We start from the raw sequence: 71277 nt of genomic DNA, 5'->3' as shown, positions 1-71277 counted from the left end.
AGAAGCGTCGGGCCGAGCGGTAGTTCCACTCGTATTAAGGAGCATTTCAAAATGGCCAACAATATGGGCCTTCACTTGGCTCGGTTCACTTAAGGTCGAGCCATCCGAGGTCGCAACCGAAATGATGCGGTTGTGCACTCTCCTTTTATTTACAAAGTGGTGGAAATATTTAGTATTGGAGTCACCTTCTTTGAGCCACTTAATTCTCGATTTTTGCTTGAAGAAAGACTCCTCTTGGAGTCTAAGAGTGGCGAAGGTACGCAGGTATTCCGTCTCACGATCCGCTAATGTTTGGTTCGTGGGATCATGTTCCATAGCCTCCTGAATCGAGGATAGATCATTCCTTGCTTGTTCGGTGCGTTGAGATATATCCGAGAAGGACGTCCTATTGAGTTGCTTGAGCCGGAATTTCAAAAGTTTAAGCTTAGAACATAACACAAACATAGGGGTACCACCGATAGGAGATGCCCAAACCTGCGATAGAATCTCTTTGAAGGAGGGGTGTGTGATCCAAAAGTTGAAGAACTTGAAAGGTTTCTTCGAGTTGGGAGGAGGTAGGATTCTAACAATCATTGGTGTATGATCTGAAATCCCTGGAGCCAGGAAAGTAGCTTCAGAAAAGGAGAAGACTCGGGTCCAGTGCTCATTTACAAGAACGCGATCAATCTTCCTTTGCTTGCGAGTGGGGCCCGAGGAAGTACTCCACGTGAATCTGTGACCCACATATCTGAGGTCATCCAATCCCGCAAGATTAAGACACTCCCCTAATTCCTCAAAAGCTGAAATCCATATTCTCGAACCTCCCATTCTATCCGAGTGGTCCCGGATTACATACACCACCACAATAGTTGATAGGTTGTAAATTCGAAAAAAGCATTTCCATATTTACTGCATAATATATTCGAAGTATTAAATTGTATTTAGCATGTTTTTTACCATGCAATGGACATGTCGAAAAATGTTTCTGCTAGACTTCAGCATGTCTCTTGACAAAAAAAAATAAAAATAAATAAACTTCAGCATATCTTTATCGTCGTAGAAAGTGTGGATGTCCTGCTTGTGCTTGTCTTCTCCACAGACGTCTCTCTCTCTCTCTCTCTCGTTTTTGTTTTCTTTAACGTGGCTGAATATTGGTCCTTCATATGTCGAGGTCAGTTGGATTGTGATGATTGAGCAGAGACTTCACGAAGCATCATCATTGGAAATATCAGCGGTCAAAAATGTTTGCTAGCATAAAAATGTTCGAATGACTATGAGAGTAATAACACATCATGGACCACAAATCCTTGAATGAATGGACTCCATAATATTTTTAATTTTTTGTCGTTTTTTTTTTTTTTGTGATCCAAAATAGACTCTGAATCTCATAGTGAATTTGGGAAATTCATATAATCATTTCTGTTTCTTTTTCCTCTCAATTAAACTCACAAGGTTCTCCTCTTCTCTCCTTGCATGTTCTCTCTCTTTTCGTAAGTTTTTCCATCGAGCAACCATGAAAATCCTTTGTCCTTTGATTTACTCTCCTCTCCATCGCAATTCTCCACTTTGTCATCGCCATCATCCTCTTCTTCTTCAATTTGTTTTCATTCTCGCGTCCAACGTTGATGAGGAGCTCCAAGAGGAACCGTAGCCGTCAAAATCGGCGGTCCGAGTCCAAGAACTGGATTGAGCATCCGGGTAGCTAGGATCCGAGTTTAGAGTGCTGGATTAGAATTTTTTTGGTGCTGTAAGTTCTTCGATAGATGTAGCTCTGTTAGAGTGTGGTTTATACTCCCAATTGACAGGTAAGCACGAGGATTCTACTCTCCCATAAGCAGGGCCGGGTCCTGAATAGCTGCCCCGGTGGGCATGGGGTAGCGTCTCGGGCTGCTAGAGAGCTCGTGTAATTTGGCTCCATATTTTATTGGTAGTTGAGTTTGGGCTCATTAAGAGCTAACGAGTGGCCTATATAACGTATATATCTTGTAATTGGGAGTCGCAATAAGGAGGTGGGAGGTGCGAATTATAATGAAATTCTCTACTGTATGCAACCATAATTTAAGGGTGAATCATAATAAATCTTATGTTTCGGTTTTTCTTTCTCGCCTTTAATCTCTTTTTGATTGTGTTTGAATGCCTAATTCTAACAAGCTCATAAAGGTCTGCTGTTTTGTTTGCTTTCTCTAGCATCGAGTGTTCGCCCAATCTGGAAGCTCTACATTTTGTTGGTGTTCTGGTAGTGTTTTGAGGAATGATCTCGTGCCGCGCTTGAACTTCCGGGCGTCACACTAGCTTTTCATCTTTGATCTAATTTTATTGATCATGGATGTGAGGAAATAGGTTTCCTATAAGTCTTTGCTATGTCATACTATTAAAGCTTTTTAGAGAGGACGGTTGCCGATCCAGCAGTAACTTATCATAGCTTCTAGACATCCTCTAAGAACAGAAAAAACTATCCCAACATGCTACAAAAAGGATCAGACAAAACTCTAAGTGTCGGATCGAAATTTGGGTTTAATTGATTTGTCTTGCGTAGTTTTCCCAACTTGGGCCCCATTTTTGGACGTTGACCACTTACGTAACCGTGTTGATTATCTTCTTCTACATATAGATCATGATGCACCAGTGCCTGACAGGCATGAGGACAATACCATTGTGTGTGTGTGTGTTTTTTTTTTGGTCGAAATGACAATACCATGGTTGACAGGCCAACATGTTGGATGATCCCACGTAGTCCTAGATATGGTCAATTTGTTCCTGTCTTGTGTTATACTGGCCAAATTAGGGTTGCTTGTCGTAGATGCCACGTTTTTAGATTTTCCTTGACAGATAAGTGTGGAAAATTCTGAGGTCGGTGTTTGCCTCAATGACCAGACCATATATACATATATACACGCGCCCGCGCCAGGGCTTTTTTTCAAATTGCATAAAAAAAAATTTATATTTACCAAATAAGGAGAAAAAAAACTTATTTACCGATTTGGGGTCCGCTCGGCAATCTAAGTGCCGAGCAGAACCCGCTTGGCGCTTATCTTGCCGAGCCGAGCGACCGCCGGCAAGATAACTGTCGAGCGGGGGTCCCCACCGCCCTTCCCCTCGCCGCCCCTCCTCACCACCGGCCCCGATCCCGACCCGGCGATTTCGTCCTTATAGGAAATTATCTTCTAAAAAAATTATAAAAGCTCGCAAAAATTAGTAAATGGCAACAATCAACTAGCCATGGACGATTTAGGGTATTTTCGCCGACGACTTTTAAAAATGACGATTTTGCCGTTATGGCAAATTGTCTTCGAAAGAAATTGTAAAAAATGTAAAAAATGGCCATAATGAACATGTCATGCACAATTCAAGGTATTTTGACCAACGACTTTTAGAAAATAACGGTTTTACCATTCCGGAAAATTGTCCGCAAAAAAATTGTAAAAAATCTCAAAAATTAATAAATGGCCACAATCAATCGGCCACGGACGATGCGGGGTATTTTGGCCGATGACTTTTAGAAAATGACGGTTTTGCCCTTGTGGCAAATTGTCTCCCAAAAAAATTGTAAAAAATCTTAAAAATTAGTAAATGGCCACAATCAACTGGCCATAGACGATTTATGGTATTTTGGTTGACGACTTTTAAAAATGACGATTTTGCCCTTCTGGCAAATTGTCTTTTAAAAAAATTATAAAAAATCTCAAAAATTAGTAAATGACCATAATCAACCGGCCATGGATGATTAGGGATATTTTGGCCGACGACTTTTAGAAAATGACGGTTTTGCCCTTCCGGCAAATTGTCTTTCAAAAAAATTATAAAAATCTCAAAAATTAGTAAATGACCATAATCGACCGGCCATGTTCGATTCGGTGTATTTTGGTCGACAACTTTTAGAAAATGGCGGTTTTGGCCTTCTGGCAAATTGTCTTTCAAAAAAATTGTAAAAAATCTCAAAAATTAGTAAATGACCATAATCAACCGGCCATGGACGATTCGGGGTATTTTGGCCGACGACTTTTAGAAAATGGCGATTTTGCCCTTCTAGCAAATTTGTCTCCCAAAAAAATTGTAAAAAGAAAATTGCCACAATCAACTAGCCATGGACAATTCAGGGCGTTTTGTTCTACTCGGCGTTTTTTTAAAAAGGAAATCATTATTTTTGTTAAGTTTTTAATAATTATTATTTTATTTATCAATTGTTTCTTTTGAAGCTTATTTTATTAGTGTAATTAATTAAGAATATTGATAAAATGAAAGTACTGAGATATATGAAAAACATATTATTTTCATAATAGATAATAATCGAACTGTCGCAATTACATGTACTAACGATGTCGTCTTCCTACATGACCTCCTGTTTCGCAACGTAGCTCTCTTCGGTGCTCGGCGGCTCTAGTATTGTACGGACGAGGAGGAGGCGGAGGAGGAGGATCCGACCGAGGAGGATGTGTAAATGATGAAGGCATATCTTGTGAAAATATGCCATGCCCGGACGGTACATATCCTTCTGTAGAGAAGCCCGAATAAAAAGGAGGGAAATCGGATACATACGAAGTAGGAGAAGGAGCTGGAGTGCTCGGATCGGGAAATGCAAAAGTAGATCCCTCGGGAAATGGGGCGGCAAAATGGGTGAATCCAACATTGAAACCATGCGGTCTAATCCTGAAGTGAAATCCGGAGCGAAACCCGGAGCGAAATCCGTTGTATGATACTCGAAAGTGTAAGGGACGGCATCGCCAACTACATGAGCTCGAGGAGTCCTCCGGGTCGACCGAACAGGCTCGGGCGGATCGTCATCGTGAGGGCCAACGGGTGCCGCCGTAATTGCTGGTTGGGGTGGTAGCATCATCGTGAGACGTCTCTCCTCATGCTGGGCGTATAGCATTGCTCTAGCTATCCTCCCCACATCTCTCCAAGTCTGACGAGGTGGACGTGAATTTAATATACGTAAGATTTGTTCCACGCCATCACCCCGGTAATGATATGACAAGTAACAAATGTTATAAAATTACAATAACTTATGTTAGTAAATGACAATAGTTAATTAATTAAATTGAAAATATTTGCACGAACCATTGAACCTATTGCAGCTCCCGTAATAGAAATCCACTTCCGTGTATGTCTGCGGAACCACTCCATATATCCCGAGTGAAAGTGGAGTTCCTCCATGGCAGGATCAGCATGGACTATATATTCGGTGCGTCTGTCCCACATAGCGATCCATCGTCCGTGCTTAGCTGCCCAATCCTTCCCGGGTGGCCTATTGTCAATATCATGCAAGCCTTTGTGATCGCCGGGAGGAGTAGGTATTGGCTGCTGCATACCAAATCGGCGAAGTACCCGATCTGGATAATGCCACTCAACTATCCAAAATCGGATAAGTGGCACACGAGCCCTCCAAATATCCTGTCCCCGCAAGCAGTAAGCCGGTACATTCTCCAGAATGTCGCCACCATAGGGCTCCCAAATAATCTGTTATCATAATAAAACATATGAAATTAAATGAAGAATTAATTTAAAAGCTAACATTATATTAAACTCATTCGTTGCTATCATTACTTACATCTTCGGATGTCAATCTATCAAGTTGGTAGCGCAGATGTACCAACGTATGCGTAGGGATCTCCGTCGTGCTTCGACCTTGACTCCAATTGCATAAACAAAAAACATTCAATTTTCATATATTATATGCACTGGAAGGAATTAATGACGCACGAATTGAAAATGCAATAGATCACATACCGACTATCGAAAGGTGCAAGTCCTAAAGGAACCTCAACCGTCGGGGATGGGGAGACACATCTGAAGCGCTCCCACGCCCAAATCTACAAGATATGTAAGGCACCGCCTATTTGCTTCGCCTCTAGGTCGGTTGCACGACATAACTCTTGGTACAACCATGCAAGTGCTGCTGAACCCCAACTATACCGTGTAGGGACGTTAAGGTTCGCCAATAATGGAAGAAACAGCAAACTAACTCGGGCACCTGATTTGTCCGAGAAAATAGATCCTCCTAGCAAACGGAAAATGAAAGCCCGGGAATGCTGCACTATGGTTACGTCATCGGCATCCGGCGGAAGCTCTTCAAAGTGCTGTCTCAACCAACTCAAATTGATATGTGTGCCCATCAACCGGGCTGGGTGAGCACCGAGTAGATCGTCATAGACAGTGGCCCAATTCACAATACCGGGGCCGATGAATGCACGTTCATCTATAGGAAGGCTTGTAAGCACTGCAATATCCTGCAGCATGATAGTGCATTCACCTTCCGGCATACGGAAGGTGTGGGTCTCGGGCCTCCACCATTCGATCAATTCAGTAATTAAATGTCAATCCAGCTGCACGAATCCCATCAAATAAACGCCAAAAAAATCCCGAAACTTGCAGATACGGGACTATCCGCGGATCAAGATCACCTACGTGTAGCATCGCTCGCCGACATCGAAGGGCTTCTGTCGGAAGTATACGTGACATATAATATGAACAGTTAGTAGCAATTTTGATGATATTGTTATAAAGTACATATCAACCGAAAAATCTTCAATTACCTTAGCGTCCCATATAGCCTGAGATCTATGTCGGGCTTACCCAATAAGTAGTGAATCATTCTCCGGGCCCGGCTGAATGTAAGTACTATGTACTATATATGCACAATTGTGATACTATAACATTGCAACAAATTCCCATATGTATATATAACATGGAACACATAAACTGAATAAATATCGTGCAATTGTGATATTATAACATTAAAAAAAATCAAATATATAATGTAAAAATCCGGGAAAAATTAACTTCATAAATATCAATCCAATAATAATATTATAACATTACAAAAAATTCATGATACTTATCACGCCCCGTGTCCTTTTTACGCGCCAACATCCGTTATTTGTTTATTTCCCAAGATCGATACGGCGATAGACTTAACGTGATGCGATATGCGCAAGCGGAAGCAATACAATTTTTTTCCCATATGAAGAAATTCATTTGATGACTTCAGAAGACAAAGAGATTTTATAACATATAAATACGATCATCCTTACAACACATAGGAACAAAATACATAAGGATCGAGCAAGTATGATATACTCTCCGACCGATCTGTGTGCACAAGTTTTCCTATTGTGCCCTGATTTTCCAGAGTGTGTGCAATGATTTCGCGAAGTGCTATTGCTTGCGCTTCTCCAGTCCATCTCATTCCGGATCCGTGATGTACGGGGTCTTCCTTTCTTCCGAATACGACTCGGGTCCGGCACTAATGGCAGCTCGTCAGATTTAAGCTCATAATGAAGATGCCCCAACGGATTAAACATATACTGATAGAACCGAAGGGTTTTCTCTAAAGTATACCATTCATCTACGTATGGTTCGTAATCAATGTCATACGCTTGACATGCTGCCATTACGTGTGAACATGAGATTTTCAGTCCTTCAAATTTCTCACATGTGCACGTTCTCAAGTGTAGGCACACTATGTGTTTGTGGCCCCACGAACCTCTAGATCTGTCACGTCCGGTTATCACTTCGAAAACGCCTCTATCAGAGTTGAAACACGTGACAACATGCCTATTTGCTTTTTGACTGTTCTGCTGGAGCGTGACACCGACAAATTCCGTATATTTCCACCGGTTGTCTTTCTGCATCCTATACATTGTTCTTCTCGTATCAAAATAGTACATCAACCGATAGAATATCTTGTCGACCATGGCTGCTATTGGTAGACCACGGAAACCCATCAGCATCCCATTGACCAATTCGAGTAAATTTGTCGTCATCGATCCATATCTTCTCCCTTCATGATAAGCCTTTGTCCATTTTTCTCTTGGAATCTAATCGCACCATGCAGCTGTGGCTGGATCGAACTCCCTAACTTGGCTCATGAATTGGTCGAACTTCCGCCGTTGGTTCGCGTAAGTCGTACATTACAACATTAATTAGTACTTTGTACTTAAATTTTTCCATACGTATTTTCCTAAAATTTACAAATTCGAGAATTTGCCTGCCAAATGAATAAGTTTTTTCCCTTTGGCATTTTTGAAATGTTTATTGTAGTTCTTGGCAACATGCCGAATGCAATATCTATGGTGGCCATGTGGAGGACGCCACCGTGCTGTCTCCATTGCTCGTTGAATACCGGATATGTCCTGATATTACACAAATATCATCTCTCCTAGTGACATATCTCCGCAATGCATTCATAAACCAAGTCCAATTATCAACATTTTCCCGATGGACTACAGCAAATGCCAGCGGGAAAATATGATTATTTCCATCAAGGGAGGCCGCACAAAGGAGGGTTCCTTCGTATTTTCTGTACAAAAATGTACCATCAACAAAAATCACAGGATGACAACTTGCGAAGCCTTCAATCGTCCGCTTGAAAGTCTAAAACATCCGGTTGAAAACCGTGCAGCCACGATCTAGGTTGATATAATCATCGATCACAAAGTGTGAACCCGGATTCCGACTCTTCATTTCGATCATCCACGTCCTCAACCTACCGTATGATTCATCCCAATCTCCAAATTGTCCGGCGATCGCCATTTGTTTGGCCTTCCAGGTTTTACGGTAAGTAGGTTCGAATTGCAGCTTATCTTGAATCTCTGCTATCGGTGACTTGATTTTGATATCTGGTTGGGCGGCGACCATTGCTTCTATTTGGATGCGGAGGTACTTTTGGTCAAGGTGCCGATGATCCCGTGACATTTGCGGAGAACTGCATGTATGTGGCCCATTATATTTACTTATTTTTCAAAACATGCCACCCGATTTAGCAATCGAGCGGAGCCTCCAACCACACGGTCCATTTGGATTGCCACACCTTATCACATATTCGACTTTCTTTGTCAAATAACTGCGAAAATTTTGATTTCTCCTAAGGGAGTACTCTTTTGCAGCCAAGCGCACCGCGTCCCGTGATGGAAACAACATGCCAACATCAAATTCTTTTGATGGATCAAATAGCATACAGCTCGGCTTGGCTTTTGTGTCGTCTTGCATCATGTCAAAGTCGATCTACGAATAAGGCGGTGGATGTACCAACGGCAAAATTGGATTACTGCACCGCGTATTATAGTAAGCCTCCATATTGTCACATCCGACATCTTCTTCGTCATTGTCATCGGAGTCCATCCAAGGATCATCTTCTTCATCACCATCATCATCATCAGCGGCAAGAGCAGCAGCAGCAGCATTATCAGCATTATCATCATCATCGGTAGCGGCATTATCAGCATTATCATCATCATCATTAGCGGGATTATCAGCATTATCATCATTATCATCGGCCTGCACGCATCGATTATGCAGACCATCATCATCTTCACCAACATTCGAAGCTTCCTCCGCGAAATCATATCTCATTTGGTGTTACGCTACGGTTGCATAAAACCGCAAGAACCCCGTACCACCAGCTTGAAGTGCAAATTGCTGAATCATCGTAAATGTGGCATCATCATGCACCTCCGTAATGTCATATGTAACACAATTGCGTGTTACATACGGATATCTATACACCACTGTTTGAATATACTGGTTTCCTGTTATATTCAATGCGCTCTCAATCGACACACGCAACTCATCAAATGTCGATATGTTTGCAATCCCGAACATGGTAGATTGTCCGCCTTCGTAATCAATTCCATATTCAGTACGTACTATTGTGCCTCCCCAACGCACAATCGCAAAAGATGTAGACGACATTATGAGATTTAAATAAATTAGAAATTATTTCTAAACTACAATTTCCTAAATATTGTCCCATATACGTTATCAAATTAACATACCCACTATCAATATATCAAATGAAATAAATGTCTTAGTATAGGCCTAAGGGTTTAGACGACATTTTGGGATTTCTTTCAATTTTTTAAGAAGACAATTTGCTAGAAGGGAAAAATAGTTATTTTTTTAAAGTCGTCGACCAAGATACCCTGAATCGGCCATGACAAGTTGATTGTGGCCATTTCCTAATTTGTGGGATTTTTTTAGAATTTTTTTAGAGACAATTTGCCAGAAGGGCAAAATCATCATTTTTCAAAATTTGTCGACGAAAATACCGTCAATCGTCCATGGCCAGTTGATTGTGGCCATTTCCTATTTTTTGGGATTTTTTTAGAATTTCTTGGGAGACAATTTGCCGGAAGGGCAAAATCGTCATTTTTCAAAATTCGTCGGCCAAAATACCATCAATCGTCCATGGCCGATTGATTATGGCCATTTCCTAATTTTTGAGATTTTTTTTGAATTTTTTCGGAGACGATTTGCCAGAAGGGCAAAATCGTCATTTTTCAAAATTCGTCGGCCCAAATACCGTTAATCGTCCATGGCCGATTGATTGTGGCCATTTCCTAATTTTTGAGATTTTTTTTGAATTTTTTTGGAGACGATTTGCCGGAAGGGCAAAATCGTCATTTTTCAAATGTTATCGGCCAAAATACCGTCAATCGTCCATGGCCGATTGATTGTGGCCATTTCCTAATTTTTGAGATTTTTTTTGAATTTCTTGGGAGACAATTTGCCAAAAGGGCAAAATCGTCATTTTTCAAAATTCGTCGGCCAAAATACCGTCAATCGTCCATGCCCAGTTGATTGTGGCCATTTCCTAATTTTTGAGATTTTTTTTGAATTTTTTGGGAGACAATTTGCCAAAAGGGCAAAATCGTCATTTTTCAAAATTCGTCGGCCAAAATACCATCAATCGTCCATGACCAGTTGATTGTGGTCATTTCCTAATTTTTGAGATTTTTTTTGAATTTCTTGGGAGACAATTTGCCAGAAAGACAAAATCGTCATTTTTCAAAATTCGTCGGCCAAAATATCGTCAATCGTCCATGGCCGGTTGATTGTGGCCATTTCTTAATTTTTTGGGAATTTTTTTGAATTTTTTGGGAGACAATTTGCCGGAAGGGCAAAATCGTCATTTTTCAAATGTTATCGGCCAAAATACCGACAATCGTCCATGGCCAATTGATTGTGGCCATTTCCTAATTTTGATGATTTCTTACAATTTTTTTGGGATATAATTTTTCAAAAGGACGAAATCGTCATTTTTTTAAGTCACCGGCCAAAATAATCTATGGCCACTTCATTGTGGCTATTTTCCCATTTTCTCAAATTTCTTAATATTTTTCCTTCATTTTTTTGAAATTCTTTATGATTTTTCTTTATTTTTAATCCATTTTGTATTTTCTAATTTTCTATTATTCGAATTTTTCAATTATTAAAAAAATATTTTTCGGACCGAGTCAAACCCCGCTTCTCGGGCCATCTCATCAACTTTTTTTTTATTTTCGCAAAAAATCATTTTACACTTCTAATTTTCTTTTTTAAAATTTGAAAATCGTCAAAATAAATATGGACGTAGTTGCAAAAATGAGTCTTGAAAATTTGTTTTTATGAGATTATGGTCAATTTTTTTATTTACCGCAATTCGTAAACATTACAACTATTCGATCTACAAATAATAATTAAATAAATAAAACAATACTTATGAAACTGCAAAAAATAACTATAACAAGGTTTACCTCAAACTAGTAAGAAGGTCGACTTTGCTTTTCTCTCGCCTTCTGCAAAAATAAAAAAGTCCCAATTTAATTTAAACATAACAAAAATATTTGCAATAAAATAAAATCCTAATATCAATAAAGGCACATGAGGAGAGGGGGATATGAGAAAACCTTCGTGAGCTATATAGAAGAAAACAAGAAATGAGGTCTTAGAGAGTCCGATTAAAACTTGGTCGGGATATTAAGAACAAATCTCGCCGAAGTTAATCAAAGCGAGGGGAGGGCTCCCGAAGGACTCCACACTCTGTTCACTTAATATCCGGATCACTTAAAATCGAGAGATTCCGTGGAGGAGGCTTCAGAAAAGGAGGGATGAGCTTTTGTGGAGAGGTGAAATGCAGAGGAAAGTTGAGCTTACGTGGAGAGGCGAAATGCAGGGGAGAGATGAGCTTCTGAGAGGAGGCGAAATGCAGAGGAGAGATGAGCTTCTGAGAGGCGAAATGCAGAAATGCAAAGGAGCGATGAGCTTCCTTGGAAGAGCGAAATGCGGAGAAAGGAGCTTCTGTGGATGAGCTTCTCAACGGAGAGCCTTCGGCTTTGCTTAAAGCAGAGTCGAAGGCTCAGTAGCACTCTTGAAAGGTGCTGTAGCACCTTTCACGTCGTCTGCCAGCGCCTGATTAAAGGCGCTGGCGACGTAGGGGCCACCATGCGGAGAGAGCAGAATTCTGCTCTCTCTGCATGCTTTTATCTTGCTCGGCACTGTGAGTGCCAAGCAAGACACAACACGTGCAGAGAGAGAGCAGAATTCTGCTCTCTCTCTCTCTCTCTGCACGCTATCTTGCTCGGCACTGTGAGTGCCGAGCAAGACAGCTGCTCGGCACCTAGATCGCCGAGCAGACCCCTAAATGGTAAATAAATTTTTTTTCCCCTTATTTGGTAAATATAATTTTTTTTTTTTTTGCAATTTGAAAAAAAAACCCCCGCGCCACGTGTTCATTTCTGCACATTGGCCCAGCAGATTTTCTCTCAAACACCCGAGCTGTCAAAGAGTGTTTTGAGCTAGTTGGAGAAAAATGGAGACGTGGCAAACCTTATTAATAGTTGGGGCTGTCTTAGCCGTCGTCGGTGCTGTCCTAGGTCTTCTCTTCCGGGGCCGTTACCGTTTAAGAGTTGGCAGGGGGTGGCGACGGCAGCATGCATCGCACCCATCATCACGCGATGTTTGGAGGAGGAGATGGAGGTTTAGCTGCCAGTTCTGCTTGTGGTGGCGGAGGCGGCGGCACTGGAGGCACCGGCGGAGCCAGTGCTGTCTAGATACATATATTTTGAGGAGAATGAAAGAAGGTGGTTGGATCTGCTGAATGTTCTACCCTTTGATTTTTGTTCTCTGTTTCGGCTTCCTTCTGATGCTTGCAATCGTTCAGGGTGATTGTAGGAGTAGAGTTCCTTTACACTTCGATTCATTCATCGACATGATAACCTCATGTCACTACTTATTAATAAAACAATATGTTGAGTTGCAAACCTTCTCCAATGAGTTGTTTCATGTGATTAGTAAAAGACATCAGCTTGTCAAACAAAGAGGATAAAATTGACAACAGGACTTGGCAGGTACAGAACCCTTCGGGGATCTTACAGTTAGGGCACTCGTGTTTCCCGACAATCCGTTCTCTGGTGATTAAATTGTTAGATCTGGCGATGACGACCGATCGAAGCTTTCCCAAAGAAAAGAACTCGTAGGAGCATGCATCCTCGGAATGTGAACTTCGTGATGGTATCGCTGCAAAATATCGGAGAAGCAGCTCCTTCTCATTGCAACGTCTTAGCCGGTTCTACTTTGCTGATGATTAATTTTAACGATACAAATTCTTAAAAGCTAAACAAGGGTACTCAGAAACCAGCAGTCTCGACTCCAAAAGAGGCATCCAATCGTAGTATTCACTGTTCAAGAAACTAGTCTAGGCCCCGGCTATGGTGCCTCATGCGACCAATCACCCCGTTGTATTCCCGACTTTAACATCGCAAACCATCCCTCAAACTGGAAAGGTCCTCGTAAATTTAATATAGCTTCAAGATAGGAGAATTGTCAAAAAAGTGTTAAATTTATGACATTTTTACCAATTCAGTCCTAAACCTTTTAAGTTTGCCGATTAAATCTTATGGGTTGAAAATCGCTGATACGGAGGCCGATTATCCTACGGCGCACATCCGGCGTCGGGCCCTCCTCGGTCGCTGGCAAGGGTGTAGGAAAAAAAAAATACAAAAATACGATATATATTATTAAAAATTATCCACGTCGGCGTGGACGTGCCATGTCGAATGACCGGTGTCTACGCAAAAATTTGGACTCGATTGGCAGAAAATAAAAAAGTTTAGAATTTAATGGGCAAACTTAAAATATTTAGGACTAAATTGATAAAAGTGCAATATGTTTAGGACCTTTTTGATAATTTTCCTGCTTCAAGACATCCTCTAATAAATAAATTAAAAAAAAAAAAAAAAAGAATCATGTGCGTCCTAAGGAATCACGTTCTTGCGTAGTTTTCCAAGCGTGGACCGCGTTTTTCACGTTGACCGCTCACATTATCATGATTCAAATTCAGGACCGAGTTTATCATGTTCTTCCACAGATAAACTTGTTGCATGAATGTCGCAGCAGGCATAAAAACATAGTATGGTTGACAAGCCAACATGTTGAATGTGCCCACGTAATCCCAGAAATGGTCAATTTGTTCCTGTGTTATCCTGGGACTAAGTTCGGTTGCTTGTCGTAGATATCCACGTTCTTGTTTTTCCTTCAAAGGTAAGTGCAGAAAATTCAAAGGTCAAAGTTGCCTCAATGACCACCACAACATACGGCAAAAAAAAAAAAAAAAAACAGGCTGTGGTTAAATAGAAACGCCGCGGGTTTAGTTGTCTGCACATTGGCCTGGCAGATATCTCTCAAATACACTGGCTATCGAGCGTGTTGGAGCTAGTTAGAGAAAAATGAAACCGTGGGGAATCGTGATAATCGCTTTTGCTGTCTTCGCCGTAATTGCTGTCATAAGTTTTATCTTCCGAGGTCGTTACCGTTTAAGAGTTGGCGGGGGCGGCGGCGGCGGCGGCGGCATGCATCATGCCCATCATCATCATGCCCATCATCACTCGATGTTTGGAGCAGGAGATGGAGGTTTAGCTGCCAGTTCTGCTTGTGGTGGAGGCGGCGGTGCAGCTGCCGGTTCTGCTTGTGGCGGAGGCGGCGGTGCTGGAGGCGGTGGATCTAGTGCAGTTTGACGACATATATTTTGAGAAGATTCGCGGAACGTGGTTGGATCTGTTGAACGTTGTACCCTGAATTTCTTCTCTGTTTCGGCTTCTTTATAATACTTGCCATAGTTTAGGATCATTGTTGAAGTAGATTGCTTCATTCATTGACATGATAATCTCATGTCACTATTGTCAATAAAAGCATATGTTGAGTGCAAACTTTGTCCCATGAGTTGTTTCGCGACTGGTTAAACCCATAATAATTTGCTTCTGTAAAACATAAGAAAGCTGACAACATGACTTGGCAGCAGAACTCCTCTGTTTCTGGTTATGTTCCTTGCGCTGCGGTTCGGGATCTTACAATTAGGACACTCATGTTTGCCGACATTCCTTATTTTGGTGATTAATTTGTTAGATCTGGTGAAGAAAGGGGCCGAAAAGGCATTCCTAGAGAAAGAGCTCGTCAAAGTATATCCTGAGAAGGTGAGCTTCTTTATAGTATTGCTGCGAAATGTTGGAAAATTGGCTCCTTGTTGCAACAGCTTCAGCCGTCTCTACTTTTCTGATGATTAATTCTAATGACATGAACAGAAAAACAACAAACAAACAAGAGTATTCAGAAACCAGCAATCTACACTCCAAAAGAGGCCTCCATTCCTAATCTATGCCCTGTCATGGTCCCTCACACGACCAATCACCCATTGTAATCGAAGTAAACCCAAGTTCATTTCCGTCGTTTATGCTCTACGGGACGTTATGCAGGAGTTGTGACAAAAAGAAGCTTAGTTGCCCTTCTAACCTATATATATATCAGATCCAGAGTATTGAAAGGGAGTTAGTAGAACTCTATAACATCCGTTAGCGTCATCCCTGATATAATCAAGAAGCAACATGTGATCAGTCAAGCAATTTATTATTGACATATGCAACAGTAGATGGACCAGGCAGATGGAAACAAGGCTGAGCAATGTTAAAGATCTTACTATTCGGCAATTGATTCACCATGACAAGCCTAAGTTCACTTCTAGCAGAGCCAAATTGTAGGTAGCAAACCTAGACTGATATTTATCCAGGAAAAAAAAAATGAAACAGAGCAAACCACGCTCTTTTCAAAATGCTAACATGCTTTTGAAAGAAGAAAAAGAAACGGAGCAATCATTTCCCTCTTCAGCGGCATCATACCAAGGGAAATCTGAATTCTCTCATATTTCGCCATCCCACAATTCATTCAGGCTTTTATAAGGACTACATGTCTCATGGACCGCAAAGTTCCCTTGGAGAAGCCTTTGCTGCATCACAAATGTGCAAGATCAAATGAATACAGCCATCAAGAAACAATATGAAGATCCAACAGGAGTATAGAGAAGTGACGTATATACCTGGCGGAGTCCAGAGAATGTTGCGAAGAGCTCAGGAGGGATGCTCCAACTGAACAAATCGAAGTTCTCGCTAATCCTGGACGCGTTTACACTTTTAGGGAGGACGCTGTGACCCATCTGAATACCCCAGCGCAGAGCTACTTGGGCAGGCGATTTATTGAGTTTCTTTGCAATTTCAACCAGAACTGGCTCCTTCAGGATCTCCCCCTTCACCCATGACCCTGGAGATCCCAAAGGGGAATAAGCCTGCAAAGAATCTTAATCAACAGTTGAAATTGAAGCTCCCATGCTACACAATCAACAGTCCACGATTCGTGTTATATGTTGTCGGATGCCAATAAAAAAACTCAGGGTGCGTGTTTTAGTCGTGGGAAAACATCTCCTTTTCCATACTCAATACACTGAACTGAAGCAGAACTGGCTCTTTTTTCGAAATGTTGAAGAATGCACATTAAAGTTTTGAAGATGGCTTCTATGATTAAAAGACGTCCTGTAACTAGCTCGACTTTTATTTCGCTCCTCCCATGATCAACTGATGCCCACACCATTGACCAGTCTGCCGGCAGCTGCAACCATCATTGGCAATGGTCACGGCAACATCGGCCATCACAAGGGCCACTAGCTTACTCTGGCTAGCACCATTAACATCAAGTTCAAAGCACCACAGGTGAGACATATGCCATTACCAATCGCCTGCCATTGCACATTGTCCAACTACTACTTGATAACTGGCATCCGCCACTATTCTGACTGTAATAATATTGTTAAGTTGAAATACAATGGGAGAGCTTTCAGCATCTTAAATTTTCCAAGATTACCGAGAGATGGACACCAGTGGATTTGCACAAGTTGTGGAGCGCTGGTTGCTGCCAAACAGGGTGGCATTCGACCTGATTCACGGCTGGAGGCACTTTCACGTATTTGAGGAGATCCTGCAGCTTTTTAGTTGAGAAGTTGCTGACTCCGATTGCACGAGCCTGACCTGATGCATACAACCCTTCCATGGCCGTCCATGTCTCGGGAAGGCATAACGGAAGCATGTCTTCTGGGGCAAAGCCCCGAGTACCGGATTTCGTCCGCACAGGCCAATGAATCTATTATACAGCAAAGAAAACACGAAATTGAGTTTTATGTAAGAAGCATCATCAGCTTCACTCTTGGCAGTTGGCTTTGAAACCTCAGCCTCAGCCTCTACTAGAATTTTGGTGTTCCTTTCTGTACTTTAGAATTTGCTAACGAGAAGCTTCTCCTCTCCAATCTCAATCCTGAACTGCACTAAAAAAGGTATGCAATACTCCACTTTGGCTATGATGAAGCTCCTCAAGAAGAGCCAAATTTCAGATCTATGATCAGTCTAGACTAATTTAAAGTCAGTGCACAAACAAACATTGGAAATGCTTGCGTCAAAAACAACATACAAGATATAAATCAACGTAGTCGAGTTGCAGGTCTTGTAAGCTCGTAGTTAGAGCCTTGGAAACATCATCGGGCGAATGGTCGCTGCACCTGCATTTGTAATCAATCTGAAACTTAAATGCAGTAGCAGTGCATGAATTAACGAAATATCAATCCAAACCAAAATCACAAGGCCCAAAACGTTTTTCAGAAAAATCTTGGATTCAGAACCGATGATTGCCGTGGCTCGAAATAACTGAATTTGAAATTATAGAAGGGAAAAATTATAGGCAGTTCTACATGAGAAGAGCTTTTCTTTCCATTTTTTTTTTTTTGTAATCAATCTAAAGTCACAAGAAATAATGACAAACATATGACTTAGACAAATTCTGCAACTTTGAACCCACGAGCGCCCTAGTTCATTGAAACCAACTCCAAACCATAGACATGAAAAATAAAGTCTCAACAGGCAGGCTGAACGAAGGCATACCACAACTTGGATGTGATAAACATCTCATTTCGAGCTACAACTCCTGAGGAAAATAGCTCATTCAAAGCCACGCCTACCTGTAATACGAATTATTTTTCAACTACATAAACAACTGCATACTCATGACGAATCGAAAGACAATCTGAAAGAAACCCAATTCACCTCTTTCTCATTGTCGTAAACTCGGGCGCAGTCGATGTGCCTGTAACCGGCCTGCATTACGAGGAACGTTGAAGCAACATCGTCCAATTTGGACGGCGACGAAGGTAGAGAGAGGAGAGAGAGGGAGAGGGAACCTTGACGGCCTCAACGACGGCCTGGCCGACAACGCCGGGAGGAGCCTTCCAGGTCCCGAGCCCGACCGATGGGATCTTAGCTCCCGTGTTGAGGTCGAAGCACAGACACCCGGGTTCGTTTTCTTTCGCCATGCCGTTTGGTGGTTGCAGGGTACGCAGCGGTAGTAGCAGTCGCGGCTTGAATCGACGCAATGCTAAAACTTGGGAGGAGCTGAAGGCGGGAGATTTGTTGCGCACGTCGCCGAGAAGAAGACGAAAGAGAATAAGGTGGCGGCGAAAGCGATTTGATTAACGGTCGCTCCAGTTTTTGGCATTTTGTGGCCGATGTCGGTCAGAGAGACGGTCAAAGTCAAAGGGGCCAAGGGCCTCGCCGGACTAGAAGTATAACCCTCCGACTATTTCAGGCCAAAATCCCTCCTTTTCTTTTTTCATTTTTCTATTAAGCACGATTTTCTTTTATTTTTTTATTTTTATTTTTTCATTTTCTCTTTTCTGTTTTAATGCAAAAAGCACGCCGACATTTCATTTTTCCACTTTCGAAACAAAAATTTTGGGTATACATACTCTCACAATTATTCCGAAAAAAGATATTTTAACGTCAACGATACTATCGACAAATCATTGTCTTTTCTAGATCAGTGTAAATGAAAGTGGAGCGAAACTTTGTCATTGTATTACATATTAACTGTGAAATGCCATTAGTACCCACATCTATGTTTTTTTTTTCCCATTAATATTGAATTGGATAAATTAGACGTTCAATCGGATCGTTAAGCACAAGGATAATAGAAGGAGAAAAAGAAGAGAAGAAGTAGATAAGAAGCCAAAGGAACATATCGAGGTTCACAATAGCCACAAGAGAATAAAAAAGGCACGTGATAAGAGGGCAATTCAATGATCATTTGTGATGGAAAATCCAATAATTTTTTTTTGGGTCGAAAATCTAACAATTATGAAGCATAACTTTCTTAGTAATAATGTAAATCCACAAAATATATAGAACTACGGAACTCCTCCTCTTGTTTCCGAACTTCTTTTAAAACCAAAATTACCCCTCAAACCGAAAGGTTGGAACTCTTCATCATACTCTAATTTCCACTCTAATTTTCATAAGTTTTACACATTAAGGGATGCGGTTTTTCTATTTATTTATAGACCTTAGGTGTGATTCCATTATGATAAATCAAAACTCAAGACCTCCATTAAAAGGGATGTCCCTGAATTTTGACTCAATGCAATGTGGTCCATAAACTTTTAATTTGTTTAATGTTATCCTTTAATTTTACCTCGACGTACAATTTGGCTTATGAACTTTTGATTTGTTCGATGTAGTCCTGGACTTTTGGCACGTGCTCAATTTAGTCCATCAACGATATGAAAAATGTATGATATTTTTTTTTCCATTAATTCAAGTTCAAGGACAACATTTCAAATTTTCATGGACTATTGGGACTTAATTGAACATGTACCAGAATTCTAAGGACTTCATTGAACAAATAAAAATTCAGGGACCACATTGCATATTAAATCAAAGTTTATGGATTATTTGTCTCATTTTCACCCTTAACAATTGATCAAAACTCAAAACCTCCATTATGACTTCTAACCTTTGAGACATCATTTTCCATCCTCTCTACATCATTATGAAATTAATGTGTAGCATTTCTCGAAAAGATTTAATCATCCTATGACGAGCTTTATTACCAATGTATTTACTTTTATTTCCTTGACTGTGATTAATTAGCAATGCAATAAGTTAGAAGCAGATTTGTAAGTATAAGATTGAAAAAAAGTGACTAATCTAAACATCCGCCAAATAAAAACCAATACAAGTGATACAAGTATATGATATGATTTACATGTGTTGTTCTTAAATATCTCCTTATGTTTCAATTATATGTGATGTTATTTGAAGTTATTCCATTCTTAAGTGGTTTCTTTTAGCACAAGTTTTTAATTGCTCTAGGGTGATACCACCTTCAATAGAAAATAACTAATATTGTCTTCCTCCAGAAATGACATCAAATTTCTTAATTATCTACCTTTCCTTATTGTAAGCAAAGTCCAGCGTTTACGACAATTATATTATCTCGTACACCGCACGGGTTTAATTGCAGTCACGTCCAGGGTTCTTCGCACTTGAATAGTACCTCGACCCTTCTGCTCCAGCCCTCGATCAGATAAAGCTGGCCGCTCGAAGCGCACCTTATCTAGTTATCATTAAGATATCTCAATTCCTTGTACGAAATAATATATTAAAAAAAAACAAATCCAAATCCCAAAAGTAGTAACTTCTAGATTCCAAATAAAACAAAAAAGCAGAAAACAGAGGGGGCCACTCAGCCACTAAATCCTTAGATCTACTCTTTTCTTAATCATAACAACGCATAATTTACGCAATCCTAATGCATAATAGTCTCCTCATAACACTTTCACATCTTGCATACTAGACACCAACGCATGGGGCCCTTTTGGCTTCTCCAGTCTTATTACTTGCAACAAAAGTCCCAAAAAGCAAAGAAAAAATTACCAAAAATAGTAATAATAAGGCCACAAACCACACTAATTTTTTTTTTTTTTTATCACCAAACCCATAAACTATTCAACTCAAGTTCCTCCATGCATACGACCCTTTCGTATCACATAACGGCGGGACGAGGTATGAGGCGGCGAACCGGAGAATGAACTCCGGATGAAACGTTAATTTGCGAGTTGTCGCTGGTCGAATCCGGTGAAGGTGAAGTCATCGAGAAGTTGCCGTCGCGGTCCAGTCGGATCACCTGGAGGTCCGAGATCTGAGTCCAGCCCGAATCGCAGGGGAGCCTGGCGTACGAAGCCGAAGGGGACTCATTGAACAACGCCCCGAGCGGCCCTTGCTTCCCATTCTTGTATTCCACCACGACCCTATACACGAACGGAATGAGACCCTCCATTATAATCTTCCCAAGAATGATTTCCCAAAGAGTGGAGAGGAGATGGAAGAAGAAAGAGAAGAAGAAGAAGAAGAAGAAGAAAGAGAAGGTGAGGTTTACTTTCCACGAGGGCGGTGGTTCGATTGGTTTATAAGAGAGAAAAAGGTCGATGACGTGGTGCTAGGGACTGGATAATCACGATAAGCCGACTTGTTCCGCAAAAAATGAATAATTTTAAAAAAATTCTTAAAAAATCATTGCTTGTATTGTTTGAAGTAATTAGCCAATGAATGATATTTTTATTATCTGAAACAATTTATGTCTAAATATTTTCGATAAAGAGAAATTATTTTTCGTTCATTCATTTTTGTGAAAAATATGATATTTTTTGGAGAATATGTCTTAAATTATTCATTTTCGGCGAAATGAAAGCACCTAAAAAATCGTGATTATTTTTCTCTATGTAATAGACTCGGTCCATGATGATTAACTTTAAGTAATAATTTTTTCCCGATCAATCCATTCAACCTCTTGAAGCCAAAGCCGAGCATGTGTTGAACGCAAAAACCGCACGAAGGCGTTGAAAGCTACGTCTCATGAAAAATCTATCCGAACCACACCCATTCCCTTTCGTTACACAGCTCACCACATCATACTTAGCGTCGCTTTTTGTTCATCTTTCCGGACTTGTTTAGTAGTTCTTTGTGGGTGTTGGTTCGATGACTCTGCGCTTTTTCGTCTTGATTGGTCGGTCCTTTGCTTCTTTAATGGTTTTCCATGGCCCCCCCTTTTGCTTCGTGCCGGTTTCATCTTGCTAATATTTTATGCAAGTTTGATCGAGTCTGGTTTTCTTCGGAGGCTGTCTCGTGCCACTTGTGTAATTCGTGTTCTCAGTTCTTGGGGTCGTGTCTTGTTTATCATATGGTTCACGCCAATATAATTAGCACTGTCCGATGCAGTTGGTGCATGGGAATCGTCGTTTTACTCGGTTCATATCACGCGTCGCTTATTGTTTTTGGTTTTATTCACCATTCTTGATGAACAAGATAACTGAAGCCACTACCTGGCCTTCATCTTCGTGACTTTTCACATGGGTTTTCTTCATCCGGACGAAGGAACCGACATACCTCTCTTATTTATGTTGCTAATAGACCTTTCAATCGGGTGGGTCGGGTCGAAGATGGTCCTATCCAAATTGACACATTTAACTATTTTTTATCCATTTACATGCAATACAAATCTAACGATCCACATATGACCCATACTCATATTACTTGAACACTTCCATATTTAACTAAATCTAGGAAAACTTGTTTCTCATAATTTTTAAAGAAAATTATATTACTAAAACAATTTCATGCAATAATTTTTTCTAATTTTTTTAAAAAAATTCTTACTTTTTATTTTTTATTTTCTTTTTTTTTTTAACAAAACCCAGCAAGAATCATAGCCAACCCTCTCTGACCACGGGCGAGGGTCGCGAAGCCCTCGCCAATCATGGATGAGGGTCGACCGACAACCCTCACCGTACTTCGTAGGAAAAAAAAGGAGTAAAAGAAAGAAATAAAAAGAAAAATTTAAAATGTCATATATTACAAATAAAAGTATAAAAAATGTTCAAGAGGATACCATCACATTAATGGGTTGACTCAACTAATAACCTTTATAAGTTAAGTGGGTTGTAAGTAGGTTTAAATGCAAGTCTATTTATAACCCACGTATAAGAAAGACTTACAACTTAAACCTATTAACAATCTATTTACTAAAACTTGACTAACCCATATTTGACCCATTTTATTGAATATGAGAATATGGATTTTTAACTCAATTCCTACGTCTTAATTAAGAGAAAGGATTTCTTGTGAGTTACACCGAGAATAGTAATGATGCAGCGTGAATCAGCTGATCACTAAGCATCATGTGTGCTCTGCTCTCGTTTTTATTGACTTGTTACATCGCCCGTCGCTCGCCCGAGGTTTATCATGTTAAGTGTAGTGTTGCCGTTCCCAAAACTTGTGAGATATGATGAGTTTTATCTGTGACCAATTCACTACAAGAAAACTCGTTCTGTCATGACCATAGATTTTGGTTGAAAAAACCAAAAATTGGTCTCAAATCGTTTCGCGATGGCCTCCTTGACTCAGTCTTCAACTTTTTTTTTTTTTTTTGTTTCAAATCGATCGATGAGCTTATTTAGGCATTCCACCCTTTCATTTTACGGATATGCTACTTATGACCTTCACGACAGATAAGCTTATTGAGGCATTCCAATGACGGACTTTGTGGATTGTGCTATTCATGCCATTCATGATCGATGAGCTCATCAAGCATATCATCAATCGGCTTCTTGGTTTGTGTAATTGTCATAATTTGGTTTGGGCCTTTACCTTCTATCTGTTTGGGCCCAGACTTTGAGCCTAGTGCCAACAACAACGACGGCGACGGAGCTTGCACGGCAAGGCTTCTTACGGACAGTGAGTCAGAGCGGAGGGTGAGCTAGAGAGGAGAGAAGGGGGAACGATTGCTACTATATCGTAGTTCGGCGTCCGGGATAGCATGAGAGGTTTTCTAGTTCGCAGATGAAGAGGTCTGTGCCCATAGTAGCCATATTAGATAAAGATGATTGAACAGGTTAAAGAATCAACCAAGTACTACGACAATATTTTTTGGCATATAAACTGTTAAAATATGTCTTGAGTTTCAACTCAAAGTGCAAATTTAAATATTTGGATATAAGATTGGCGTGCAAGATTGTGAATATCTGCAGTGGAAATATATTTTCTGTTTGGTATATATCAAATCTTGATCAAGAGCAGAACTCATCCGTTGGAGTCGGCGAGAAAAAAAAAAAAAAACAAAGGAAGATCTTTTGCAGTTATCCTATTCTGACTTGGACGTGGACTTCTCTTCGTGACGGGGTTGACCAAGAAAAGGGATAATCCATGTTAGACTTTTCTTGGGTTGACCGAATCAATATTTTGATCCAAGTGGACTTCGAATCGGACCATGATTCGGTCAACTTGGCTTCATATATCATTATATTTGTATGTGAATTCGGCAAAAAAGGGCAGAGAGGTCTGGAAGCGCCAATATCTGAGTGCTTGGAGCGCCCAAGTTGATGGGCAGAGGCAATTTTCTCGTGAGCTTTCGAGTTTCGTTAATTACATCAAAAGATTGAGTATTTCAATAGCCAATTAAATCTTATGATTAGATTTGTATAATTCCTTAGTTGAGATTGAGAGATTATTTCACGCGGAATCGAGGCTAAATACTGTGTGTGTTATTTGATTGTAATTGGGTTTGGGAAACGAGAGTGTTTGAGTTATTCGAGTTTGGTCTGTAATTTCCGTGTATCGCTTGATCCGTAGTAGAATTCGTTGTTACTCTCCCCGTGGACGTAGGTCTCTACGATCGAACCACATACATCGATATCCGGTGTCCGGTCTATTTTCTTATTCTGTCTATTTATTGTTCAATCGCTTGTTTCGCGTAACATAAATACGTTGATACAATCGAACTTGACCACAAGAAGGATAAACGGGCTGTGTAGAAGATCGTGAGCTCGCTAGTCGTTCATATAACCAGCAATTCCGCATGGCACAAAAATGGAGTCAAGGAGTTACGTGTTCTGACCATGTCCTCTTAGCCAAGTGACATTAGAGGAACACAGAAGAGAAGACACAAGCTGTTCAGATCATGTCTCGCTCTGTTGTCTTACTCTTGATAGTAGATGAAGCCGCCCTAAGAGTCTTGTAGATTATCGTGTGTGAGTGTACGTGTGTGTGTATGTGTGTGTGTGTGTGTGTGTGTGTGAGTGTGAGTATTAGGTGAAGAAAGAAGCAGGTGGAGTCAATGAACTTTCTTCAATTCTGCGTGAATAAATGGGCCATAGTCCCGTCGGCTATCCAAATACTATTTACACGTTCTCATATACGAAAGTAGAAGAAAGGGAAAGAAAAGAAACGAGAATATAAGTAAGCAAATACTTGTATTATAACACGGAAACGTCAATGGATCTTGCCATAAAATCAATGCGAGAGAAATTGAGAAATAAACGAGAAATGACAATAATCCGTTGGAAGCATGGCAAAATTCCAATACTTGTGGATTTGCTTGGGCTTAATCTAGTGTGGGAAATACTCGAGCGTATGATCGGCTGTAACTATGATTGTCCGATAATAGTGAATTATTTGTTTCTGGCTCTCCCCATGAATGTAGGTACTAAGCGATTTTGAGAGCTAAAAGTTTAATATCGGTGCGGCATGAATGTAGCGAGTGTGCTAATTGGTTAGCATTGCGAGGAAAGAAGAAGATATGCCTTGGTGAGGGGGTGGCACTGCCCCCATCTACTTGAGCTACAAGATATTGGAATTTTTCCGCGCTTCGAACAGATTTTTATTGAAAATTTGAAATGGCAATGGTCAAAGTGTTGACCAAAGGATTTGATTCTTAAGAAATGTTTTTAAGCCCGAAATGATCACCAGGTTATATGGGATAACACATTTTTCGCAAGGTTTCCTCCGCCACTCATTTTGTCTCAAATTCGATTGGCTAGATCGAGAGATCCTCAAGTTATGCGAGCTTGCTCAAAATAATATGCGTGTAGAAACTACGCATCTCAAGAAATTTTAAACCGTAGGAGAGGAAAAGGCCCAAGAAAAGTTGACCACCCACGTTTGTGCAAGCCCACTGGCGTGCACTGGTGGCCTTTTTAAATTGTTGGCTTCTACGGTTTGTGAATTGTGCACATAATAATGGAAGTGAATAACGAGCACATTAGGCTTCGTTCGTTTCGTGGAAAATAAATTTTTTGAAAATTTTTTCTAGATTTTTCTGTCATTTGGGGTGGTGGAAAATAAGCATGTCTGGGAAAACATTTTTCCCTTTTGGAAAAAGCTATTTCGAAAATGGGGAAAATGTTTTCCTCTTCTCATCTTTTAGTTATTTTGTTACTTATCTTTTCTTCCCCCTCACTTTCATTTATTCATTCTTTTTAGTTATTTTGTTACTTTCTTTTCATTTTTATTTATTTTTAAAAAAAATTTCAAATATATTTTATTATTTTTATTTTTATTTATTTCGACCAAAAAAATAAAAAATATTTTTTAAATTGTTTCCTTTACATTTTTTTTTCTCTCTCTTTTTTTTTTTTTTTTTGCCTTATACCTACTTCTCGTTCAGTCGGTTGCCGGCCACGGCCATAGGCAAGGCACGGCTTCATCGGCCTTGAGCGGGGCCAGGTGAGTCATCACCGGCCTTGTGCAAGGCTCAACTAGGCCGACCCTCTCCTGCGGCCGTCATTGTGGTCGGTGGCCAACAAAAAACAAAAATGGAAAAAAATAAAAACATAAAAAGGAAAAATAAAAGAGGAAAAAGGAAAAGGAAAAGATAAATAATTAAAATTTTGAAAATTTTGAATTTTTTTAAAAAATGAAAAATGAAAAGAAAAAAAAGGAAAACAAAAAATTATTGATGGTATGCATGGAGGAAAATTAAATCTAATTTTCCATACCAAACAACGAAAAATATTTTCCGAGTCTTTTTCATATTCAACAAAACACCGGAAAACATAGTCATTTCCTTGAAAGTTGACTTTCTGGAAAACATTTTTCAGAAATGACTCATTTTTTGCGAAACAAATGGAGCCTTCACGGAAAATATTTTTCCCGATTTCTAGTGTTTGGGTGGCGGAAAATGAGCGGTCAATGGAAAATAATTTCCGGTCAACAAAAAAACATTTTAAAACTAAGGAAAATGATTTCCTCATTTTGAGAAGAGGAAAATATTTTCCACACTTTTCATTCCTCCTCTCTTTCAATTATTTTTTCTTTTTAATTATTTTTTTTCTTTCTTTTCATTTTTATTTATGTTTTCAAAATTTGAAAATTTTATTTTTTGGATGAAATTTATTTTTTAATTACTTTCTTTAATTTTTTTTTCCCTTTTTTCATCTTTTTTTTTTATTTTTTTTTTAGTATTCCTTCTTCACCGGTCGTTAGCCACGACCGCAACCGGTGGCCGGCCAGGTGAGGCCTAGCGTCATCGGCCTCGAGCGAGGCTCGGCCAAGCGTCACCGGCCTTGAGCGAAACAAATTATTAAATGAAGTGCATGGAGGAAAATTAAATTAAATTTTCAATTCCAAACAATAGAAAATATTTTCTTGATCTTTTTCATATTTCAACGAAACACTGAAAAATACCATCATTTTCTTGGAAATTGACTTCCGGGAAAATATTTTCCAGAAATGACTCATTTTCTGCGAAATAAATGGAGCCTTAGTCTTGTTCATTTTTCATATTACACTTATTATTCAATCATCGATTTGACTACCCACCGATACACGAAAATGGCTCCATCCGCATGCATTGGATAAGGCTCCACTTGTTGGGCGGTCGGGCGTGCGCCCAAAGGTTAATACGAGTGGGTTACGCTAAATTTGAATAAGGGATTTGGTATATCCAAACAAAACACTTAATCAGTCGACTTATTATAATTTAGATATTTATAGAAAAAAAAAGTACCTCAAAGGTCAATAACCTAGCATGAGCGCTACCGAAAAACAGATGTTTTCCGAAAGACACGAAATGTGCATATCCAATCACAAATAGAACGAGAGACTTAACCAAAACTATCAAATTCAATCGAACATAATATTTAAGAGGTTGAATTATTGCAGATCATCTTCGTTGTTTTTTTTTTTTTTTAATTTGAGGTAACTTTATCACGACTTTTGGGGGTTGTCCTTCAGGTGTTCTACAACTAGAAGTAACTGATGAAAGCCATTGGCAACTTCAGTACAAATTCATAAAGTGACGACAGAATGGTAGGAGCAATGATCCTAATCGACAATATCTCCATGAAGTTGACGATTATGGAAATTCATTTTTGTTGGCAATAATGCATGTGTACATTGAATCCAATCTTCTCCAGTCGCTTTCCATTGTAAACAATTATGATTTTGAATATGGAGCGATAATGCCTGCGTTGACTTTCATAATTTTACGTATATATCTTGACCAATGAGAGGATGAGAGTTTTGGCATCCTATGCCATTAGTTTCAGATGGAACTCCCCAAATCAATTTGCTAATGAATAAAAGAAATCAAACACCTGCCAACGTGACCTACTCGTATGAGTTTTAACATAACTTAGTCAAGCCATCATAGCCGCACGAGAAGAAAAAAAATCTAAAGAAAAAGGAAGAAATAATTTTTTTATCTGGAATTTTCTTCAATCAACTTAAAGACAAAGATGTAAAGTCGATATTCTCGGGTTATCGAGATTTGAAAATTAGTTAGATATTCAAGAGTTCAAATTTTAAAGTTTCTTGCATACCTCCTCCATTTCATATATGCCTAAAGTAAAGGTGGCAAAATAGATCGAGAATCCATATTTTAACCCACATTTAAGATTGTATATCATAAATGGGTTGCTTAACATACTTAAGTAGGTCATAAATAGGCCACTTTTTTTTTTGTCTATACTTAATAACTTAATGGGTCTTAAATGGGTTACCTAACTATTGAGTCATTAATATATTTTATGATCTTTTATTTTCTTTTTTTATTTTTATTTTTTGTTATTTGTTATTTGCTTACCCAGCAAGTCGCCGGCCGACCCGGCAGCCACTAGGCAAGGGCTACGAAGCCCTCGCTGGCCGCGGCCTTGGGCCTCGGGCCATCAGCTAGTTGTCGACTAGGGTTGAGCGAAAGAAACATAAATTATATTTCATAAGTCAAGCGGTGGTTGAGCGTGAAAGGTACCAAACTTATTATACATCATACGTAGTCATGAATCGATTCCTGCACAGAGCAGCATACCAATCATTCTTCCCAGTGGTCTAAATAGATTGACAGCGTTATCAAGCTTGACGATAAAACTATATCATAAGCCAAGCTGCTCTTCTCTGAAATTTTAACCTACTTATCATTTCTGTCCTACTAAATACGTGGGCGCTCTGCTAATTTCCGTTCTACGCAGCTTTCCGTATGTCCGACGTTTTTTAAGTTTTGGATGATCGAAGTCGGGTCGAATTTTGCTTCCTTCACTCTAAAGATCATCATCGACAATGACTTCGAACTGGCCGGATTAGTCAAGAAGATTTATGAACCGATAGTGGCTTAATGGCGAGTCAGGTCTTTATTTAAGTTTCACGAAAGAGAAAGCCCAACTAATGGTTTGGGTTTGTATCATGACCTAGTCGGTGAAAACATTTGTTTAACATGAGCATGTATGCCGCAATATGTTGTTTGCTAATGCTATCACCTAGAGGGGGTGAATAAGTGATTATACTCAAACTGGATAAAATAATGTGGAAATAAAAATTTCAAATTTGATAAGGGTGAATATGGAGAACATAATTGTGCATTGCTTCTATCGGAGTGTAGATAGATGCGAGTAAGAGAATAGAGAGCAATGAACGATAGTTTTTAGTGGTTCGATATTTGATAAAGCCTATGCTATTCTCCCACACTAATAAACTACTGGTTGGATTCTACTAAGTAATCAAATGAGATATTACAAAAAAAATGTGATAGCTAATTGATGCGAAATGTATTGGTAGTGCATTTCTGGATCGATTGGACAGGCAAAAATCCAATCGAAAGGCGAAACGGTGATGTGCCAAGAACCGGCGGATCGGGTGAACGACATCGGATCGAGCTCAAATTCGGTCGGCTGAAGCAAAACGGCGTCTCGATCAATATTCACAGCCTTTGACTGTGACTAATGATGGATTTTGGCGATTCAGAAATGTCTAGATGGGTTTTCCTATTTTTTTTAAGTATTTTTGGGGATTTATTTTACTATTAATTGCAGTTTTGTAATTTTGGATTTTGATGCTTAGAATCCTACTAGGGTTAGGTTTAGGGTTAACGCCCTATAAAAGGCGTTATTATAACGTCTTTGAGGATAATTATTGATTATTGAACTTTGAGATTCCTCTCTTAGCAAGATTTGCTAGAATTTACGTGCTAAGTGCTGCGTCACTAATAGTCAAGCACTTCAACAAAAGCGAATGCTGCTTCTACCCAAAGCTTTCCACTTTACACACTTTTAAACTTTGTACAACACCTCTTAAAAGATCTCAATGATAAGCACAAGAAGCAAATTTAGAATCTATGTAGCTCTTTTGAAATATGGATGATGAACTCTTGATCTCTCTCGCTCCACAGTGCCTTGTGGTCATTATAAATTCCTCGACATCCAAGCTTCCCGTCGAATAGAAATCACCTCAAGGATCAATCTCAAACTAGCCATTGACATATTGATAAACAAAGATCACGTAGCCATTTGAGGTTAAAAGAACAGAGATTTGAGAGGATTTGCTCGCATAACGCGCTCATGCAATCAAATCCTTGAATTTACAAATCGAGTTTCAAAGAAAGGAAATTATTTTCGGGGTGATTGCCAATCAATCAAGATTTCTTGTACGGAAAGTTACCAAGATGATCTCCAAGATTGCTGAACAATCAATATAACTTAGGAAAGAAATACCAGCCAGATGATGAGCCGATAATGAGGAATATTTCACCATAAAAACAAATAAGTTTGAGTTTATAACAACTATAAGGATTGCATGAAGATTCAGAATATATTTTGCCATAAATGATGGAATATGTCCTGAGAGAATTTACTTTTGTCCATGTAACCTGCTTCTATTAGTATATAAGCATTTAGCACATTAAATGTATAAGAGATAATGATATATTCATAAGGTGTTACAAAGTCTTTTCAAGATACAACAGCGGTTTAGTTAACTTCAAAATCTAATAGAATTTCTCAACACAAAGCACCCTCGTGAATAGAGTGCATGAACATGGTTGTTCCATATAAAAAGAAAAGAAAATTAAACATGTTTATTTGTTCACCATCAATCCACACTACAAGTAATTTACGTAGTTTAATCGATTCTTGGCTGATCAGAATCGTCCAGTAGTAACGTAGTTGACCAAAGGAAGTTTCCGCGAAACTTGGGTCGCAATCAAGAAACTCTGGTGTTGATGATCTTCTCATTCCCCACTAAAACTTCACGATCGAAAATAACGTGCGACCTTGAAGTTCCACTCAGAAGAGGTCAATTCGAAGAACCAACGCAGCTATCATTGGACCGGCCATATGCTTTAAATGGATAAAATACATGTGCATGATGGAAGGTGACTGGTAACCGGTGGCGGGAAGAGACTATATAAATAGCAATGTCAACAGATAAATCGACCAAACAAAAAAAAAAGACTTGTCTTGCCTCTCTTCAACTTCATCGGTAGTGTCATAGTTACAGCAGCAATCAGTTTCTTCAAGAAGGTAAAACATATCATGGAGGCCAAGGAATTTGAAGGAAAAAACGAGTGCGTTAAGGTAATATGCAAGCTGTTCTGTTGGTATTTCTCTGTTAGATTTTCTTGCAGTTCTTTGGTTTCGTAGAAACTGGAAATGGAAAATGACTTCAAGCTCAGGAGAGTATCGCATTCGGCTTAATCGACGATTTCACCCTTTTTTTTTTTTTTTTTTCTGATTTCGAGTTGCTAACGTTCTTCTCGCATGGTTTCTGCGATGTCATCGACCATTTTCAATGCCTTCCGTAATCTAAAGGTGATCATATTATGTTTTCCTGTTTTAGGCCGAGTGGTGACAGGCAGCGAGTCCACATTTGTGCCGCTTTTCACGTTGTTTCGCTCTTGCTAGAAACATAAAGTAACTACCATCCTGTTTGTCTCGGCCTTCATTTGTGCGCGAGGCTGCTTCTCTTCCACAGATTGCTTCAAGGAGGATCATCAGTTTGAAGAAGATATTGTTGCTTCCTAATCTCAGCTTTAAGAAAGTGAGCACTTGGACTTTTAGTTAAGTTGATTTAATCTGTAAAAATCATGGGACAAGTTCAACTCTTTCCACCAAACTCAATACAACAAGCTCGCCCCTGCTTCGCCCGGCTTTTAATAGTCAAGTACGATATCAACTAAGGCACAAGCACTTGATTCCTGAATAGGCTGTTCAAGAGATGAATTGTTTACTATTTGGATCGAAGGGTCCACCGGTGAAGCGAAGAGATGGTTTGAGGATACAACAGGCAGGTCGAATTTCGTACAGAGGTAGTTAGGCTGGTAATTTTGGCAATTCTGTGTCTCAGTAAACATTTTTTTTGTCCATCAAGAACACTGTGATTTCGGTGAAAATCGCTACTGCATGGGGAAGATCACTTTAAGTGAATTTCTCAAGAGTCTATGCCATAATTCATGCTGGATATATGCAATCTTTTGGAAGATTCAACATGAAAATCAGATGTAAGTTTGCTTCAACCTCTCTTCCATTTGCTGATTCATTTTTTCGCGCTTGCAACTAAGGCATCTGGTGCAACTGGACCAGTTCTGGCTTTAAGTGATGAAATTAGAGTAGGGAATTCAGTTCTCGGACAAATCAATCAAATAGTGCTGAGTAACCTTTCAAGTCTCATGGATAAAGGTCTTGTCTTATTCACTGCAGTATCCATTTATCCTCGGTATCAGTTAAGCAGATCTCCAAAATTCTGTTTGCCATGAATGGAAATGCGATTCGACCACATTAATTCCTCTCATCGAGCGTAGAACTTTGGGGTATATACGAATAGCACCCGTTTAACTTTCCTCTTTTGTTCCTTTGTATCGCTACGGCTTGAAACTATCAAGCAAATGCATTCTTTACCCATCCCAGCGGATATATAGCAGATCCTCAAGAGGATTGTGTTTGGGGAAGTGAAAACTGATATTGTGAGTTGTGGCTAAGTTGAGGTTCATAATATGCTATTTCTATCATCAGAAAGGACATGTAGAAGTGGGCTGTTATTTGTATGAGAAATGAAGAATTGCTTTGAATCCTCTCAGGTTCCTATCATGGGAAGATTGGTACTGCGATTATCTGAAAGTGAGAGCATTGACGGGAAATTCTCCCCATGAACTGTCCGCAGATGGGAATCAATTCCTATCCTTTGATAATGATGGTGGCATTATTGACAGAACTGCAAGTCAGATAGCTTTCGCTGTGGCTAGAACATCATGTCTCAAGTACAAACCGGGAGAAGGGTATTTTCCCGTTCTTGACCTTACGGGGGCTCACTTCATCAGATATCAATCCTCCGTTGTTGCGCTTCTATGACCGAGCTAGTTCAATGCCTCGTCTCTAAAATAAGAAATGACTTGTCCTTACTATTAAAATGGTAGTTTGACTCAGATTTCTTGTTTGCTAGAATAATTGGTGAAGTGGTCTGCACAGAGAGCCATTGCTGGGTATCATTGGATGATGTGTTGGTCATTCACTGCAAATCAGAGACACCTTTCAATGTGAGTATCCTTCAGAGACAACTAGCATGGAACCTAGTACAATGGCTGAGTGTGGTCACAAGTTCAGTGATGAGAATTGACAATGTTCACTTCCTATCGTGCAGATTCCAGATGAATGGTTGCCCCAGATTTCAGCTGGTGTTAAGGTACAGGTTCTTGACATGATCTCCTTCATAGTAACCAGCGGGTTGAATCATGTGATGACAAATAGAGTTAAATCTCGTACTTGCACTATTACAGCCTCTCTCTGTCAGTACTAAGCCGGTTATCTTTCAGCCTTGTGTCAATATTGATAGATTCAGTGCTTATGCAGACTATTCTAGTATTACCTCTTCTTCCACATGGAGTTTTGCAGCTTGGTTCACATGAAAAGGTGCGCTAGTATGTGGTTTTGCATATCCAACAAAGTGTGTTTCTGTGTTTTTTTCATGCATCCAGCAATTCAATCTGCAGGTTCCGGAAATTAAGGAGGCGGTGGATCACATCAAATCAATGTTTAGTTCGACTGGCTATGAACAGGTGCGATATGCACCTTTGACACCAAATAAGAATCCGACTCCCTCATTGTCTTCCCTAATGCCATTTCTCTTGGATAACATGGATGGATCCTCGCTTATAGATAGTATCTATGCAAGTGGTACGCAGTTTGAAGGCCTGGAGAATGGTGCCAAAGCAAATCGAGACAGATTGACTACTTGTCAAGTCATAGATCAGCTAGAAAATCTCCAACAAGCTGATGATAGCGAGACTCTTGTTCTACCAAAGGGCCTTCCTGAAATATCAAGTTTACCATGTCAACCTGTTGATGCCAACCACACGGAAATAGTGGATCATAACGATTTGTGGTTTTCTGGTATGGTTGAAGACTTGCTTGTCTTCTCTAAATCTCACAACCTTGGGATTTCCAGAGAGTTTTCTCATGGATTATCAGATTCCTGCGCCGCCAATGATACTTCCGAATGGTCGCTCAAAAGCACGGATGCTGATCATGCAGATCATGAGCCTACAAGCAATATGTTTAACTTTCCCACAGATTGCGAGCTGCACAAAGCACTCGGACCATCTTTCCAGGGACAGGCACTTGAGACATCCGTCTTATTTGAAAATGCATTCAGCGACTCCCAGATGAGTCACGAAGTGGATTACTTCTATGATGTCGAGAGATCAGTCGAGTACCTTTCCAAAGATGATGCCGAGTTTCTGTTGGAAGCCATCATTCCAAACAGATATGTCAGGTCACAGTCTCCTTCACCTAGCGAGTCAAACATTACCAAGTTAACAGTCTTATCAAGGCAATCAGATACCTCCTCTAACGCACTCAATATTCTCGAAGGAAGAACTTCGGGCAAAAATGTCTCTGCTGTGGTTACTTATTGTAAAGACAGAGTTAGCGTTCCGTCTTCTCCAGTTTCCATGAAGAGCACGACGAGATCATTAATTAAGAGGGAGTGCTGGGATGAAGTGGATGATCCAGCACTGGACAGAAAGGGAGAGAAGCCATTATCGGGCTATAAAAAGAGGAGCAGAAAAGGTGACAACAAAAAGCCTAGACCAAGAGACAGACAGTTGATCCAGGAGCGACTCCGCGAACTTCGCATACTTGTCCCCAGCAGCATGAAGGTAAGTTTCTCTGTCATGCATAGTCGTTACTTCTCACCTTCCGAAAATTTCCCATGAGCAACTGCCCTTGGTAACTTCTCTCTCTGCATTTGATGACGATTTCCAGTGTAGCATAGATAGCCTCCTAGAACGGACGATAAAGCACATGCTCTTCCTGAGAAGGGTGACTCTTCAGGCAGAGAAGCTGACAAAATTGGAAACCTTTGAGGTACAACCATGTGCTACTGTTTTTCAGCAAATAGCACCAAATTACCAGATAGGAGTGTTGTCTGACGATTACTTCTTGATGCATAAACTGGTTTTTGGCCAAACTAGAAGCTTGGGCATTCATCTTTAAATTTCGAAACTTGTGCTGCTTCTGAAACTGGAGCACTATTCAATCAGAATCAAATTCCTGGAACTCCCCGTATTCAGTGATAAGCATCCCGTAGATTTGTGATTAAGACCTTACAGCATATTCTGCCATCATCATGTCACAAACACAGAGACATATGCTGTCTAACATGTTGACATGCGATGCAAGTCAAACATGTGAGAGAAGACAACTAGCTTGCAAGAATTCTAAAGAGGCCTACTCTTGCAGTATTATTTGTCAAGACATCATTACTCTAGTCAAGCCAGACAATAAAAACGAAGATGTGGACTAACCTAGTTATTTGGGTCCATTTCTACATCCTTGAGATTCACTGTATCATGACATCTGCATAACCGGCTGTCTGATAGTCCTTTGAATCTGTGTTAACCCAAACAGCAAAAGGTCAGTCTACAAGATAACAAAAATAAGTGGGAATATGGACCTTTTAGTGGCGGTTTCCACGGAAGAACTAACTTGGCTGTCAAAAGTGGAGGCGAGTTCCAAGCCTGCCCTGCACCTATAGCTGTTGAAGATCTTAATCAACCAGGGCACATGCTCATAAAGGTTTGACCTATTTCCCCCAACTCTATGCTCCAACGTTTCTTCACATGCAACTCTATGCTCCACCTATTTCTAATGTGAACTGCTTTGTTTCGTCCTATTTGTGCGCCTTCAATGGAGATCAAATTCTCGTTTGTGTCTAATCTCATTGTCCAATATGTGGATCGACAATCAAATTTCTTGTCTCCCTCTATTCATAAACATTAGAAGGTTTTTCCCTCCTCAATTATTTCCTATGTGTTTGTTAAGATTTTGTCTGTAAAACCACTGTATCGAGCCTCTAGCTCTCACTGGCACAGGATCTGTTAGCAGAAACATGCATCTCTCCATGCTCACAATCTAGGTTTTGGTGTCGCTTCGAGGACAGATTAACATGGTGTCAACTACTCACTTACATATATCAGTATGTCCCTTTTGTTTCTAAAAATCACCGACTTAACTATTTCTGGTTTCTGAATCTACAGGTGATATGCAATGAACAAGGGCTATTCTTGGAGATTGCTCAGGTGATCACACGTCTAGAGTTGACGATTCTTAAAGGAATATTTGAGAACCACTCCAATGATACCTGGGCCTGTTTTGTTGTTGAGGTATCTAATATTTCAGTATTAGCAAATGTGACTGTTACATCAAGATCATGAAATGCTATCCATACAACCTGCCCACTAAACCCTTAACGTTTTATCTTTGCCAATAGGCTTCCAAGGACTTTCAAAAGATGGATATCTTCTGGCCACTGATGCAACTTCTGCGCTGCACAAGAGCTAAAGTTTCAAGCAAGACATGATGCACTGCCGTAATGGGCAATGACATGCAGGACTTTTGCTGCTAATCGTCTGCAACCAGAGGGTCATAACATCCTCAATGTGAATGCATGTAACCTAAGCAGATGAAGCAATACAATGTGTACGAATCAAACTAGAAATCAATAAGAGTTTGGATGTTGTGTGCAAAGAACTGCAATCTCTTCTGAATCTTTGTCAAAAGTAGCTCCTGAACAAATGCTCTGTCATGTAGATCAACCTAAGGAAACACAATATACATCCAGATGCTACATGTACAACTTTAAGAGAAACCCCTATCCTAACAAAACTTTGTTCTGCCTGGCCCTCACATGGGACATGTCAGAGATCTACACAGAAACTTCAGCAAGCAACAATGTATGCCACCACCCACACGCAACATTTCTTGGCAGACAGCCATCGATTGGTACTTGGGAAGGGATGTTGCGATCAATTGAATCTCCAAGACCTAGCTGCATGATATATTAACAAAAGCATAAATATAGACAGATCTATACTGGTCAGTGGTCAATCATTGGATCTTAGTAAGTGTTCATTTCATCCTACCTGTCCATACTTGTTCCATCCCCAGCTAAATACTTGTCCATCCTCTTGAAGAGAACCGTAAGAGACAGCAGCAATAACACATGAATGAAAAACTCATCCTCGAATAAAAACCAAAAATAGAATCATTTTCAATAGAGGTGCAGATTATGTTGACAATATACCAGTAAAGACTTTGTTATAAAAGGAAGGATGCAAAGCTTTGCATACCAAGTGACAAACCAATGGATTGAAACACAAACTATTCACATCAAAATGAAGCAGGAAGCTTGTTACTAACTTTCGATAGGGGTTTAAAGCAGCCATAAAAACCCACATGAAAACCTTTACTAGAAGCAGCAAAATCTCCTTTATTTCATTTTCACTCCAGCACAAAAAGACCCTTCTCTTTTTAAAGATAAGTAGCTTTAATGGTCGATTCAGTTTACCGAACCAACTTGATCAACTGTCGACGGTGTCTTTTGGGAATGCAGACTTTCTAATTTTCTAAATGAACAATAAGGTTCATGAGGTGGAGGAAAGCAATATGGAGAAAAAAGACGGGGTCAAAGAACAGAAATGGTGTCCATGCACCGTCCATTTGCTGCTTCTTTGGATGACAAGCCAAGCAATCTATCGGCTGGCTAAACAACTATGATATCAGCACCCATACTTAACACACTTCATATAACTATCTCAAGGGAAAAAAGTACTGGGGTACACCTCCTGCTTGTTTGGAGAGTTAAAGGCCAAGCCTCTTTGTATGAATAGCATGCCACTCATGGGCACTTCCTTTGGCGATGTTAAGAGAATAGTTGATATAGCAGGAACGAAAGAGGGAGAAGGAGAAAGAAGGAAGGGAGGTAGGAATAGAATTGTGATTGCTTGATTCTTTAGTGTAACGTAATGGCCTCTTAAATAGCCGAGTACACATATGAATATCAATTATAGATAGAAACTAATTGATAAATGTAAACTAATTGATGGCTATCCTTCTAGATAGAAACTAATAGATAACTATCCTTATTAATGCCGATTACTATCCTCGACATAAATGGAATGTGAATCTCCTTAGCCTTGTTTAGGCATGTTTTTGCGCCGTGAATATACTTGCAATCCTTGAGACGTAACATTCCTTCCCCCATAGAGAGACGACTTGTCCTCAAGTCGAGTATTATCCAAGAGATGCTCATCCTCCCAACTAGAGTCTTCGGGCGCAAGGTCCCGCCATTAAACTAACACCTGTGGGACCGGCTTAGAGTCCTTCATAATAACTCGTTGACCCAAAACTGCTAGTGGCTTGTGAATGGGTTGGTGATCAACAGCTGCATCCGGGAGTGAGTGCACCATAGTGGATTGTGAAGCAGTATATGGTTTGAGTAGTGAACAATGAAAAACTGGGTGTATGCGATCGGAAGGCGGCAATGAAAGTCGATAAGCCACTTGTCCTACGCGTTCCTCCACGGGGAATGGACCATAGTAGCGAAGCCCAAGCTTGTGGGCTGAGTCTTTGCGAACCGACAGCTGGCGATAAGGATGAAGGCGAAGAAGCACCATGTCGCCCGGTTTGAAAGAAATATCGGTGCGGTGCTTATCTGCCCGGGTTTTCATGACTGCCCGAGCTTTGGATAAATTGGCACGTAATTGAGATAAGATTATATCACGTCGGCGCAAGTCATGATCGACCGCTTCGATGGCACCGGTGCCGGCACAATAGGCCAAGAGGGAGGGAGGTTTTTCGCCGAATGTCACCTCGAAGGGCGTCATACCCGTAGAAGCCTGGAACGTGGTGTTGTAGTGGTACTCCGCCCGGCCAAGTATCTTGGACCATTTGGAGGGTTGATCATGAACAAATGAACGGAGAAACTGTTCAATGCAGCGATTAACACGCTCCGTTTGTCCGTCCGATTGCGGGTGGTAAGCGGATGAGAAGTGTAGCTTTGTTCCCCGGAGTTTAAACAACTCCTTCCAAAAGGCACTCTGAAAAATTGGGTCACGGTCGAAAATAATGGATTGAGGTATACCATGCAATTTTCCCACCGTAGTCCAGAAAACTTGGGCTACCTTGGTCGCGGTGTAGCGTGGCGGCAGTGAAGCGAGGTGGGCCCCCTTGGAAAAACGATCAACGACCACTAATATGGCCGTATATCCAGCAGATGGTGGTAAATGTGTGATGAAGTCCATAGAGAGATCGGTCCATAATGAGTCGGGTGGAGCAATGGGCTGAAGTAACCCGTAGGGGTGATGGTTGGTTGGTTTGCACTTTTGGCAAACATCACATGCTTGGACAAACTTGGCGATGTCCTTGCGCATGCCGTCCCATTGAAAATGCGCGGAGATGCGCCGAAAGGTTCGTTGTACCCCAGAAGTGGCCACCGTGTAAGCTTGAGTGATAATCTGTCAGAAGTAAGGGCACGAGGGAGGAGTCCACCGGCAAGAACAAGCGGCCACGGTGGTGGAGCGGCACTGATGAGTAAGACCACCCGGGCTGGGAGTCGGGTGCACGCCGGAGGTCGTCGATGATGCTCTTTGTATGCTGGTCTAGCAGTAGCTCGGCACGAAGAGTGTCGAGGTCGGTATTCACGAGACGGGACAATGTTAAAAGTGCACATTCTTGGTTGACATCGTCGTAAACCCTTGACAAGGCATCCGCCGCTACATTTTTCTTGCCCGGCTTGTATTTGATAGAGTAATCAAAGCCGACCAATTTCGAGAGGAACTGCTGCTGTTCTGGTGTTTGGATGGTTTGCTGAAGAAGATGGTGCAGCGGCCTATGATCTGTCCGTATAATGAAATGAGCCCCAAGCAGATATTGACGCCACTTTTGGATGGCCGATCGTATTGCGAACAACTCACGCACATAAGTTGACTTGCTACGCATGAGGGGGGAGAGTTTGCGGCTATAGAAGGCCACCGGATGCTCAGACTGCATCAATATCGCGCGAATTCCTACGCCGCCGGCGTCGGTCTCCACGATAAAGGGAATGGCAAAATCGGGCAGTACTAATACCGGGGCATGACTCAAAGCATCTTTGAGGGAGGTGAAGGCATGCTCGGCCTGTGCGCACCACGCGAACCCGTCTTTGGTGAGGAGGTCCGTGAGGGGGGCGGCTATAGTCGCGTAGTGGCGGATGAAACGATGATAATAGCCGGTCAACCCCAAGAAGCCGCGAACCCGCTTGAGCGTAGTTGGGATTGGCCGGTCTCGTACAGCTTCAAGCTTTGCAGGATCAGCGGAGACACCATGCGCCGAAACAATATGTCCAAGGAATTCGACGGTGGGCGTGGCGAAGTTGCACTTCGAGTGTTTGACCGCCGGGTGGTGGTGACGCAGAGTGGCAAATACTTGGCGGAGATGATCAAGATGAAGGGCCAAATCCTTGCTGTAAATAAGAATATCGTCGAAGAATATAACAACAAACCGACGAAGGAACGGCCGGAATACCTCATTCATTAATGCCTGAAAGGTGGATGGTGCGTTGGTGAGTCCGAAGGGCATTACCAGGAACTCGAAGTGGCCGTGGTGTGTTCGGAAGGCTGTTTTGTGAATGTCCGAGGGGTCCATCCGAATCTGATGATATCCGGAGCGCAGATCCAATTTGGAGAAAATGACAGCGCAGTGCAACTCATCCAATAGTTCATCAACCGTTGGAATGGGGAATCGATCTCGAATAGTGGCGGCATTAAGCTCCCCGTAATCGACGCAGAAGCGCCAAGAGCCGTCCTTCTTTTTGACCGGGAGGACCGGCGAACCGAAGGCCGAGCGACTTGGACGAATGGTTCCATCCCGAAGGAGTTCCGTGACTAGGCGTTCAATCTCATTTTTTTGGTAGTGTGGATAACGGTAAGGCCGGACATTGACCGCCTCGGTGCCAGCTTTGAGGGGAATCCGGTGGTCGACATCACGCGCCGGTGGAAGGCCGGTTGGCCGGGCAAATAGGTCGTCGTACTCCGCAAGAAGCGTTTGTACCGATAAAGGAATGTCGGCATTCATGTCCGCCGGAGGTTGGTCCGATGAAGAGGCGGATAAGCACATGTAGCATGCGCTTGCACCATCGGCCGCCATGAGTTTGAAAAGGCCCGAAGAGGAGACCGCCAAGGCACGCAGAGAGGGGTCACCTTGCAGCCGCATTGGTTGACCATGGTGCTGGAATTCCATCGTCATATTTGCGTGGTCCGTTAGGACCGGCCCCAAAGTTTCTAGCCATTGGACACCCAGAACAATATCGGTCCCCCGCAAGTCAAGAACAAACCGGTCCATGGTAAATAAATGGGTCCGAAGGAGTACGGGTACATCGCGACATACGGCCGAGCATCGTAGGGCATCACCATTGCCTACTAACACCTGGAAGGGAGTGATTGGCGACAACGGCAAGGCAAGAAACTTGGACATGCGCGTAGAGAGGAAGTTATGTGTGCTTCCCCCATCAACCAGCACTTGAACCGACCGACCTCGCACCGTTCCCATCATGCGCATGGATTTGGCCGATCGTTGACCCAAGAGAGCATGGAGGCTGATTTCGGGTTCAGATGGAGTGGTTGTGGTGGCCTCACTTTCGGTTGGCAGCAAGACGTCATCCGAGTCGTCAAAACCCTCCAAATATAAAAGGGTCGGACGCCCCTTACAACGATGCCCGCGGACGAATTTTTCATCACGGTTGAAGCATAGACCTTTGTCACGTCGTACTTGCATCTCTTCGACGGACGGACGTTTAACGGGAAGCCGTGGAAGCGGTGGTTGTGCGGTACGAGATGCCGAAGGGTGCGGTGGAAATGGCCGGTTGCGCGGCTCGCCGAACCGGGCCTCACACATGCGCGCTAATGCGAAGGCATCATGTAAGTCCACTAGGCGGTGAGCTTGGACAGCCATGCGCACCCAAAGCTGCGGAGCTGAAATAAACAGGCTACGTAAGTGTGCCGGAGTGAGTCCACGTACCTTGCTGGCAAGATTTTCAAAGGCGGCCTGGTAATCAAGGACGGAACCCGTTTGAGATAACTTGGCAAGAAGGGCAGTTGCATCTTCATATTCGGAGGGGCCAAAGCGATGACGGATAGCGCGGGTAAATGCATCCCAATCCGGTAGAAGATTTTCAGCCACCAATCCTTGATACCAAGTGGCGGCAGGAGCATCGAGGTGCATTGCCGCTAGCAGGAGTCGATCCTCAAGGTGAGTATGATAATATTGAAAAAAGTGGCTTACGTTGAAAAGCCAAACAGACGGATCACCCGAAGAGAAACGCGGAAATATGAGGCGTGGTGTCGGGCCCTGCGTTGGCCTCTCATCCGTATGGGTGGGTTTCAATGGGCCACTCCCGAGAATTCCAGACGCCGTAGGATTGGATGAGGGGGGCGGTGGTGATGGTTCTGCTCGGATGATAGCCTTGAGACGCTGGTCACGTTTGTCCAAGAGAGTCATGAGGCTCTTGGCAGTCAATTGATTTGCTTGAGAGGTAACGAGATCTTGTCGCAATTGTTCAACAGCTGCAGCAGTATCATTAGCTAGTTGTTGCACCGCTTGCAATTGGGCCTCTTGCTCTTGAGAACGTGTTGCGGGCATGGTGGAGGTGTGAGTCGACGAGAGCACCAATTGTTAAGAGAATAGTTGATATAGCAGGAACGAAAGAGGGAGAAGGAGAAAGAAGGAAGGGAGGTAGGAATAGAATTGTGATTGCTTGATTCTTTAGTAACGTAATGGCCTCTTAAATAGCCGAGTACACATATGAATATCAATTATAGATAGAAACTAATTGATAAATGTAAACTAATTGATGGCTATCCTTCTAGATAGAAACTAATAGATAACTATCCTTATTAATGCCGATTACTATCCTCGACATAAATGGAATGTGAATCTCCTTAGCCTTGTTTAGGCATGTTTTTGCGCCGTGAATATACTTGCAATCCTTGAGACGTAACAGGCGACATAATTTGATAGGGCTCGGTGTTCCTGATTGTAACGACAAACAGCAACACTTCTCTAGGGCATGACTTAAAGACAAACACCTCATTCACATATATTAATCGACATAAGCAAAGAAATGCTGTGAACAGCTAAAGGCGGAAAAGTTCCCACAAGAGAATTTCAAATGATAACATCCCTAAAATAACACCACTATTATTGAAGTGTTGTTACCTTAAAGGAGAAACTTTCTTTTGAGATATCAAACTCCCAATTACTTCCCAAACAAAGAAGGGAAGAGACAAGTGAGATCATTGACTCCATGTTAAAAAATTAGACAAAGCTAGTGGCTAAAGCAAGGACCAAATGGCCGTGGACAGCAAAAACATATGAAATTAGGAAATCCAGGGTACACACAGAATAAATCATACGAGACATCAAGAAATAAGGTGATGATGCAGACTCTACTATCTGTTTGTGCATACCTGTCAGTACTGCATTATGACGGGCTCCGGACGATACTACCTTCACTTGCTTGCCCTTCCAATCTGGACATTCCAAAAGTTGGGGCAGAGTCTGAATTGGGTATCAAAGAAAGTACTCAAGTCAAAAGCACGACAAGACGATAAGGAACTATGGAAATCAGATCAAAAGAGACTACAGCAGTAATCTACTGGTATCTCATAAGAAGATAGACCACCCTCATTGAGAAGCATAAAAGCGATTATGCAGAAGAAATAAAGGTCATCTAGTGAAGCAAATTGATGCACAAATGGCGTAGATGGCACCAAACAATTCATAACTCCGTCGTAGATGCAATCTTGCACAAGATAAGTTAGGCCTGGTATACGCATCATCATTCAAACTTCTTGCATATACAAGGCCAAATATCCTAAGTACCTCGAACTTTCTAATTTATATAAAAATCACAACAAAAAATTCCCAAACAATTTTTTTTAATTAAATGCAGCCTTAGCTTGTTTGGTCAAGAACATCCTTGATACTGACGCGCCAGGTGAAGTGCCAATTTATAATAAAGAAAATAATAAGACCATAATAATTGCTGTGGCGGCTAATAGCTTAAAAGTTGCCATGTCAACCGTTTAGTGGTGCTCCTGACAGCCAACGTAGCAAAAGCTGTAGTTGATTCAAAAATTAAATTGGGGCATCTACTGAAAAATTTTCAAAGTAGTCGGTATTTTTACACAGAAAGCACAAAGCTCGGGATTTTTTAAAATATTTTGGCCAACACAAGATGTGTTTCCTGCCAGATGGAATTGAAAAAGTTGGGAAAGCAGTGGATCACGAAAAGAATCTACCTCTGCACTTTCTCCACCAGTCCCCAGTTGTCCAAACTGGCTACCACCAAAGGCATATACTCGACCTTCAGTAGAAACACAGATTGTATGCCAGAGACCAGCAGCAATTCCCCCAATAGCAGTTCCCAGTAAAGAAGATACACATGTCGGTCTGAGTTGATCATTTGTACTCCCTTGTCCACACTTTATCACAAATGCAGAAAGTAAGTTTCAATCGGGGGAGATACAAGAGATCCTGCAGTCCTAGAGAGAGAGAGAGAGAGAGAGAGAGAGAGAGGAGCAAAAGGAAGAATTCAAATAACAGGGTGCCTATCTCTTCCCATAAGCTATTTAACTCACTTTGTTTTGTTAAACCTTGGTAAATCTTCATCTCAAGAATATCTTCTGCCTATAGCATTAGGGACCATACAGGGAAGGGCCAGCATGATTTCATGTAACATTACAAGTAGCCATTGTAGCTCACCTGCCCATAGAGCCCCCATCCAAAAGTTAGCAATGCTCCAGTATCTACAAACAAACAAAAATGAAAACAGAAGAATCTCTTAAAAAAATTTGCTAATCCGAATAAAGCCAGCAATTTAAAGCACAATTTGTTTCCTATAGAATACACCCATGCTGAAGTGGTAATTATATTTACTAGACAACAAAAATCTCAATGAGGTACATCAGTCCAAAGAATTGAGGATGCATGTAATCATTTAAGTCAATTAACATGTTACTCTTGGTCGCCAGATGTTCCTTAATTCCTACCATCCTGTTACTCTCCATAAGATAATCATTGCAACAATCATTCAAGGGGGCTTAGATGACCAAATCATGTTGGTCCCTATGAAGGTGTGTCCATTATATTACACTCCTCAAATCTAAACAACCGAATGAAATAGAGACCACTGTCGACAACTTTAAGTGAGCAGACCTGTAATTACCGCACTATGTCGACCTCCACAAGCAATTCCTCTCACATAATTTCCAGGCACTTTGGAAGATTGTAATCCTGAACTCATGCTTCCTTGGCTACTAGTCAGTGCGCCATCTTTAACCAGATTAGGTGTCTGAATGCAAGGTATTAAATGAGGAGAAGACATCATTTTTATCTTGGTACCCAGACCTAGCTGTCCTTCACCTCCATAGCCCCAACCCCAGACCTGTCCCACATCTGAAACTTCGGTAAAAATATGATGAATCAGGTGTCTTGCTTTACATAAAAAATCTTCCATAGCTTCATACTTCATATAACCTACAAAACTAGATGGGTTAACCACGAAGAAAGAATGACTGAGGAAAAAAACCTGGCACATTTGAAGAAGGTTTACCTGACAAGGCTAAAGAGTGGCGCCCACCAGCAGCAACAGTGGTTATCCTAACTCCAGGTCCCAGGGTGACGAGACAAGGTGATGGTGTAAATGTTTCCTCTCCTAGCGTTACACTCTCATTTTCTTGTTTAGCTGATGATACTTTTCTGCGCTTCACAGTTTCTTCAACAACCTTTCTGTCATTAAGTTGACTGAACATCCCACTATTTGGGCTTGAGGGTTGAGATTTAGGGCTCACTATGGAAGAAAATAAAATTCTAGTTAAAATAGGAGCCCAACATTCCAACGGATCTATGATCATCAACTATTCCATAAAACCACCTTGCTCACTCAACAAAGAGCTTTGTCTTGTGAGAGCTTCCTTTTGGAAGCTTCCTACAAAAGCCGAATCTGAGATGAGTTTGCTAGAAGGAACACACTCTTTCCAACCCCATGTGTATGTTTCACCTGGCTCTGGAATATGAACCGTCAATACGTGAAGAGGGCATAATAGTCAGTGAATAGATAACTAAAAGGGCTCACGTAATTCTCATGTGATTTCATGAAATCTTTGTCTGCTGCATGCACTGTTGCAAATAATTGAAGGGGCTAATAAATGATTGTGCGTTGATGTCTCAATGACTAATAGCATAGACAGCATTTCCACGTAAAGAGAATTCAATAAAAGGCAATCCACATTGTGAGATTTTGTGTGACTATTGCCAACTGTTCTAAAAGCTTAAGCCGTTAGATGAAGGCGTGGTTTAGTATTTTAATTATTCTACCACTCCCCCTCATGCTTTGACTGGCCTTTTGCGTAGTACTGAGCATGGATATATTGGGGAGGCAAATGAGACCCGGAAATATTTGAACTAACCTCTTGCTTTAATACCATATGAGATTTTGTGGAACCACTGCCAACTGTTCTAAAAGCTTAAGCTATTAGATGAAAGCGTGACTTACTACTTTAATTATTCTATCACACATTATATACTCCCATGTGGATAATGGAGAGAAGATTGGTAAAAGCTCGTACAACATAACATAACCACGAATTCTTCGATGCGCGTGTGAGAGAGGAGCAGCTGGAAGGGTGGTACCTGTTACTGTAACACAATGAGCCCAACCAGCAGCAGCATTCAAAACCGACGCTTGAGTTGGGAGAGGAAAAGGCTCTGGAGTATCCTTAATAATTGCAATCAAGAAGTTGCAAATTAATACCAAATCAGGGCAGACATAGAAATCCTGTGAGCTAGAATAGATATTAAGTACCCCATGCTTTCCCGATGTTATGTAGCTTTGACCTTCATCATCTGCTGAACCCCAAGTAATTAACTTTCCAGAATCTGATCCCTCATTTTTTCAAATAAATAGATTAGCGATATCGACACATATAAGAGAGAGAGAGAGAGGACAAAAGAAGGGGTTTACAGCAGCCAATTCCAATCCACTATTCTGTAGAGAAAATGTACTATAGACTCAAAAGTCCGTCTTGACTATGATCTTGTTGGTCCAGTGAATCTTCAACTCATGATATCCAACGATTCTTGTTAATTTTTCTTCCATTTAGGTAATGCTGCTTCTCCAAATTGGTCCACTTCTGTTCTTTCCGGATAACGTATTCATCATCCAGATGACAGTTTTGGATATTGCTGCTACAGCCAATGGCTGCTCCCATAACTTCTTTTCCGCTTTAACACAAGAGAGTATAATTGCCAATTTGAACTCCGCCCTGGACTTTGATGCTGGAAATATGAACTCTACTAATATAATCTACGAGCCGCAGCTTTCAACCGGAGCTCTACTTATTCAATCAAATAGTGTTGTGCTACTGAATCACAGAACAAGTAAAAAAGCAGAGCGAAGAAATTTCAACCATCAACACTCACAACAAATGGACGAGAATCGATATTACAGTATGATCAGCAACAGTTACACAAGATGAATAGACGACTTCATCTCCAAGTAACTACCCAACCAAAAGCATCAATCAAGCCTTTTGCGGAAGCGGTAACGAACTTTCACCTGAAACGGCCATGGCGAATCCGCAGCCGCCGCCGAAGACGTCCTTCCACGAATCTCCGCCGGGATCCCGCACCGGCGTCGGAGAGAGCATCGGCGACTTCTCCGGCGAGGCTCCGGGGAGATAACCACACATGTACACCACATTCCGCCTGCTCTCCTCCATTTTCACCCGATCTTCTCTCCCTCTCTCACCGCCATGCATTGCCATGGAAACGCCACAACCGGAGGTAACAGACAATCCTCGAAAATCGGCCGGCAACCTACTACGTCTCTTCGATCCCAAATCTGAGTAGAGAGATTTGACCCCAAAAAAAAAAAATTCTGCGTAGATAGAGAAGGAGAGAGAAGGGGGGTGAGAGAAGCGAAAATTCTCGCTGAGGGAATGAGAGGGAGGAGAGACGCATCGTTTCCGGGGATGTAGAGGTTGCCACGTCGGATGCCACGTTGTCAGAAATACACGTGGCGCGATCTGGGCCGCGAGTGGGGATTGTTCTTGGTTTTTGTGGGTCCCACGGGCTTCACTGGGCTGGATGTTTCTGGAAGGAGAAGGCCGAAGGGAAGAGAAAAATTTACTTTTTTTCTCGGCTTCCGTGCTGCCACGTGGTGGGGCGTCAATGGCCGAGAAAATATTAGGTGAGTTAGATATGCCATGGAGGCAAAATAACACTCCACTCATTGATTGCCATGTGTCCAAATTGGGCCCACCTTTCAGATTTTTTCCTCCCCTCCTTTCTCCTCCGTTACCCTCCCTCTCCCTTCCGTTACTTCTTCCTTCTACATCTCACCATGAATCAGGAACTGCTTGCACTCCATTAAAGCTCCAAACATAGATGTGCAAAACACGATGACCGAATTTACAGGAAAAAATCACGAGCGAAACCCCTCGAGCTTTATTGACTGAAACAAATGCAGAAATCAAAACCCGCTTCAAGTTGCAAATCCTTCCTAAACTCACACCCAACCTCGAAAAACACAAACACCTCAACCTCTAGAAACCCTAAGCCCGAACCTTCCTCTACCTCACTCTCGTTACCAAGAACATGAAGCGTGACGACGCCATCGCCAGGCTCGACGATCTTGACCAAAGCGCACGTCAGCAGCTCCCTGCTCTGCGAGCCTGACGCTGACCACCGTCCGGTCGCCTGGAACTTCGATCGGAAGCTCTACAGCGGCGACTCCGGCCGAAAGCATTTTCACCTTGTGCACGCGAGCTTCAAAACCCACGACGTCGCGGTGTGCTCGTTGACGGTGAAGAAGAGGTGAACTGCAAAATATTGACGCCATGAGAGAGAGATAAAAAGTAACGGAGGAGGGCGTGGGTAACGGTGGTGAGAAAAAGTCGAAATGATGGGTCCCACTTGGACATGTGGCGGCCAATGAAGGGAGTGGTATTTTGCCATCGTGGCATATCTAACTCACCCAATATTTTCTCGTCAATGGCCCGTTGCCTCTTGTTTCATCCAACTCCCCGCTGGAGGTGCTTTTATCATTTCATCCTGTGAGTCCGTTCAAACTTCAAAGATTCTGCCATATCTGGTCGTGGCACGTCTTGAGCCGTCGATTCTTCATCCAGCATTGACGAAATGAACGGACAGAAAATTGACGCGATTGCCATTGAGCTGTTCATCGATATGGCGGTCAAGTCAAAAATTGCGCCTGACTATAATTTGTGTCCTCGGCTGTACTCTTTATTATGCACTTAAGCGAGTGTTGATTCCTGAATTTTCAATCAAGATAGGACATGATAAATAATTCAGAAATTTTGTACATCTTATTCCTTATTTAGTGAATCACAGGAATAAAATCGAATACTTTCGTATTCTATCATGCCCATTATTCGATACAAATAACATATTACTATAAACAAATCTGAAAATGCATAAACGAACTTGATAAAAATCTCTCATGCTCCACCGTTAATCACAAATGCACGAACGGAGATCCATTGATCCATCCGGGATTATTGTACGATATAAATCTCAAATAGCAAATGAGCTCTTTTAGCATTCCAGAGCTATAAGATCGATTATAACAAGAAATGTAAATGAGAACCATTGGCATCGAGAGGTAGATCCGACAACCAATGCTAAATATAGCAAGAAAAAAAAATATCATTATGCACTTTCGCAATTCCAAAACATACAATACTTCTACTTTCTTGCCACTTTCATGAAGTTTCAACATGAACCATAGAGCTACGAAAGAGAACGAGTCTACATCCTCTTATTGCTTTCGTGGACTTTTGACGTCAACGGGAGAGTTATTAAGGAGATGGAGTTTCGCCTCTCTCGATGTTTTTACAGAGCTTTGATATGAACCAAAATACGACAAATGAGTCATGAAGTTTCAACATGATACAAAGATACGAAAGAAAATGAGACAAAGAGCATAGAAATCTCATTGGCCCCGACATTTCGAGAATTAGAAAGATCATTTTCAATGTTGAATTTTTCATTTAAAATTTCGGTTCTTCTACTTCATTTATATTCGTTGATTTCTTTATAACTTTTCACTCTCTTTTTCAATTTCCATTTTATTCCCTTACATCTTCTTAAATAGCAAACTATACTAAAATACCTAAAATATGTAATGAATATTAGTACTAGATATATACATTACAAATAGTCTAGAATAGAAAGAAATTGATATAGCATAAATAAAAATAAAAATCGTTTTTATACTTTTGTTATTTTGAAGTTTCTTTTTTTCATATCGGAGTTAAAATATCATCTACGTTTAACCATTCTTTTAATAAAGAAATTTGTTATTCGAGAAAAATAATTTTTATACCATGGATATAAGAATCCTATCCACTTTATTCCATCTCCCTAACGAGATACTTTTATCCAAGCTATATTCCACCTATATTCGACCTTATCATGTCTTATGTAGATTTTGATTTTTATCCTAACTACCAAACGTAACCTTAAAGTTTAGAGGTTTCTTGTGATTTGGCTGGTCATTGATATGTTTGGCATGGGGACCATAAAAATATTAATTAGTAAAGTTAAGTGTAAAAATTTTTTAAAAAAGAAAAAAAAAACCGTCAAAAATCTTAAATTATGCTCATTATGACACATTTACCAAAACTTTTATGTACCCCAAGTTTATATTCATGCGACATATATATATCCTCCGTCAGCATAAATGGGCAAAAGAAGGCAAATAGAATTGACAATGGCTTCGAAAGTACGTTTTTCTTTTTCCCGTTCCTTGAGTAAGTCACTGACGCATGAATTCAGGAGGCATTTGCTAGTTCAGGAAGTGTTCTTGAATGGCATTGCTTGACACACGATTTTTTTGACTACCAACATGCCTGTATCGTGACAATTGAAACCACATAAAATTTCAAAACAGTGTTTGTTACCCTATTCCCTAATTTCAACGCAGCTCTTTCAGATCCCCGTCTACTTAAATGCCATAAAAGTGCATCTACAAATTACTAGAGCACCTCAGACCCCTGGCTCTATTGTAGCAATACTCAACAAATGGATGGATTAGTTTGGATCTTTGATGGACTAAATGTTTCACTAACGAACAAAGATTTTCTGTATTGAAAAGTGTTTTCTTTGGTATCTCAATGAATTCCATCCATTAATGTACTAAATGATAATTATCAAAATTAATTAATTTTATAGAGATCAAAGGTTAAGATCATTGAGGCGCCAAACGCCAGCATGAATTGAATAGAGGATCTCTTTCTAACATGTAATCGGTCAGAGCCCACTTGAGATCTAATGAGAATGCTTCATGCTAGCTTCCCGAAACTCCAGCTATGTCTAGTAAACAATCGTAAGATAATATATTCGGCTTGCAAGATCTTATGTCAAGAGAAAGGGTCTATGTGCTGTAATCACATAAAGCAAATGTCGAAGTCACTGTTGTGAATCCATTAGATGGAAAGATGCCAACTTCTATTTTCGTCAGGCCATTGACTTGTGCCGAAGGTAGTAATCCAATCAAAGAATTCATGATTACTCAGGAAACCCAGGATCGATTTGCAAAATCACCAAGCTTTATTGGAAAGATTCACGAGGCGAAGTCATGTTCGCCAGAGACCAACATGGTACTTAAAACAACGCGTGAAAGCTCAGATAAGTTCAGCAATCAATATGACGGATGTCTCCGATTTAGACCTAAAAGAAAGTTGAACAATTTATTGACTGTAACCTTGAGGTTTTGTTCAACTGCATCTTGGCCATCCAAAGTTTTCAGCTAGAAAATGGAGTCCATTGAATTGAGAGGAAGTTGACTTAGGAACGGAGAAGATTGTGTGACTTGGCTCAGGAGCCCGCTGTATAACCACCATCCACAGTAATGACCTGCCCTGTGACATATGAAGCCGCAGGAAGGCAGAGAAATGCGGCCACAGACGAGATCTCGTTAGGCTCTCCCAACCGACGGATAGGCGTTCGCAAAATCAGCTCCATGAACTTGTCTCTCATTTCCGGCTCCTGAATGGTAAAATGTTCAATGACAGTAAAGTTGATGCATCAGTCCATGATCCTATGATCTCTATTTTGGGTAACTGGGTGTCTAAGAAGGCGTTATATCATATATCATGCTTCTCATCTCCGTGCCTGCTTCAGCATTAATCAATTTCCTACATTTTGTCTCACTAAGCCGATATGTCGAGAGCATGATTTATATCTCAGCAGCTTAAGATAAACAAATTTGCAGGGTCGTTGTAAAGCACACATGAAATCCAGAAAGAGAGAACAGGAAGACTTTTACAGGGTGTGCGACGGAGGTTTTCACACCCCATGGAGCGACTGTGTTGACCCGGATATTGTCTTTGGCCCATTCACATGCCAAGTTCTTTGTTAGCTGATTGACAGCACCTGGAATAGCGACATGATTTCATGAGCTTTGTGCAGAGCACGGTGGAGCCTGGACAAAAGCATCATCTTACCTTTGGAAGCAGAGTACATTGAGAGTGCAGGTAGAGACACTAGACCGGCAACTGCAGAGATAAACACAATGTTGCCGTCTCCCGAAGCTTTCAGGAGCGGATGTGCGAGTTGGCACAGATGGTAAGGGGACTCGAGGTTGGCTTTCAACATGTAGGAGCAGTCCTCCGGTGTGTGATCTAGTGCTTTCTTAATTACAAGCGCCGCCGCATTGTTCACCTGCATTAAGAGGACCAGCATCAAAACCGAGCTCGGTAACCAGACGATGAGAATACTGAATGAGGGCAGCAGTAGCGGAATATCGAATCAAATGTCAAACATCCATTGTCCATTGATTCAGCACAGCTAAAACAATGTCAATCTGGAGATCGGATTTGCGACAGCTATAGGACTTTTCACTATAATCTCTGGTTAATCTACTACATCCGGAACCCTTTTCTTTTGGGTGGATTCAGTGCCTTAAAATAGTACGAATGCGACTAGTGGCGCCTGACTAGTTATGTAATTTCCTATGTTTATGAATGCTTTTCATGAGATCACTGATGTTACTTGAACAGGAGATCAGTTGCCAAGTACAGGACACTATCAAAGCAGTAGATATTAAACGAGAATTTTGCAGAATTGTCCATCTATTTTGTATAGCCAAAACCACAAACCAATCGAAATAAAGAATTCTAGTTCTTGCTAGACTTTAAACAAGAGATGGATCGAGACAAAAGTTGCTTCCATAGCAACTCCTAGACGATGATTATTGAGCGTTACTAACCAGAATATTCAGTTTGCCATCAAAAACAGAGGAGACAGTCTTAATCAGCTCTTCGTTTTGGGTAATGCTACTGACATCGCAAACCGAGCCGCTCACTCGAAGCCCTTTACCCCGCCACTCTGCCACTCGCTCGTTGAGCTCTTTCTCGTTGCGAGAACACAGGTGAACGCTCGCACCGAGCCCTGCCAGCTCTTCTACGATCGCATACCTGATCCACAGACAGATTGATCAAGACTTGAATTGAAATTGGCCAAGACAGGTTGAAAGTGAAAACCGAGACTGACCCAATCCCTCTGGTTCCCCCAGTGACCAAAGCGGTCTTGCCTTTCAGCGACCACCTTCCACTTTCCATGATTGCTCCCTCCGAGTTTTCGTTTCCCTTGGTGATCGTTATATAGAGGGCCAAATGATTCTCGGGTTAAGAAATGGGAATGTCCAGACATGAAACGACAAAATTGTGGTCAATTTAGGTAACTGCAAAGTGTAAAATAATATTCCGTGGGTGGCCGGTTGTTAATGATGCTGAAGGTCAACCTGCTTCGAAAGTCAAAGGTGCAAAATCCAACCGCCTAAAATGAGACAATCTATTGGACCAAAAAATAAAAATAAAATGAGACAATCTAGAGCAGGGGACTAAGCCAAGGTTGGGTAAAAAAGTCAATAAACTGCTGCAGTTTTTGATTAGTTCTTGTTCTTCCCTCGTTGGTTGCTCAGCACCAAGTACTTGTTGAACTAAAGATAGGCTGTCAGATTCAACCACCCATTTATGATCAGGCTGAGCCAAAGCATACCGAAGACCTTGCAGCAAGTCAAGGGTTTCGGCTTGAAGGGCTGACCTAGTCTTCACTGCCCGAACAAATCCCCCGATCAGCTTACCTGTTGAGTCCCAACATACACCAGAGATGGCGCCAGAGTTTGATTCTTGGCGGAAAGGGCCGTCGACGTTGAGCTGCAGAGACCCACACGTCGACGTTTGATTCTTTGTGGGACTTGCCCTCTGCTCCATTGAGCCCCATCACGGGACGGCTGAGCGAGCTCCGCATTCGCATCAAAGACGCGGCTGCGTGCTCGGAGAAGGTCGACTTGGGACGATTCGACTTGGATTCTGCCGTCATCGAGGTACTGGATGAACTGGTAACACTGAGACTGGAATAATTATTGTTATTTTGGTAAAGTGGAGCTGAATTGCTGCACTTTGTGGTCGGATAGGGTCTGAGGATTGTTGGACTGGAGGTCTCCGATGTGGGTCAGTGGAGGTTCTTCAAGTATGCCGAAGAAGCAGAGTTCGGACCTGGATTACCTGTTAATAGGGTCTTCATTGAGGGCAAATTGATCTTCGGGGACTGTAATTTACCAAAAGCATCAATCAAGCCTTTTGCGGAAGCGGTAACGAACTTTCACCTGAAACGGCCATGGCGAATCCGCAGCCGCCACCGAAGACGTCCTTCCACGAATCTCCGCCGGGATCCCGCACCGGCGTAGGAGAGAGCATCGGCGACTTCTCCGGCGAGGCTCCGGGGAGATAACCACACATGTACACCACATACCGCCTGCTCTCCTCCATTTTCACCCGATCTTCTCTCCCTCTCTCACCGCCATGCATTGCCATGGAAACGCCACAACCTGAGGTAACAGACTATCCTCGAAAATCGGCCGGCAACCTACTACGTCTCTTCGATCCCAACTCTGAGTAGAGAGATTTGACCCAAAAAAAAAAAAAAATTCTGCGCGGATAGAGAAGGAGAGAAAAGAGGGGGGGAGAAGGGGGGGGGGGGGGGTGGTGAGAGAAGCGAAAATTCTCGCGGAGGGAAAGAGAGGGAGGGGAGACGTATCATTTCCAGGGATGTAGAGGTTGCCACGTCGGATGCCACGTTGTCATAAATACACGTGGCGAGACCTGGGCCGCGAGTGGGGATTGTTCTTGGTTTTTCTGGGTCCCACGGGCTTCACTGGGCTGGATGTTTCTGGAAGGAGAAGGCCGAAGGGAAGAGAAAATTTTACTTTTTTTCTCGGCTTCCGTGCTGCCACGTGGTGGGGCGTCAATGGGCCTTTGCCTATTGTTTCATCCAACTCCCCGGTTAGTTTAATCTGCTAGAGGTGCTTTTATAATTTCATCCCGTGAGTCCGTTCAAACTTCAAAGATTCTGTCATATCTGGTCGTGGCACGTCTTGAGCCGTCAATTCTTCATCCAGCTCATGATTGACGAGATGAACGGACAGAAACTTGACGCGATTGCCATTGAGCTGTTCATCGATATGGCGGTCAAGTCAAAAATTGCGCCTGACTATAATTTGTGTCCTCGGCTGTACTCTTTATTATGCACTTAAGCGAGTATTGATTCCTGAATTTTCAATCAAGATAGGACATGATAAATAATTCAGAAATTTTGTACATCTTATTCATTATTTAGTGAATCACACAAATAAAATCGAATACTTTCACATCATATCATGTTCATTATTTGACATAAATAACGTATTACTATAAACAAACCTAAAAGTGCATAAACAGACATGATAAAAATCTCTCATGCTCTACTGTTAATCACAAATGCATGAAGGAAGATCCATCAATCCATCGAGGATTATTGTGCGATCTAAATCTTAAATAGCAAATGAGCTCATTTAGCATTCTAGAGCCATAAGATCGATTATAACAAGAAATGTAAATGAGAACCATCGGCATCTAGAGGTAGATTCGACAACCAATGCTAAATCTAGCAAAAGAAAATATCATCATGCACTTTCGCAATTCCAAAACATATAGTACTTCTACTTTCTTGCCACTTCCGTGAAGTTTCAACGTGAACCACATAGCTATGGAAGAGAATGAGTCTACATCTTCTTATTGCTTTTGTGGACTTTTGACGTCAACGGGAGAGTTATTGAGGAGACAGAGTTTCGCCTCTCTCGATGTTTTCGCAAAGCTTTGATATGAACCAAAACACAACGAATGAGTCATGAAGTTTCGAAATGATACAAAGATACGAAAGAAAATGAGACAAAGAGCGTAAAAATCTCATTGGCCCCCACATTTCAAGAATTGTAAAGATCATTTTCAATTTTGAATTTTTCATTTACAATTTGGGTTCTTCTACTTCATTTATATTAGTTGATTTCTTTATAACTTTTCACTCTCTTTTTCAATTTCCATTTTATTCCCTTACATCTTCTTAAATAGCAAACTATACTAAAATGCCTAAAATATGTAATGAATATTAGTACTAGATATATACATAATATATAGTCTAGAATAGAAAGAAATTGATATAGCATAAATAAAAACAAAAATTGTTGTTATTCTTTTGTTATTTTGAAGTTTCTTCTTTTCATATTAGAGTTACAATATCATCTACGTTTAACCATTCTTTTAATAAAGAAATTTGTTATTCGAGAAAAATAATTTTTGTACCATGGATATAAGAATCCTATCCACTTTATTCCACCTCCTTAACGAGATACTTTTATCCAAGCTATATTCTACCTATATTCAACCTTATCATGTCTTATGCATATTTTGATTTTTATCCTAACTACCAAACATAACCTTAAAGTTTAGAGGTTTCTTGTGATTTGGCTGGTCATTGATATTTTTGGCATGGGGACCATAAAAATATTAATTAGTAAAGTTAACTGTAAAAAATTTTTAAAAAAAAAAAAAAAACCGTCAAAAATCTTAAATTATGCTCATTCCGAGACATTTACCAAAACTTTTATGTACCCCAAGTTTATATTCATGCGACATATATATATCCTCCGTCAGCATAAATGGGCAAAAGAAGGCAAATAGAATTGACAATGGCTTCGAAAGTACGTTTTTCTTTTTCCCGTTCCTTGAGTAAGTCACTGACGTATGAATTCAGAAGGCATTTGCTAGTTCAGGAAGTGTTCTTGAATGGCATTGCTTGACACACGATTTTTTTTTTGTTTTTACTACCAAGACGCCTGTATTGAGACAGTCGAAACCACAGAAAATGTCAAAACAGTATTTGTTAGTTGTTACCCCATTCCCTAATTTCAACGCAGCTCTTTCAGATCCCCGTCTGCTTAAATGCCATGAAAATGCATCTACAAATTACTGGAGTACCTCAAACCCCAGGCTCTATTTTAGCAATACTCCACTAATGGATGGGTTAGTTTGGATCTTTGATGGACTAAACGTTTCACTAACGAACAAAGATTTTCTGTATTGAAAAGTATTTTCTTTGGTATCTCAATGAATTTCATCCGTTAATATACTAAACAATAATTATCAAAATTAATTAATTTTACAGAGATCAAAGGTTAAGATCATTGAGGCGCCAAGCGTGAGCATTAATTGAATAGAGTTAATCGGTCAAAGCCCACTTGAGATCTAATGAGAATGCTTCATACTAGCTTCCCGAAACTCCAGCTATGTCTAGTAAACAATCGTAAGCTAATATATTTGGCTTGCAAGATCTTATGTCAAGAGAAAGGGTCAATGTGCTGTAATCACATAAAGCAAATGTCGAAGTCACTGTTGTGTATCCATTAGATGGAAGACGCCAACTTCTATTTTCGTCATGCCCTTGACTTGTGCCGAAGGTAGCAATCCAATCAAAGAATTCATGATTACTCAGGAAACCCAGGATCGATTTGCAAAATCATCAAACTTTATTGGAAAGATTCACGAGGCGAAGTCATGTTCGCCAGGGAACAACATGGTACTTAAACAATGCGTGAAAGCTCAGATCAGTTCAGCAATCAATATGACGGGTGTCTCCAATTTAGGCCTAAAAGAAAGTTGAGCAATCCATTGACTGTAACATTGAGGTTTTGTTCAACTGCATCTTGCCCAACCATAGTTTTCCGCTACAGAATAGAGTTTATTGAACTGAGAGGTAGTTGACTTAGGAACGGAGAAGATTGCGTGACTTGGCTTAGGAGCCCGCTGTATAACCACCATCCACAGTAATGACCTGCCCTGTGACATACGAAGCTGCAGGAAGGCAGAGAAATGCGGCCACGGACGAGATCTCGTTAGGCTCTCCCAACCGACGGATAGGCGTTCGCAAAATCAGCTCCATGAACTTGTCTCTCAATTCCGGCTCCTGAATGGTAAAATGTTCAATGACAGTAAAGTTGATGCATCAGTCCATGATCCAATGATCTCTATTTTGGGTAACTGGGTGTCTAAGAAGGCGTTATATCATATATCATTCTTCTCATCTCAGTGCCTGCTTCAGTATTAATCAGTTTCCTATATTTTGTCTCACTAGGCCGATATGTCGAGAGGATGAGTTATATCTCAGCAGCTTAAGACAAACAATTTTGCAGGGTCATTGTAAAGCACACATGAAATCCAGAGAGAACAGGAAGACTTTTACAGGGGGCGCGCCGGAGGTTTTCACACCCCATGGAGCGACGGTGTTGACCCGGATATTGTCTTTGGCCCATTCACATGCCAAGTTCTTTGTTAGCTGGTTGACAGCACCTGGAATAGCGACATGATTTCATGAGCTTTGTGCAGAGTAAGGTAGAGCCTGGACAAAAGCATCATCATACCTTTGGAAGCAGAGTACATTGAGAGTGCAGGTAGAGATACTAGACCGGCGACTGCGGAGATAAACACAATGTTGCCGTCTCCTGAAGCTTTCAGGAGCGGATGTGCGAGTCGGCACAGATGGTAAGGGGACTCGAGGTTGGCTTTCAACACGTAGGAGCAGTCCTCTGGTGTGTGATCTAGTGCTTTCTTAATAACACTCGCCGCCGCATTGTTCACCTGCATTAAGAGGACCAGCATCAAAACCGAGCTCGGGAATAAGACGACGAGAATATTGAATGAAGGCAGTAGTAGCAGAATATCGAATCAAATGTCAAACATCCATTGTCCATTGATTCAGCACAGCTAAAACAATGTCAATCTGGAGATCGGATTTGCGACAGCTATAGGACTTTTCACTATAATCTCTGATTAATCTACTACATCCGGAACCCTTTTCTTTCGGGTGGATTCAGTGCCTTAAAATAGTACGAATGCGACTAGTGTCGTCTGACTAGTTATGTAATTTCCTATGTTTATGAATGCTTTTCATGAGATCACTGATGTTACTTGAACAGGAGATCTGTTGCCAAGTACAGGACACTATCAAAGGAGTAGATATTAAACGAGAATTTTGCAGAATTGTCCATCTTTCTTGTATAGCCAAAACCACAAACCACTCGAAATAAAGAATTCTAGTTCTAGCTAGACTTTAAACAAGAGATGGATCGAGACACTTCTATAGCAACTCCTAGACGATGATTATTGAGTGTTACTAACCAGAATGTTCAGTTTGCCATCAAAAACAGAGGAGACAGTCTTAATCAACTGTTCGTTTTGGGTAATGCTACTGACGTCGCAAACCGAGCCGCTCACTCGAAGCCCTTTACCCCGCCACTCTGCCACTCGCTCGTTGAGCTCTTTCTCGTTGCGAGAACACAGGTGAACGCTCGCGCCGAGCCCTGCCAGCTCTTCTACGATCGCATACCTGATCCACAGACAGATCGATCAAGACTTGAATTGAAATTGGCCAAGACAGATTGAAAATGAGAACCGAGACTGACCCAATCCCTCTGGTTCCCCCAGTGACCAAAGCGGTCTTGCCTTTCAGCGACCACCTTCCACCTTCCATGATTGCTCCCTCCGAGTTTTCGTTTCCCTTTGGTGATCGTTATATAGAGGGCCAAATGATTCTCGGGTTAAGAAATGGGAATGTCCAGACATGAAACGACAAAATTGTGGTAAAAAAAAAAGTTTTTTTAATCGAAAAATTGTGGTCAATTTAGGTAACTGTAAAGCGTAAAATAATATTCCGTGGGTAGCCGGTTGTTAAATGATGCTGATGGTCATCCTGCTTCAAAAGTTAAAGGTGCGACATTCAACCGCCTAAAATGAGACTATCTAGAGGAGGGGACTAAGCCAAGGTTGGGTAAAAAGTCAACAAACTGCTGCACCCTTTGACTAGTTCTTGTTCCTCCCACGTTTGCTGCTCAGCACCAAGTACTTGTTGAACTAAAGATAGGCTGTCAGATTCAACTACCCGTTTATGATCGGGCTGAGACAAAGCATACCGAAGACCTTGCAGCAAGTCAAGGGTTTCAGCTCGAAGGGCTGACCTAGTCTTCACCGCCCGAGCAAATCCCCCGATCAGCTTACCTGTTGAGTCCCGACATACACCAGCGATGGCGCCAGAGTTTGATTCTTGGTGGAAAGAGCCGTTGACGTTGAGCTGCAGAGACCCACGCACCGGCGGTAACCCAATTTGAAGGTAAATTGCTGCGAACTGTTGGGACTTTCTTTCTATTTTTAGTTTGGGGAGGGGGGGATATTAAGCTGCCAGATTTTGCACCACAGAGAGCGAGGTGTTCGATGAGAGGGTGATGGCTGATGTATGTCTGGTTTATTTTCGACTACCCCGGTTTGGTTACGCTCGCTCTTTACTGTAGACCCACCTGTTTTGGTCCCCGTCCATGCCACTGTATCTTTCTCATTTGTCAAACGAGAGGGGGATAGCAACGATTTCGTTTGCCATTGGTTCCTCGAAAAGATTCTGCAGTTGCTGTTCATCCCAGCTAAAAGTGGTTTTGTCGATCAAATCAGCGACCAAACATGGTGTTGTGCAGAAAAGCTCTCTAACTAGATGAGATGAAAAAAAATAAAAATAATCAAGAATGCAGAGATTTACGTGGTTCGGCGAAATTCCGCCTATGTCCACGAGATAGAGACGATTTCTTATTTCTGAACGTAAAAAGGTATAAGGTATAAGTGCTAAATAATAAAGATCATCAGATTGATATCTCTAAAGATTTTATAAGTTTAAGAAACTAACTAATAAATCTTTAGTGATTATCCCCAAACCTTTTGAAATATCTTGACATATCTCCAAGTCTTCCTTGACTTCGTTTGAAATTCAAGACAATATCGACAAATCTCCACCTTTGGCTTGAATAAACCACAAGCCTCTACTCGAACCAAGAAAACAAATATATCTCAATCTCCACCGTACCTTCGCAAAGGTACGCCCGCACCTAGACCAATGTGGCCTCTATCAACTTCAATGATGAGTGAGAGAAATTAAGTCCATGCAGGACTTGAACTTCTTTGTAGTAACCATCTTCGTGAGCATATCCGCGGGATTATCTTTAGTATGGATTTTCTCCAAAGCAATGGTACCGTTCTCCACAAATTCTCAAATCTTGTGGTATCGAACTTTAATGTATTTCGTTTTGGAATGAAACACTTGATTCTTAGTGAGACATATTGCACTTTGGCTATCGCAATATAGTGTTACACTTTTCTCGCTTTAAACCCAACTCGTGACCAAGCCGGTCGTCCATATTCCCTCCTTCGTAGCCTCGCTTGCTGCCATATACTCAGCTTTGGTTGTAGACAATGTTATAGTAGACTCAAGCATTGCCCTCCATGAAATAGCTCCACCTCCAAGAGTAAAGACATATCCAGTGATGGACCTTCGCTTGTCCAAATCACCAGCGAAGTCCGAATCGATATAACCCGCTAAATTGATCAATTCTCCCTTTGAATTGAACATCAAACCCATTTCGGTAGTTCCAGCCAAATAACAAAAAATCCACTTAATAGCTTCCCAATGCTCCTTACTCGGATTGCTCATGTATCGGTTAACAAGACTCGTTGCATGAGCCAAATCCGGTCTGCTACAAACCATAACATACATGAAGCTCCTTATTGCGCTGGTATAGGGTACTCAAGACATGTTTACAACATCCTCATGTGAACTAGGGCATTGTTTCTCGGATAATCTGAAGTGATTTGCTAAAGGTGTACAAACCAGTTTAGCTTTTCCCATTTTGAACCTCTCCAATACCTTCTCAACATACTTCTTCCGATTTACCCAAAGTTTACTTGCATGTCTATCTCGAAAGATTTCCATGCCAATGATCGTTTTTGCAGCACCAAGATCCTTCATTTCAAACTCGTTGCCTAATTGAGACTTTAGTGAAATAGTATCTCCCATTTTTCTTGTAGCAATCAACATATCATCAACTTAGAGCATCAACAGAATAAGCGACTTATCATCCAAAACTCTATAATAGACACAAGGATCATGCACACTCCTCATGTAGCCAATACGAAGCATAAAAGAATCAAACCTTTTATTCCATTTCCTCGGAGATTGCTTTAAACCATAAAGTGGTCTCTTCAACAAACAAACATGATTCTCTTTCCCTTCCACCTTAAAGCCTTCGGGTTGCTCCAAGTAAATTTTCTCCTCCAAGTCCCCATGAAGGAATGTTGTCTTCACATCTAGCTGCTCAAGCTCCAAGTCATACATGGCTACCATAGCTAGTAAAACACGAATTGACATGTGTTTCACAACCGGGGAAAATATTTCATCATAATCAATCCCCTCCTTCCGTGCATAGCCCTTAGCAATAAGTCGGGCCTTGTATCTCTCTTGCTCTTTATCTGTTGCTGCTTCTTTTTTTCAAAGAACCCATTTGCAGCCAATGACTTTCCGATCCTGGGGCTTCTTCACAAGTTGCCACGTCTCACTCTTTTGTAACGATTCTATCTCCTCCATCATAGCAGTCATTCACTTTTCTTTGTGATCACTTTTCAAAGCTTCATGATAGGAGCTTGGATCGCTGGAGCCTACAAGAAGAGCATAAGCAACCATGTCCTCAAAACCATACCTCTTCGGTGCTTTGAGAGTGCGTCTTCCTCGACCCGTCGCAATAATACGAGGAATTTCTACCATTTCTTTAACTTCCGGAGCTTCATCGGATGACTCGCCATTCTCTACAAATTCTCCGGTTCAAGTTTCACCTTAACGATAGATTTATCACTCTCCTCTTCAGTAGCCGCGTGTGGCACGTAGCTTGACTTCAACATTGCAGATTCATCAAACACAACATCCCCGCTTGTTAGAACTTTCTTCTCACTTGGATCCCATAATTTGTAGCCTTTCACTCCTTTCTCGTAACCGAGAAATATGCACCGTTTTGACTTTGGATCCAACTTCGAGCACTTCGAACTCTGCACATGTACAAAAGCGTAACAACCGAATATTTTTAAATTAGAATAATCAACAATTTTATCAGTCCATACCTCTTCGGGAATTTTGCATTTAATTGCAGTTGATGGAGACCGATTCACAAGATAACACGTTATACAAACGGCTTCTGCCTCCAAAATTCCTTGCTCAATTTCGCATGTAGCCTCATGCTTCGAGCTCTCTCTAATAAGGTCCGGTTCATCTTTTCTACTACGCCATTTTATTGGGACATATCCGGAACTATGAAGTGACGTCTAATCCCTTCATTCTTGCAAAACTCCATGAACGGTGTCGATTTGTACTCTCCTCCATTGTCCGATCAAGCACTTAAGCTTCTTCCCCGTTGAAGTCTCAACTTCGGCTTTCCATTCTTTCAACTTGTCAAAAACCTCACTTTTGTGTCTCATGAAGTAGACCCAAACTTTCCGAGAGAAATCATCAATGAATGTCATGAAGTATTTCTTTCCACCTTTTGATTTTACCGGTGAAGGAACCCATACATCCGTGTGTACATACTCGAGCACGCCCTTGCTCGTATGGGTTGCAACCTTGAACTGTACTCTGCATTGTTTTCCAAAAACACAAAATTTGCAGAAATCTAATAACATACCTTGGAGTGCATTCTTCTTGTGAAGCTCCATCAATCCTCTTTCCCCATATGCTCAAGATGCATATGTCATAGATAGGTGTTATCTACCTCCGTGCTAGCATCTGTGGACATAGATACTCCACCTTGCACCATGGTTCCTATAAGTAGATATAGGTTCCCGTGCCTCTATCCCTTTAGAACAACCAAAGCTCCCTTTATCACCTTCAATACTCCACCTTGAGCTAAGTACTTACACCCATTGGATTCAAGTGCTCCCAATGAAATCATATTCTTCCTTAGACTTGGCACGTGATGCACATCCGCTAGGGTTCTAATCATGCCATCAAACATCCCGATTTTCACGGTTTCAACTCCCATAGTCTTGCACGAAGTGTCATTCCCCATGAGAACCGAACCACCATCATATGCCTTGTACTCATTGAAGGTTTTTTGATGAGGACACATATGATAAATGCATCCGGAGTCCAAGATCCACGAATCTTCGAAGGTGTCCTTCCTCGATGATATGGACAAGATGTCCCCATCATTAGTCTTAGTGATGTCAGCTACACTTACTTCATCCGAGCTCTTCTTCTTTTTCTCGTTCTTATTTGGACAGAATCTCCTGGTATGCCCTTCCTCATTACACCCGTAGCATCTTCCTTTAAACCTTCCCTTGGATTTTGATCGGCCCCTACGGCTTGATACTCCATCCGTTGATCCGCCTCTTCCTTGACTGCTTTTCTTCTTCCCAAAGAGTCCATCTCCCGAAGATTTTGAACTACTTGCCCTTTTCTAGGTATCGTGAGAAATTAGGGCAGCAGTCATCTCTCCGATCTCCAGGGTTTCCTTGCCATAAAGGAGCATAGTCACCAAGTGGTCAAACGAATTTGGCAACAATGCCAATAGTAGAAGCGCTATGTCTTCATCCTCGAACTTTACCTCCAAGCTTGTAAGTTCACTAATCATCTAATTGAACACGTTGAGGTGTTCCAACAGATATTCTCCTTCACTCATCTGAAGTGAATACAATCTCTTCTTCAAGAATAACTTGCTCGTAAGAGATTTTGTCGTGTAGATGCTTTCGAGTTTGAGCCATACCTCCGGAGCGGAATTGATTTTTGCTACATATTGAAGGGCCTCGTCCGATAGGTTCAAACAGATCGTGCTACACGCCCTCTCCTCCATGTCGGCCCGGTCATCATCGGTTATGGTAGCCGGCTTGTTCGAACTTCCTAGAAGAACCTTTGATAAACCCCGTTGAATCAACGGATCCTTCATCATTCTCCGCCATAGTGTAAAATTATTCTTCCCGGTGAATCATTCGATATCGAATCGAACGGTCGAACCTTTTCTAGCCATCTAGTCAAAAGTCGCAATATAGGAACGAAGAACCCGGATTGCTCTGATACCAATTGTTGTGTGGAAGAGCTCTCTAACTAGATAAGATGAAAAAAATAAGAATAATCAAGAACGCAGAGATTTACGTAGTTCGGTGAAAATCAGCCTACGTCCATTGGAGAGAGAGACGATTTCTTATTTTTGAGCGTAAAACAATACGAGGTACAAGTGTTGAATAATAAAGATCATCAGATTGGTATTCCTAAAGATCTTATCGGTTTAAAAAACTAACTAATAAATCTTTATTGATTATCCCCCAAATCTTTTGAAATATCTTGGCATATCTCCAAGCCTTCCTTGACTTCGTTTGAAATTCAAGACAACATCAACACATGGCTCGTTCCGTTTAGCAGGTCCTCCTATCACCCCAGATTTTTAACCATTTATCCTCTCGGATTCGAATGTCTTCTCCCTTTCCCACCGCACCGACCATTGAACCGAGCTCAATATGGTTTCTCTTCCGATCAATAAACTCTGTCATCCCCATGAAGCTCTGTTTCCCTTTCCCGCAAGCCAAAATTTTGCGTTAGGGTAGTAGAGCCCTTGAAAGAGCCGACTCCACGGTGTTGATGAAGATTGTAGCAACCTCCACGCCCGTTTGCCCAGCATTGCTCTGTTGGAGCGAAGGCAATTAAATCCTCGAAGCCCATACCGCCATTATCTTTTCTTCTTTTGATCATGCTAGTTTTACCTAACGCCTATTATCGGTATCTTTTTCATGCGATCTTCACAACTCTTGTTCCCGACACGCAAATTTATCGGGCAAAATTAGTACAAGACCCTATTGTTACGTCTCGGTGCGGGACCCTATGAGCATTTTTATAAAGATGAACACTTTAAGGATGCAAAGTAAAACGTGTAATCACCTAAGCTTCTTATGCGAAATGAAAATGTAGATGGAAAGATAGCAACTTCTTTTTTCGTTAGGCCATTGACTTGTGCGTAAGGTAGTACTAACCGATAAGCCAATCAGGAAAGCATGATTACTCCAAAACACAAGGATTGAATTGCATAATCACCATATCTTAATGGGCGAAGATGCAATGAGTCGAAGTCATATTCCCCTAGAGACCAACATGGCGGTTAGACTTTTTCTGTCATGACAACGAGGGAAAGTTCAAATAATTTCAGCAATCAATTACGATGCCGTCTCGACTTAGACCGCATAACCACCATCCACGCAAATGACCCGCCCCGTGACATATGAAGCGGCGGGAAGGCAAAGAATGCGACCACGGACAAGATCTCATTAGGCTCTCCCGTCTAGCCCGCGTTTGGTTCGACATTCCTAAAGGGCTTCGGGGCCATAATTAATGAGATTTCGCTAGTTTCCTTTTTTGCCCTCAAAAGCTTATTGGAAATCCGATTTTACCCCTTTTGAAAAAAAAAAAAAAAACAAAACAAAACCCTAAGCTTTGTTCGGTTCCGGTCGCATCACTCTCACTCTCTCCTCTTCTCAAATGGCCACCCACAACCTCGCGGTGATCCTCCGGAGCTCATCCAGCGGGCGCCCAATTCCTCCTCGCGGCGCAGAGGCGGTCTCCGAGGTTCGGTGACGAGGAGCACAATGCCCACGTCAATTCCGATCTCCGGGACTTGCCCTCTGCTCCATTGAGGTCCCTCACGGGACGGCCGGGCGAGCTCCGCATTCGCATCGAAGACGTGGCTGCGTGCTCGGAGAAGGTCGACTTGGGATGATTCGACGTGGATTTCGCCGTCATCGAGGTACTCGATGAACCGGTAACACCGAGACTGGAATAATTATTGTTATTTTGGTAAAGTGGAGCTGAATTGCTGCACTTTGTGGTCGGATAGGGTCCGGGGTATGTTGGACCGGTGTCTCCGACGTGGGTGAGTGGAGGTTCTTCAAGTATGCCGAAGAAGCAGAGTTCGAACCGGGATTACCTGTTAATACGGTCTTCATTGAGGGCAAATTGATCTTCGGGGACCGTAATTCGATCTGCACATTGTTGCACTCTGCAACCTTGTAATGGACGTTATAAACTCACATGGACTGCGGCATATAATGGGGTTGTTTCAAGTTAGAAGTGCTTGGAATTGTCTTAAAGAGAAATGACGAAAGGTCCGTGTTGGGAAACACCTAGTATCTCAAACACTTCTTTATTTCACGCGTGTTGCATTGTACTTGCTAGTACAGAGTCTCCAGAGATGGGTACTTGATATGAGTATTATTGATTGTTTATCCGTGGTAATTTCATTGATGGCGAGATCATTAGTTCTTCCAAATGTTAGTCTGCTGCAGTTTAGGACACTCGTCAAAATGGCACCAAAAAATTTATTAGTTAAAAAAAATTAATATATTTTTAATAGGTTAATACCACAAAAAATCCCAAACTGGTACACTGCGGATAAATTTATCCCAAAATATTTTTTTACCACAAAAAATCTCAAATCGGTACACCTATGACAAATTTATTCTCAGTTAAATTGAATTAATATCACAAAAAATTCAAAATTGATATATTTGTGACAAACAGAGCGTAAAAACTCTAAATTGGTATACCCGTCAACCGCTACGTGTCATCCAACTCAGCAATTTGAGCATTAGATTTAATGAAAACTATCAAAGGGTAAATTTATTGTAGATGTACCAATTTGGGATAAATTTATCACAAGCGTACCGGTTTGAAATTTTTCATGAATAAAAAAATAAATTTAGGGTAAATTTGTTACAGGTGTATCAGTTTAAGGTTTTTTGTGATAAAAAAATAGTTTAGGGAAAATTTATTATAAGTGTATCAGTTTGAGAGTTTTCATGATTAAAAAAAATAATTTGAAGTAAATTTATTATAAATATAATAATTTGAGATTTTTCATGATATTAATTTAAAATAGAATATGTTGACACCTAAATTTTGACTAATCTATTTTTTACATAAAAATTAGAACTAATTTTAGTTCTAAACAAAAATCATCTCACATGTTCATTTAGCGTACATTGCATTGGCATATAATTGGACAAGCAAAACATTTGAGCTCAATTTAACAGACGTCTAGACTAGACATGTGGCGAAAAATACACCAAGAAGATTTGGACTTGAAAGAAATATTTTCTCGGGGACCGTATTGCAAATACTTAAAACTTCAGGGATTGTATTGCAAATACTTAGAACCTCATGGACTGTATTGCAAATACCAAGAGAAGATGGGGAAAGGAAGATGGTGAAGAAAAGATAATGAAGAGAAGATGGAGAAAGGAAGATGGTAAAGAGAAGATAAAGAAGAGAAGATGAAAATGAAAGATGGGGAAATAAGGATGAAGAAGAGAGGATGAAGATAATAAAGAGAAGATGGAGAAAGGAAGATAGTGAAAGGAAGATGGTGAAGAGAAGATAATGAAGAGAAGATGGGAAATGAAGATGAAGAAGAGAAGATGAAAATGGAAGATGGGGGAAGTGAAGATGAAGAATGGAGGACGAAGAATTTTATCTATAAAAGAGGAAGAGTTCTTGTAGAGAAGGGGGATTTTTTTTGGGTGAGAGAGAATTTGGCAAACTTTGGATGAATTCTCATTCTTAGGTGTTAAATATTTTTGCAGATTGGGAGTTATAAGGGGAGGAGTGATTGGCTAACCATTTGTTTTGTAGGCTTGGTGAATTGAAATTGTGGTTTAACTTTTGAATCATTGAAGCGGTGTTTGCCTTTAATTGTTGTGCATGACTTACCGTATTTGCACTACACCACACACAACCCGTGACCAGACCTAGGTTACACTAATAGTTTTAAGATGGTATTTAGATGGTTCTTTAACCTTGGCGGTAAGGTTTCGCTAAAGGTTATCCCATCCGGATCCCGAAAATTTTTCCAAAAAATGGCTCAAGGGTCGTTCCCACGCACGTGAGGCTACGATGCATGGGAATTGCCCTTGTCGACCGAACCAAGTCGAAGTGATTGGACCCGACTAGTCATGACTATTATACGCGAGGCTGCGACTAGTCATGATGATTGCGCGCGAGGCTGCGGCATGTCGTCTCGTTCATCATTTCACTTTGCAAAAGCTTTTTGGGTAGATAGAACAAGATTTAAACTCACGATTCATGCGCATGTCTTTGTGATTAACATTTTCTCTCCAAAGGCAGTATTTTCTTGAGCTTATCACTGGTTTTCCTTATCTTATTTTGGGTCGGTCCATGATCTAGGTTGAGTCATTTGGCACACACTCTATATACGAATGGGTCGCAATGATATCCGTTTTGTGTCTACTCCAAAGAAGCTATGGGATCGATTGAAGCTAGATGGTCAACAATACGCGCTCAAGCGTATTGGATTCATGTTGCCGATCCTTGACATTGATGTTCAGAGTGGGACCATGTAGGTACTTGATCATTTTTGGTGCCTCGAAACGACCACATTTGTGTTAGGAGAAACCCGTACCTTTGATGGGCATTTATGGAGCGACCAGCTATCAACCTCTTCGAGTTACACGACAATTATGAGTTCTCGCAGATATCCCACCTCCACTCGGGCCCAATGAATTCGAAGTCCAATTGAGAAGGGTGAGAACTATAGAGCGGAGCTTAGGCGTCATTTTAAGGCTTTGCAGAAGTGTTCCAATCAGAAGCCGATTTGGCCCGTAGATGAGCTGCGCCGGAAAGATGAAGAAGCACTTTGCCACGGCCTGATATTTTCGATATCATACCATCCCCGCTGAGATACTCCCGAAGATCCCGATCGTGACCGTGCGACATACCCGTCAGGCTCAACTCAAAATCAGCGAAGAGAAGGCGATGAAGGCCCAAGAAAAGGCGGATGCTTTGGCTAAGGAAAATGCACGATTACGGCGTGTCTTGAAGGCCCATTCGTCTATAGATCATGTGACATCTAAAAAAAAAGAAAGACCGTTTGATTTCTTGGTTTGCTTAAATTGAGTCATGTATTTACTTTCATAGGTTGATTGTTTAGGAATCTCATTGTCATGTTTTCAATTTCACACTTCGCTTCTGTAGTTTTTACAATAATAGTAATTTCATCGGTTATCCTCAATTCCGATTTGGCTTGCTTCTGTTGTGCAATTTTTACTAAATTCTACGATCAAGCTTTAAGTAAATGCCAAACATGAAAGTTGTAGACCTATGTTTCAACTAATATCCTACAAAATTTCAGAATTAAATTCATAATTTAAGAGGGCCATTCGTTCTTTCAACTACAGGCGGATATAACAGTTTTCTGAACATGATTTTTCAGAAAGACACATCAAACTGATTTGATTCGCTCATTTCTAGTCCGATTGGCCGACATAAAAGTTGTTCATCATCTTCTCAACGACAAGCTCATAAAATTTGGATGTATTTTGATCAACGTGCGAATTAATACCGATTTTTTCGTAAAAGCGGACAAACTGAAAATTGCCTGTTTCAATCCTTTGGTCATACCTACTTTGTTCGTTTGAGTTTAGAGAGATGTCATGGGCCGACTCGCTATTCTTGCTCACTGTACTCATTTTGGTTTGTTACTGTGTACAGGTAATTTAACACGAATCCCCCACACGTTACTCGATCAGCCGCAAAAGAGCATGGCCGACATTAACGCCACCGTCGGTGTTGCCCTAAACGAGAAACTTGGCTCCTTGACCGAGCACTTTGAAGGGATGATGTCCCGAAAGATGGAGGAAATGATGGCCACCTTCATCGCCAAACTTCAATCATCCACC

At 41.3% G+C, this 71277-nt stretch overlaps 4 protein-coding genes across 14 annotated transcripts; 1 reads left to right on the top strand and 3 right to left on the bottom strand.

Annotated features, from left to right (window-relative positions):
• Nucleotides 1-15686: 15686 nt before the first annotated feature.
• LOC115749505 (NADPH-dependent aldo-keto reductase, chloroplastic-like) lies at nt 15687-21216 on the bottom strand. Its single transcript, XM_030686337.2, has 8 exons — nt 21064-21216; nt 18284-18535; nt 18150-18200; nt 17988-18064; nt 17521-17608; nt 16921-17196; nt 16103-16348; nt 15687-16012 (listed from the first exon to the last, which is right to left on the bottom strand). Exons 1-8 carry the CDS (start codon nt 21214-21216, stop codon nt 15926-15928), a joined length of 1230 nt encoding a protein of 409 aa, XP_030542197.2. The 3' UTR covers nt 15687-15925.
• Nucleotides 21217-31424: 10208 nt separating this feature from the next.
• On the top strand, nt 31425-37000 carry LOC115749502 (transcription factor EMB1444-like). The gene is made up of 11 exons (XM_030686327.1): nt 31425-31552; nt 31815-32475; nt 33052-33249; nt 33414-33507; nt 33612-33653; nt 33821-33880; nt 33961-35127; nt 35234-35335; nt 35879-36046; nt 36508-36633; nt 36741-37000. The coding sequence occupies exons 2-11, from the start codon at nt 32378-32380 to the stop codon at nt 36828-36830; spliced, it is 2145 nt and encodes a 714-aa protein (XP_030542187.1). The 5' UTR covers nt 31425-31552; nt 31815-32377; the 3' UTR covers nt 36831-37000.
• LOC115749503 (ultraviolet-B receptor UVR8-like) lies at nt 36949-48195 on the bottom strand. 9 transcript variants are annotated; one of them, XM_048282325.1, is made up of 11 exons: nt 47904-48195; nt 47151-47224; nt 46979-47063; nt 46221-46352; nt 45900-46136; nt 45503-45823; nt 45050-45093; nt 44587-44769; nt 43753-43843; nt 37393-37436; nt 36949-37294 (listed from the first exon to the last, which is right to left on the bottom strand). In XM_048282325.1, exons 1-11 carry the CDS (start codon nt 48109-48111, stop codon nt 37154-37156), a joined length of 1560 nt encoding a protein of 519 aa, XP_048138282.1. In that variant the 5' UTR covers nt 48112-48195; the 3' UTR covers nt 36949-37153. The 9 variants fall into 9 exon arrangements, with proteins under 9 accessions (XP_048138282.1, XP_030542193.1, XP_048138285.1 ...); XM_030686333.2 differs by having other exon boundaries at nt 36949-37298; nt 45503-45748; XM_048282328.1 differs by having other exon boundaries at nt 45503-45748.
• A 3705-nt stretch (nt 48196-51900) lies between these two features.
• On the bottom strand, nt 51901-60261 carry LOC115749610 (tropinone reductase 1-like). Of its 3 annotated transcripts, none has more exons than XM_030686502.2 (5): nt 60147-60261; nt 59863-60070; nt 59106-59322; nt 58928-59034; nt 51901-52357 (listed from the first exon to the last, which is right to left on the bottom strand). In XM_030686502.2, exons 1-5 carry the CDS (start codon nt 60212-60214, stop codon nt 52187-52189), a joined length of 771 nt encoding a protein of 256 aa, XP_030542362.1. In that variant the 5' UTR covers nt 60215-60261; the 3' UTR covers nt 51901-52186. The 3 variants fall into 3 exon arrangements, with proteins under 3 accessions (XP_030542362.1, XP_030542363.1, XP_030542361.1); XM_030686503.2 differs by lacking the exons at nt 58928-59034; nt 59106-59322; nt 59863-60070; nt 60147-60261 and adding exons at nt 52638-52744; nt 52816-53032; nt 53580-53787; nt 53864-54003; XM_030686501.2 differs by lacking the exon at nt 51901-52357 and adding an exon at nt 58348-58651.
• Between the last annotated feature and the right edge of the window lie 11016 nt (nt 60262-71277).

Source organism: Rhodamnia argentea, chromosome 7, assembly GCF_020921035.1.
Source record: "Rhodamnia argentea isolate NSW1041297 chromosome 7, ASM2092103v1, whole genome shotgun sequence".
NCBI lineage: Eukaryota > Viridiplantae > Streptophyta > Magnoliopsida > Myrtales > Myrtaceae > Rhodamnia > Rhodamnia argentea.
This window is presented reverse-complemented; position numbering and strand designations above follow the sequence as displayed.

Bases quoted from the DNA above. Each gene is read 5' to 3' on its own strand.
- LOC115749505 (XM_030686337.2), bottom strand. From the start codon at position 21,216: ATGGAGGGTCTCATTCCGTTCGTGTATAGGGTCGTGGTGGAATACAAG. The intron at 16,349-16,920 runs GTAATCTTGGAA...GATTCTTTGCAG, and splicing joins CCACTGGTGTCCATCTCTCG to GCTTATTCCCCTTTGGGATC. The intron at 16,013-16,102 runs GTATATACGTCA...TTTGTGATGCAG, and splicing joins CATTCTCTGGACTCCGCCAG to CAAAGGCTTCTCCAAGGGAA.
- LOC115749502 (XM_030686327.1), top strand. From the start codon at position 32,378: ATGGGGAAGATCACTTTAAGTGAATTTCTCAAGAGTCTATGCCATAAT. The intron at 32,476-33,051 runs GTAAGTTTGCTT...GAATCCTCTCAG, and splicing joins ATTCAACATGAAAATCAGAT to GTTCCTATCATGGGAAGATT. The intron at 33,881-33,960 runs GTGCGCTAGTAT...TTCAATCTGCAG, and splicing joins AGCTTGGTTCACATGAAAAG to GTTCCGGAAATTAAGGAGGC.
- LOC115749610 (XM_030686502.2), bottom strand. From the start codon at position 60,214: ATGGAAGGTGGAAGGTGGTCGCTGAAAGGCAAGACCGCTTTGGTCACT. The intron at 59,323-59,862 runs GTTAGTAACACT...CTCTTAATGCAG, and splicing joins ATGGCAAACTGAACATTCTG to GTGAACAATGCGGCGGCGAG. The intron at 59,035-59,105 runs GTATGATGATGC...TCGCTATTCCAG, and splicing joins AATGTACTCTGCTTCCAAAG to GTGCTGTCAACCAGCTAACA.
- LOC115749503 (XM_048282325.1), bottom strand. From the start codon at position 48,111: ATGGCAATGCATGGCGGTGAGAGAGGGAGAGAAGATCGGGTGAAAATG. The intron at 46,353-46,978 runs GTACCACCCTTC...TTCATATTCCAG, and splicing joins TCATTGTGTTACAGTAACAG to AGCCAGGTGAAACATACACA. The intron at 45,094-45,502 runs GTCTGCTCACTT...GTTTGTTTGTAG, and splicing joins ACATAGTGCGGTAATTACAG to ATACTGGAGCATTGCTAACT.